General features: G+C 39.1%; 6 protein-coding genes and 1 pseudogene across 6 annotated transcripts; 2 read left to right on the top strand and 5 right to left on the bottom strand.

Moving 5' to 3' along the window:
• Positions 1-13,560: 13,560 nt before the first annotated feature.
• Positions 13,561-14,306, top strand: LOC122000438. The gene has a single exon (XM_042554838.1). The coding sequence runs from the start codon at positions 13,697-13,699 to the stop codon at positions 14,105-14,107; it is 411 nt and encodes a 136-aa protein (XP_042410772.1). The 5' UTR covers positions 13,561-13,696; the 3' UTR covers positions 14,108-14,306.
• Positions 14,307-26,772: 12,466 nt separating this feature from the next.
• LOC122002275 (26S proteasome regulatory subunit 7A-like) lies at positions 26,773-31,348 on the bottom strand. Its single transcript, XM_042557391.1, has 10 exons — positions 31,162-31,348; positions 30,421-30,502; positions 29,520-29,611; positions 29,364-29,441; positions 29,216-29,277; positions 28,946-29,090; positions 28,504-28,722; positions 28,203-28,384; positions 27,702-27,877; positions 26,773-27,243 (listed from the first exon to the last, which is right to left on the bottom strand). Exons 1-10 carry the CDS (start codon positions 31,243-31,245, stop codon positions 27,086-27,088), a joined length of 1,278 nt encoding a protein of 425 aa, XP_042413325.1. The 5' UTR covers positions 31,246-31,348; the 3' UTR covers positions 26,773-27,085.
• Positions 31,349-32,201: 853 nt separating this feature from the next.
• On the bottom strand, positions 32,202-35,256 carry LOC122002276 (DNA-directed RNA polymerase I subunit rpa49-like). The gene is made up of 4 exons (XM_042557393.1): positions 34,819-35,256; positions 34,436-34,588; positions 33,859-34,176; positions 32,202-32,846 (listed from the first exon to the last, which is right to left on the bottom strand). The coding sequence occupies exons 1-4, from the start codon at positions 35,176-35,178 to the stop codon at positions 32,439-32,441; spliced, it is 1,239 nt and encodes a 412-aa protein (XP_042413327.1). The 5' UTR covers positions 35,179-35,256; the 3' UTR covers positions 32,202-32,438.
• A 786-nt stretch (positions 35,257-36,042) lies between these two features.
• On the bottom strand, positions 36,043-41,453 carry LOC122002277 (ATPase 10, plasma membrane-type-like). The gene is made up of 21 exons (XM_042557394.1): positions 41,232-41,453; positions 41,058-41,177; positions 40,830-40,928; positions 40,572-40,709; positions 40,327-40,461; positions 40,044-40,223; positions 39,742-39,948; positions 39,558-39,677; positions 39,358-39,477; positions 39,127-39,249; positions 38,930-39,034; positions 38,692-38,836; positions 38,387-38,548; positions 38,006-38,244; positions 37,860-37,892; positions 37,692-37,773; positions 37,452-37,612; positions 37,202-37,375; positions 36,904-37,086; positions 36,663-36,826; positions 36,043-36,328 (listed from the first exon to the last, which is right to left on the bottom strand). The coding sequence occupies exons 1-21, from the start codon at positions 41,292-41,294 to the stop codon at positions 36,232-36,234; spliced, it is 2,850 nt and encodes a 949-aa protein (XP_042413328.1). The 5' UTR covers positions 41,295-41,453; the 3' UTR covers positions 36,043-36,231.
• An 866-nt stretch (positions 41,454-42,319) lies between these two features.
• LOC122002278 (cystathionine gamma-synthase 1, chloroplastic-like) lies at positions 42,320-48,323 on the bottom strand. Its single transcript, XM_042557395.1, has 11 exons — positions 47,759-48,323; positions 47,356-47,459; positions 47,183-47,256; positions 46,936-47,104; positions 46,760-46,819; positions 46,451-46,654; positions 46,294-46,380; positions 45,957-46,064; positions 43,308-43,403; positions 43,106-43,224; positions 42,320-42,586 (listed from the first exon to the last, which is right to left on the bottom strand). Exons 1-11 carry the CDS (start codon positions 48,252-48,254, stop codon positions 42,460-42,462), a joined length of 1,644 nt encoding a protein of 547 aa, XP_042413329.1. The 5' UTR covers positions 48,255-48,323; the 3' UTR covers positions 42,320-42,459.
• A 17,142-nt stretch (positions 48,324-65,465) lies between these two features.
• LOC122002279 (29 kDa ribonucleoprotein, chloroplastic-like) lies at positions 65,466-68,577 on the bottom strand. The gene is made up of 4 exons (XM_042557396.1): positions 68,150-68,577; positions 67,896-67,997; positions 66,558-66,854; positions 65,466-65,816 (listed from the first exon to the last, which is right to left on the bottom strand). The coding sequence occupies exons 1-4, from the start codon at positions 68,528-68,530 to the stop codon at positions 65,754-65,756; spliced, it is 843 nt and encodes a 280-aa protein (XP_042413330.1). The 5' UTR covers positions 68,531-68,577; the 3' UTR covers positions 65,466-65,753.
• Positions 68,578-68,896: 319 nt separating this feature from the next.
• LOC122003204 lies at positions 68,897-69,067 on the top strand (annotated as a pseudogene).
• The last annotated feature ends 1,554 nt before the right edge of the window (positions 69,068-70,621 follow it).

A 70,621-nucleotide genomic window follows, 5' to 3' on the forward strand; every position in this document is an offset into this window, starting at 1 on the left:
CCAGTTCGAGATGTGGATGATCATTAAGACTGGATTTGAGCTGCCAACCGACGACGTCAGAAAGCCACTACCTTGCGAGAACTAGGACGCGAACATAATCAAGAAGGTCGAGGCCAATGCCAAAGCAACGTATACACTTCAGTGCGATCTAACCAAGGAGGAGCTAAACCGCGTTGGCCACTTTGCAAGTGCAAAAGAATTATGGCAGAAGCTGATAGAGCTACATAAAACAAATATAAGTACGCATAATTTAATAGACAAACTATTTGAATTACATGAGCGGACTAATACTACTCCAGCGGAGAAAGGTATTGTGTTAGTTGCAGATACAAGCAAGACAAAGAAAGAGCCAACTTGGTCCGAGTCATCAGATGAGTCTGAGTCTGACAAAGAAGAACCGACAAGCTTCATCGCTCTACCAGTACTAACATCTGTGGCGGACACTAAGTCTGAATACGAGTCGGATACCGAGAGTGAATCTGGAACCGAGTCCGAGCGAAGCTACGGATCCGTATCCGTTTCCGAAGGTTCTAAACCCACTGTAAGTTCTTTAATTTCTAGTATTGACTTAGATGATTCAGAAAATTTAGTTCCTTACTTACTAAAGAAGTTGGCTAAATCTAACGTCCAAGCCAAGTCACTCCAAAAGGAGGTAACAGCCCTTAAGGAAGTGACTAACTCGAGTCCTTTAACTGAGCCAGTTCAAATTGAAAATTCAACCCAAGTCCAACAACTTGAGGAAGAAAATTCTAATTTGAAAACTCAAGTTAAAGAACTCAAGGACATGTTGGAACGGTTTACTTTGGGTTCTAAGAATCTTGATCTGATTCTCGGAAAACAAAAATCCGTTTACAACCGATCCAGACTTGGATTCAAGACTAAAAGGAAATATCACTCATATTTATCACTCGTTAATAGATCAAATAGAAAGGTAGTTCAAGCATGGGTACCTAAGTCCAACTTGATCAATCAAGTTGGACTTGCTCAATATTGGGTCCCCAAGGATCAAGTCTATTACCTTGATAGATCATATCGAGGCTATGATCCAGGGGGAGCCAATAGAAAAACTATTTTTAAAATTGTTTGATGCTTGTTTTTCTTGCTTGTTATTATACATGCATAGATTAGGATAGTATAAGGACATGGATTTGATTTACACTTAGTTAAACCTAGGAGTTACTGTAAGAAAATTAAATATATAATTTCTTAGAGCGGCTCTATCTAGAAAATGGTGGATGATCCCATACCCAAGAAGGTCTACTGCCTCGCCACTGCCTGGGAGTCAATCCTCGAAATGTATATTTAATCAACTTCGGTAAAACCTGAGTCTAACTCCAATTGTAAACCAACCCTTAGAGTACAATTTAAAAGAATAAAATTAACCATCTCACAAAAATACATAAGGTTCCCTGATTGAAAACTTAGAATCAGGTGAGATGAATCTAAGTTGAACTTAGTTAAATCTAATTCAATTTCAATAATTAAACAACTCAATTAACCAAATCAACTTAATCAATTCAAATTAATCTAATGCAATCTTTTAAACTTAACTAAGTCAAATATGTAATTTTCTTTTAAAAAATATTTTAAAAATCATTTGAAAAATTATTTTAAAATTATTTTAAAAATCCTTTTGAAAATCATTTAAAATTATTTCAAAAATCCTTTTGAAAATCATTTTAAAAATTATTTTAAAAATCCCTTTAAAAATCATTTCAAAAATCCTTTTGAAAATCATTTAAAAATTATTTTAAAAATCCTTTTGAAAATCATTTAAAATTATTTCAAAAAACCTTTTGAAAATCATTTTAAAAATTATTTTAAAAATCCCTTTGAAAATCATTTCAAAAATCCTTTTGAAAATCATTTAAAAATTATTTTAAAAATCCTTTTGAAAATCATACTCAAACTTATTTTAAATATCAATTTAAAGATAATTTCATTTCACACACACTCATAAGTTGAACATGTTTGATAACCTAAAATGGCTGAGATGGAAAATTAGGAACTATAAAATACCTATTATGTTTATATATATTACATGCTTGAACTCTAGGACTCTAGGGATTTATTTTGGCATTAATTAAGGGGGAGTGAGTGGAGTCAACCAAGTTTTTATTTAACAGTTAAACTCTTTGAAAAGTTAAAACAAATCCAATTATTTTTATCCAGAAAAATAAGATTGTTAATTAAGCTTTAAACTGTTTATTATCTTAACTAAGCTTTTATCAATATCTTTTTAAAGCCAAGTTGTTTTACAAATTTAACTAAGTATTTCAAAAAGGTTTTTTCGAATTTAATTAAGTTTCTTTTCAAAAACTTTTTCAAATTTTACTAAGTATTTCTTCAAAAGCCTGTCAAAATTTACTAAGTAATTTTTCAAAACTATTTCAAAATTAGCTAAATTACTCTTCAAAGTCAAAAATAGTTTTTCTTAGCTAAAATATGTTTCAAACTTTATCCTTCTCAGTAATTTTTCCCTTTACACATGTAATGAATCTTCTAATCTCACTTAGCTAAAACGTTTTACAAGAAAATCAGTTTTAAAAAGCTAAGTGTTTATCAAAGTTTTTCCCTCTATTTAAAAGTTTTTTTCCAAGTTAAACTTTTCATCTATCTTCTTAAAGTTGTTATGGATAAAAATTATTATTTATCACAACAAGCTAAGGCTTATACTCAACTTATCCTTTACTCTTTTGTTTATTTTTGATATATGGCAAAGGAGGAGAGTATAAGAAAATTCAAAGAAAGGTTAAGAAAATTTAAGAATAGAAATTTTTGAATTTTTTTAATTCAAGGGGAGCTTTTGTTAAGGGGAAGTCTTTATACTTAAGTTTTTAGTAAGAGGAAGCTCTGCACTTAATTTTATGCTTGTCTTTTCATGCTTATCTTTTTATGGCATTATTTTCTTAACTTTGAATTGTTGTTGTCATAATCAAAAAGAGGGAGATTGTTGGTGCGGGAAGCATCCGACGATCGAACCTAGGTTTTGATAATGGCAAAGAGATTCAAAGTTAAGATTCTTTGTTATCTAACGTGCTTAAATGAGGTTTCAGGAAAGTCCTAACTGCGGTTAGGCAGGTGGAAAACTCTAGGGGCTGGTAACCCTAGGTCCTAGGGGGTGATAACCCTATGTAAAGGAAAACCCTAAGGGGCAGTAACCTTAGGTCCTAGGGGGTAGTAACCCTAGGTGGAGGAAAACCCTAAGGGGCAGCAACCTTAGGTCCTAAGGGGTGGTAACCCTAGGTGGTGAAAATCCTAAAGGGGGGTAACCTTAGGTCCTAGGGGGTGGTAACCCTAGGTGGAGAAAAACCCTAGGTTCTAGGGGGTGGTAACCCTAGGCAGAAAGTTCAGTTGGTCTGGAGGACCGAACTGGCACCAGGTAATTTCTCCTGAGAGGAGTAGGTGAGGGCGCGTTCCCCGCAGAGGGAACAGTAGGCATCGGGTCGACCTAGGATTTCCGGTCGGAGATCCGAAGTCAGACCCGGACAGTCCGATGACTGTCACACTCTATATTCATACTGTTATTTATGTGTTAACATTGTCTTGCAGAGTATGTTGTTGTTTTGGGACTAACATGTATTGCAAGTACAAAAGGAAAAAAGCTAAGCCTCGGATGAACAGTGTCTAAGGCGCCTCCATGTGTTGGAACCCCAAGGTGTTTTGATGTGATCAAACAAGCTAAGTTAGGTCCTGCGTTGTCTAACCCTTGTGTCTAAGGGTGCAGGAGCTTAGGAACACAGGAAGTCGAGTGGAAGACGCTGCTAGCGAAAAGGACGGCACGGGAGAGAGCTGACGGGCTCGGTGCGTCCGAGGGGCGAGGTGACCGCGGAAGAGTACACCGGTGGACGAGAAGAACGTGCACGACGTTCGAGGGGCGAGAAACCGAGAAGGAAGGTTGCTCGAGGAGAAGGCCAAATCTTCGGGTGAGCCCTATTCCGAATGGCCGAGATCACCCAAGCTAGCGGAGCTGGAGCGAAAGACCCGGACCGAGACGAGCTGAACCGGAGCAGAGGTCCCGGACCAAGAAAAGTCAACTCTGTTGACTTTCTTGGTCCGGGCACCTAGACCCGGATTTTGACCAGGATCGCGTCAAACGCGATCTGATCGTTAGGGGATAAAATTTTATCCCCTCCAGGGCGCCCGAAACCCCTTCGGGGTGCCCCGACCAGTGCTATAAATATAACACTGATCTGCACAGTTAAATCAACTCACTTGTAATCAGTTTTCTCTATGCTTTCATTTCTGTTCTTTTTATTTGTGCTGTCAACGCTGTAAAGAGGCTACTCCGCCCGAAGGAGATCATCAGATAGTGCGCTTACTTTCCTTGGATTAGCAATCCCCTGATTGCAAACCAAGTAAATCTCTTGTATATGCTCTTTTCATTTAGTCTCTTCTTTTTATTATTACAAGTGTCTATTAATTAGTTGAATATCCGAGAAAGGTTTGTGGTTTATTTTTGTAGGGTAATTCACCCCTCCCCTCTTGTCGGCCTCCAAAGGGACCAACAAGTGGTATCAGAGTGAGGCGCTTCCTGAGGACTAACCGCCGATCGAAGCAGCAAGATGGCCGGACCAAGCATCGTTCCACCAAAATTCGAGAGGGACTTCGCAGGCTAGAAGCGACGTATGGAGGTATTCCTAAAAACTGATTTCAAAATTTGGTTTATTATAAAGTATGGTTTTGTAGCTCCGATGAATCAAGATGGAGAAGAAAAAGAAGAAAGTCATTGGACAAAGAAGGAGCAGAATGAGTCTGTAGCGAACAGCCGTGCGGAATATCACCTGCTGAGCGTGTTGCTGCCTCAAGAGGTCAACCGCATCGGAAGCTATTCATCTGCTAAAAAACTCTGGGAGAAGTTCCTGGAACTCCACGAAGGCACGTCCGAAGCGAAGCTCGCTAGAATAGACATCCTCCGAAACAAGCTGATGAACATACGTCTGGAAAAAAGTGAGAAGGTAGCCAATTTACACACGAAGGTAAAAGAACTTATTACTGGTCTCGAAAACCTCAGAGAAACGGTAACAAATCGGGACACAATACGCTACGTACTCAACGCGTTTCCCAGAACTTCAGAATGGACATCAATCATCGACGCCTACTACATTTCGAAAGACCTGGAGGTAAGTACTTTAGAAGAATTGTTCTCCACTCTTGAATTGCATGAAACCAGGTGTGCATGAACAAAGGAATCAAGCCAGATGATCGCACTAAATGCAACCAAAAGGAATGAACCCAAGTCAGACTCAGAAGATGATCAGGAAGCGTACATGGTAAGAAACTTTAAAAAGTTTTTTAGATCTAATAAATTTAAAGAAATGTAGAGTAAAAGAATCCAAGAAATAGAAGAAGGATGCGTTGCTACCAGTGTCAAAAGGAAGGACACCTAAAAGAAGATTGCCCAGAACTAAAGAAGGACAAAGGCAAGATTAGCATAAGAACCTAAAAGCTACTTGGGACGGCACTTCTTCATCTGAGTCCGAGATTCAAGAATATGTTGGGATAGCACTGATGGCAAGCTACTTAGGACAAAGTACATCAGAACCCAGCATCGATGAAGGAGGAGCAACCTCAAATGAAAGTAGCGAAGCAGGGGGAGATTCAGGCTTCAAGTCTGATATGGTAAGTGAGGTATGTCTCTTACCCCCCCTGATCAACTTTACTTTGGTATTAAGACAATGGCTAAATCCATGTATAAATTAGAAAATAAAAATATCAAATTAGAAAATAAAATTTTAGAAACAAAAAGAATTTTGGCAAAATCATGTCTTATAGAGGATTTTGATAAATTGAAAATTGAAAATGAAAAACTAAAAGAAGAAATAGAAAGATTGAAAAAATCTAATGGTTCAAATATTTCTACTTTTAGAAATTATAGAGGTTTAAATTGGTATTATAGATTTCATCAAAGTCAAATTAGAAATATATCAAAAGTCTATGTACTTAGGAAATACTTGGTTAATTCTGTAGGTAGAAACCTCTATTGGGTTCCGAAAACATGTTTAACTTGAATTTTAAATTAAACTTAGCATCTTTTCAACAAGAAAGTTAAACAGATAGTTTCTTTATGAGGCTTTGTCTAAGGAAGTGGTTGTTGCTCCAATAACCAAGAAGACCCAGTGCCTCGCCACGACTTAGAAGCCAAAATACTGAAATCAAATGTTTAATTAACTTTCTGGAAAAAGGATTAAAGTTAGAATTAAATAATGCTTAAAAGTTGTTAAACATTTGTTTAAACTTAGAAAATGTTTATTTTAGAATAAAATTTGTTTTCATGTCTTTAAATTAGAAATTTTTTAAAAAAGTATTGCCTTAGAATTTTTTTAAAAAAAATTTGCCTTAGAATTTTTTTTTACTTATGGAAATTTTTTTTAAGGAAATGTTGAAATAAGTTTCAAACTTAAATTTTAAGAAAATTTTGTTAACACTTATGATTGTTTTTTCTGAAAAATGTTTTACTTAAATTTTTTTCGAAAGAAAAATTCTGAAGAGTGTCTTTACTTACACATTTTGCTTAAACTTTTTTACACTGAAGATTTTTTTAAAAGTTAGAATTTACCTTAGACTTGTTAAAAGAAACCTCATTTTTTATATGATCAAAGGGGGAGACAAATGTTAAGTCTATGGGGTGGTATATAATTTTTTAATTTGAAATATCTTTGGACTTAATTGCAAATAAATTGTTTTTATTGCATTTGTTTTCCCTAACTTAACTTGGGTTGCTCACATCAAAAAGGGGGAAATTGTTGGAACCCCAAGGTGTTTTAATGTGATCAAACAAGCTAAGTTAGGTCCTGCATTGTATAACCCTTGTGTCTAAGTGTGCAGGAGCTTAGGAACACAGGAAGTCGAGCGAAAGACGCAGCTAGTGAGAAGGACGGCACGGGAGAGAGCTGACGGGTTCGGTGCGTTCGAGGGACGAGGTGACCGTGGAAGAGTACACCGGTGGACGAGAAGAACATGCGCGGCGTTCGAGGGACGAGAAATCGGGAAGGAAGGCTACTCGAGGAGAAAGCCGGAACTTGGGTTCGGGTGAGCCCTATTCCGGATGGCCGAGATCACCCAAGCTAGCGGACCCAGAGCGAAAGACCCGGACCGAGACGAGCTGAACCAGAGCAGAGGTCCCGGACCGAGAAAAGTCAACTCTGTTGACTTTCCTGGTCCGGGTGCCCGAAACCATTCCGGGCGCCTGGACCCGAATTTTGACCAGGATCGCGTCAAACACGATCTGATCGTTGGGGGATAAAATTTTATCCTCCCAGGGCGCTCGGAACCCCTTCGGGGCGCGCCGACCAGTGCTATAAATATAGCACTGATCTGCACAGTTAAATCAACTCACTTGTAATCAGTTTTCTCTGTACTTCCATTTATGTTCTTTTTATTTGTGCTGTCAACGCTGTAAAGAGGCTACTCCGCCCAAAGGAGATCATCAGATAGTGCGCTTACTTTCCTTGGATTAGCAATCCCCTGATTGCAAACCAAGTAAATCTCTTGTGTCTGCTCTTTTCATTTAGTCTCTTCTTTTTATTATTACAAGTGTCTGTTAATTAGTTGAATATCTGAGAAAGGTTTGTGGTTTATTTTTGTAGGGAAATTCACCCCTCCCCTCTTACCGGCCTCCAAAGGGACCAACACCATGGAGCTTAGAGGCGCCTCGGGTGCAAAGGAACTGAAGTCTTCGTGGCAGTGCTGGAGGCGCCTCGGATGGAGCTGGAGGCACCTTGGACCAGAGATTGGAGGCGCCTTGGAGTGGCTTGAAGGCGCCTTCAAGTGGATGAGTTGCGACCAGGTCCGTTCTGATCCACGCGACTGACTCGGCTTGTTGGAGGCGCCTTGGATGGTGTTGGAGGCTCCTCCAGCAGTGTATAAAAGGAGCTCTCGAGCAGCAAGTTAAGGCATCAGATTCCAAGCGACCTTTCTGCAACCGGCTGCTAACGAGAAGTTCTGACGAAACTACAACTTGACGCTGACGACCTGGAGTCCTATTTCTGCCATTTCTTTTATCGTCGGTATATTTATTTGCTATTAATTGTACTTCATTTGTAAATCTTTTACGATATTAGTTGTTGCCTAACGTAAACGCTCAATGAGCGTGGGCCTTGGAGTAGGAGTCGCTACAGACTCCTAACCAAGTAAATACCCTGTGTCTCTCTGTGGTTGTCTCTTATTTTATTCCGCTGCATTTTTTTGATAAAGTTTTAAATCGTAAACGAATTAGCCACGAGCGCTATTCACCCCCCCCCCCCTCTAGCGCGATCTCGATCCAACATCTAGAACACCGACCGAGAGGTCGTTGGTCGCGAGAGCATGCTCACTTATAACTCACATTGGGGCGAGAGTCTAGAACCCGACCAAGAGGTCATTGGTCATGAGAGAATGCTCACTTATAAGTCGCACTAGGATGAGAGTCTGGAAATCCGACTGGGAGGTCGTTGGTTGCGAGAGCATGCTCGCTTATAACTCGCGATGGGGCGAGAATCTGGAACACTGATCGAAAGGTCTTTCATCGCAAGAGCTATGCTCACTTATAACTCACACTGGTGTGAGAGTCTGGAACCCGACCGAGAGGTCGTTGGTCGCAAAAGCATGCTCACTTATAACTCGTACTAGGGCGAGAGTATGGAGCCCGACTGAGAGGTCGTTGGTTGCGAGAGCATACTCGCTTATAACTCACACTAGGACGAGAGTCTGGAGCCTGACTGAGAGGTCATTGGTCGTGAGAGTTGTACTCGCTTATAACTCGCACTGGGGTGAGACTATGGAGCCCAACCGAGAGGTCATTGGTCACGAGAGTTGTGCTCACTTATAACTTGCACTAGGGCGAGAGTTTGAAACCCGACTGAGAGGTTGTTGGTCGCGAGAGCTGTGCTCACTTATAACTAACACTGGGGTGAGAGTTTGGAGCCCAACCGAGAGGTCGTTAGTCATGAGAGCTATGCTCGCTTATAACTCTCACTGGGGCGAGAGTCTAGAGCCCGATCAAGAGGTTGTTGATCATGAGAGCTATGCTCGTTTATAACTCGCACTAGACGAGAGTTTGGAGCCCGACCGAGAGGGTGTTGATCGCGAGAGCATACTCGCTTATAACTCACACTAGGGTGAGAGTTTGGAGCCCAAACGAGAGGTCGTTGGTGGCGAGAGATGTGCTCACTTATAACTCGCACTGGGGCGAGAGTCTGGAGCCCGACCGAGAGGTTGCTGGTCGTGAGAGCTGTGCTCACTTATAACTCGCACCGGGGCGAGAGCCTGGAGCCTGACCAAGAGGTCATAGGTCGCGAGAGCTATGCTCGCTTATAACTCACACTGGGGCGAGAGTCTCGAACCCGACCGAGAGGTCATTGGTCGCGAGAGTTGTGCTCGCTTATAACTCGCACTGGGGAGAGAGTCTATAGCCTGACCAAGAGGTCATTGGTCACAAGAGCTGTGCTTGCTTATAACTCGCACTAGGGCGAGAGTCTGTAACCTGATTGACAGGTCGTTGGTCATGAGAAATGTGCTCATTTATAACTCGCACTGGGGTAAGAGTCTGGAGCCCGACCGAGAGGTCGTTGGTCGCAAGAGCTATGGTTGCATATAACTCACACTAGGGCTAGAGTCTGGAACCCGATCGAAAGGTCGTTGGTCGTGAGAGTTGTGCTCTCTAATAACTCGCACTAGGGTGAGAGTCTGGAGCCCGGTTGAGAGGTCGTTTATCGCAAGAGTTGTGTTCGCTTATAACTAACATTGGGGTGAGAGACTGGAGCCCGACCGAGAGATCGTTAGCGATACTCTGGTTCGAGACCGGTGGTTATACTCTAGTCTGAGACTAGTGGCAAAGTCTGATCCAAGACCGGTGGTGATATCTGGTCCGAGACCAGTGGAGATAGTCTGGTCTGAGACTTGTAGTGATACTCTGGTCCGAGACTAATGGAGATAGCTCGACCCCGAACGGGGGAGGTGGAGCCCTGATATCAGCAAATGTGAAGACCGTAGCAGTGTCTAAGTAAAGCCCATAGCACACCTAATTAGGGAGCTGAGCCCCTAGTCCCTGATCGGAGAGTAAGGCCCCTAGCCTGTAATCAAAGAGCTAGACCCCTAGATCCTGATCGGGAAGTTGTACCACGAGTCTCTGATCGGGAAATTGTGTCCCTAGTGTCTGAACAGGAAGTTATGCCCAATATCTGATCGGGGATCTGTGCCCCTAGTGCCCAATCAGAGATCTAGGGCCCTAGTCTTTGATCAAGGGACTAGGATCTTACTCTCTTATCAGGGAGCTATAGCAGATCCTGTAACCGTAGAAAGGGAGCAGAGCCTGTAACGTACCTGATCGAGGAGCCATGCCAACCAGCTGAGTATCTGTCTCAGTCCCTCAGCTCTCGAATACCCGTGGAGTCAGGGAAAAAATATAATGGAAAAACTAACCTATCAGTCAGCTGAAGCTCCAAGTCAATCTCTCGACTCCCGAATACCCATGGAGCGAGGGGAGAAGATAATATGTTCCTCAAGATCCTCTAGGACTGTGATAATGGCAGAGAACCTTCCGACATCGTTCATCTTCACGTTCCAGAATAGGTGGAGAAGATTCCCACATACGGCGTCAAATTGATCCTATCCTAAAATTGAGTAAGACGAACCACCGAGTGAGGTGGCTGGAATGTTGACCAAATTGTTATGGCCTGGAGGGGGTATGTTGAGATGACTTCTATGTTGACCAAGTTGTCATAAGTCCTCTGGTCAACGCTACCTGCAGCCAGCAACCGAGTCGCCCCAATCTCTGGTACCCCAATGTTTGAGGCAATCTAATGAATATATAAGGAATAGAAATGTAGAGTGGGTACGATAACATATCCTGGCCCAGGGAGGCGCCCTCTGATGGATCGGTGAGCTGGTCGGGGCGCTGCTCAAATTGTTGTGACCCGGAAGAGCAGATGACTCTGAGTAGGATGAAAAGTTGGATCTGACGACACCTAGTCGAGCATGACCTGGATCCGGAAGATGACAAGAAGGTCGGGACCTCGTCGCGCCATGCAGGCCGGGATATGACATCGACATACAAGTCGAGATATGACATCGACACACAGGGCAGGACATGATATCGGCACGCAGGCCAGGACATGATATCGGCACGTAGGCCGGGATATGATATCGGCATGCAAGCCGAGATATAATAAGATTGGAACATAGCCTCAGCTCGAAGGATGGAAACACAGTATCAGCTCGAAGGCCAGAATAAAACAACGGCACAAAGATTGAAGATAACAGCACGTAGGCCTGAAGATCGGAACACAATCGTAACACCCCGGTCAGAGGCATACGGTGACGAGGAATCTACACCGGATAAGCGTCGAATTCTCCAAGATGGCGACTGCCAGCCATGGCGTGGAGGTGGCAGCGACTATGGCGCGAAGGCCATGGCTGTGGTGGGCAACAACAATGCCCTCAGCGGCGGAGTGGGTCGTTGGTGGTCGGCGACAGCTGGGAGGCGGTTGTCGGTGTGGAGGGGAGGCGTCGACGAAGGGGAGTCGATGGCGTGCGTGAGGAAAAAGGGAGCTACTGCTCGTGTGACGGGAGATGGCGACGAGGTGCGTCCTGGTGGCCGAATGTGATGGTAGCCGCTGGATGCAGAGACCACCACCAAAGAGAGAGGAAGAGAGGAGAGGGTCGCGGAGGCGGCAGGCATCGACGGTGAATACTGTCGAAGGCGGCGTTCGCGAGGGTGAGGCAGTCTTTCTCAGCATGAGGCGGCGGCATATCACGGGAGAGAGAAGAGGAGAGGCAACATCGGTGTCATCGTGATGGAGAAGGAAGAGGGAAGCTAGCCACTGTGAGGGACGACGATCGCAAGGGGTGACGTCGGAGGCAGCAGAGGTGGCGACGAGCCTGCCACCATGGTGGTGGCGGCCATAACAAAGGAGAGGCCTCTCCCTTACGCATGAACAGTATCCCCTCTAAAAAGCCCTAGCTAGCAATTGACAAAAATGTCCATCCTCTTTTCCCTAATTACTCCTGGGTCCCTAAGACATATCCACATCACATACCATAAACTTTAATCCATGAAAAATATGGGCATCAAAGCGCTTAAATTGTGTATATTATTCAATTTATTGATAATCACTACACAACAATCACATATCTCATTCAATCATTCAATTGAAGAAGATAAAAAACAAACGCATTATAGAAAACATGTTAAAATTAGAAATCCATAACTCATTTTTTATTCAAACTAACAAATTCAGCCATTTTTATACCATAAAGTACAAGTTAGGGAAAATATGGATATCAAAAAGCTTAAATTGAGTATATTATTCAATTTTTTACTAATCAATACACAAAAGTAATATATATCTTTCAATTCTTCAACTAAAGAAAATAAAACACAAACACAGTCATAAAATTACAATTCGAACATCAAAACTAATTTTATTCTAACTAATAGATTGGATAACATCGAAAATTTAAACTATTTACCTATTTATATCCTAAAGAACAAACCCTAAATATTTTGAACATCAAAGCGCTTAAATTGAGTATATTATTCAGTTTGTTGATAATGAATATCCAAAACTAACATATATATTTTAATTTTTCAATTAAAGAAGATAAAACACAAACACACTCATAAAATTACAATTTGAACATTAAAACTAATTTTATTCGAGCTAACAGAACTAACAATACCAATAATTATAATAATTTATCCATTCATACCCTAAAGATTTTGGGCATCAAAGTGTTTAAATTGAGTACATTATTCAGTTTATTGATAATCACTACAAAATTCGTATAAAGCTCACATTCCTTGAATTGAAAAAGATACAATACAAACTCATTCATAAAATTTCAATACAAGCACCTAAACCTAATTTTATTGAACCTTAACCTCACAAAATAGAAAACACTCATAAAATTGCAATGCAGACACCTAGACCTAATTTTATTGAATCTCAACCTCATAAAATTGAAAACACCCATGAACTAAAGCTTCAAGTTTTTACAGAGAAATAATAAATTAGTCGAAATCTTGGCATACAAATTTTACTTACCGATGATTCAAAGGTTTAAGATGATTTAGTCATATTCTGATGCCTCTCTGATTTTTACTTTCAACGTCGATGGAGATGATTTAGGGACGAACCCGAGGAGTCCGTCGTCGATGGTTTGGAGTCACAGAGGCGGAGTGCGTCGCCGAGTTTTGGAATCATGGAGGAGGAAGTCAGAATACGTCACTGAGGTTTGGAGTCGCAAAGTGATGTGTCAGTCGTTGAGAGAGAAAGGAGCAATTGTGTGTTTTAAATCTAAACGAGAATAATATGATAATTTTGTTAAGGTAAGGGAGCTGAAATAAATAAACTAATGGGAATAAATTTATATTAAAGAACTTACTGTAAATATTTAAATTTACTAGGGGATTTAAAGATAATTTCCTATTAAAATATTAAGCATAACATATTTTTATTTAATTTTAAAATTATATATATACTACTTTGGTAAATAAAGAGAAACATTTTATTTTCGTATACAAATGCGTGGGATTATGCTCAACTTGGTAGACACGTGGCAAGACATTCTACAACCTTCGACCCTTTTCTGGACCTCTCCCGCAGTTTTTCGATCTTACTCGCCGGCGGCCTCCTATAAATTGAATCCCCTGTCCTAGCTTCGATCTCCGACCAGACCCATCGGCTTCAGAGGGCACGAGCCGACAGAGACGACGATGGAGATGAGGGTGGCGAGCGGGGACGAGGAGGGCAAGAAGAAGCATGAGCGCGTGGCGCTGCCCAAAACGCGTCGCCCCGACACGATCCACCACTTCGAGAAGAAGCTGGCCGACAAGGGCGTGCTGCGCATGGATCGCCACCCGACCGACGGCCTCGGGATCGGACGCGGCCCGCCTAAGTCCGGCCACGGAGGTAAGTTCACCTGGGAGGGTCCGGAAGACCTGGCGGAGAACGAGCTGGACCCTGTTCCTCCGGCCGTCGACGAGAAGGACCCTAACTACGCAGGGGAAGAAGCAATCGACGAGGAGGCGGCGGCGCTGGTGGTGGGGGAAGTGGAGGTGGCGAAAACGGCGGAAGCCAAAGAAGGGGTGTCCAGGATCGAGATCCAGCCGCCGCTTCAGCCGTGAGAATGGAAGCTCGAGGGAAGTGCTACTTGTCCACTACTTTTGTACTCGGTTCATCGAATAAAATGCGGAGCTGTATAACACCGAATCTGAAATGACCGTCCGGTCATAAAATTAGTAGTCAGAATTATTAAAAATAGAAATGTAGTCAGAATTATTATTTTTTTTATTCTATACCTAAAAAAGCTCATTTAATTTTTAATTTTTAGTAAGTGATAATAATTGATTTTTTTTATTAAATTTTATCATTTTGTACCTAGAATGGGAACCTGATTTATTCTTTTATTATCCTATTTTATTGTTCTAATTTTCTCATTTTTATTTTTTTTTATCCCATTTCATTGTTCAGGCGTGATCTCTTGAATAATTACAGATAGTTCTATTTTTAATAACAGTTTTTACCTAGTCAGTATATAAGTTTTTAAAATTATTAAATCATATAGTCTAGTTTTAAAATTATCAAATTATATATTCATTATTTATTTTATTTCTATTAATCGATTGATTTTTTTAATTAGTTGGATCGATATTCTCTATGTCGAAATAAAAAATTTGAGCACTGATTTATATTTTTTCAATCAAACTTAATTTTAGTTAAAGTTGATTGATGGAGCAAATGAATTCAATTGACATAAAACTAATTTTTATATGTTTAATTATATTTCTAGTTATATTGATGCTCGTCAATTTAATTTAATATATTAAGATTAATAATTTTTTAAATATAAATATATTTAAAAATTTTAATTTATATTAAAAATTATTACTCTTAATATATTAATAGATTAGATCAAATTAATATTTGAATATAATTAAGAGAACTAGTCAAACACATAAAATTTATTTTCATAGAGATCATTTAGTCCATTAATTAGTTTTAGATAAAATCGATTGATAGATAAAATAATTTCAAATTAAAATAGATTAGTTCTTATGTACTTATCTACCTCTTTTAATTATATCCATATCCTCAAATATAAATTTGATTTAATATAATTATATCCATATCCTCAAATATAAATTTGATTTAATATATTAAAAATAATAATTTTTATACATGATTTAAATTTTTTAAACATATTCATTTCTCTCACTCCATTGAATTAAATTGACATTTGAGGGAATAGATATAATTATGAGAGGTAGTTAAATACATAGGATCTAGTTTCATGTCAATTCGAGGTCATTTGATCCATCAGTCAGTTTTGGACAAAATCAATCGATAAATTAAATGATCTCGGATTGATATGAAACTAATTCTTATGTGTTTGTCTACTTCTCCTCATTATATTCATGTCTTTAAATATCAATTTGAACCAATATATTAAGAGCAGTGATTTTTTGAATACAGATTAATTTTTAAAATATAAATTAATTTTTTAAATACAAATTAAATTTTTGAACACATCTGTATTTTAAAAATTATTACTCTTAATATATTTGGTTAAATTAATATTTGAGGGTATAATATACTCAGGAGAACTAGACAAATACATAGGTATTAATTTCATATTAATCTAAAATCGTTTGGTCCATCAATCAATTAAATCAATTTTATCTAAAATTGATTTTGATAAAAAAATAAAAAAGTAAATCAGTCGGCTAATTTATCCAAAATTTCAACATTCAAAAATTTTTCAAACACATTTATATTCAAAAAATAACTACTCTCAATATATTAGGTCAAATTAATAGTTGAGGGCATAAATATAATCAGGAGAAGTAAACAAACACATATGAACTAGTTTCATATCAATTTGAGGTCATTTGGTCCATCAATCACTTTTGGAAAAATCGGCTGATGGACCCAATGATCTCGGATTGACATGAAACTAATTCTTATGTATTTGTCTATTTCTCCTGATTATATCCATTGCCACAAATACCAATTAGACAAAATATATTCAGAGTAATGATTTTCTTTTGTAACACAAATTAAATTTTTCACACATTCATGTTCAAAAAAGTACTGCTCTTAATATATTGAGTCAAATTGACGTTTGAGGGCATGTATAACTCAAAATCAGCTGATGGACCAAATGACATCGGATTAACATGAAATTAGTTCCTATGTGTTCGACCACCTCTCCTGATTATATCATACCCTCAAACATAAATTCGACTCAATATATTAGAAGCAATGATTTTTTTAGCATGAATGTATTTAAAAATTTTAATTTGTATTTAAAAAATTATTACTCTTAATATATTGGGTCGAATTGATATTTGAGAGTATGGATATAATCAAGAGAGATAGACAAATACATAAGAACTAGTTTCATGTCAATCTAAGGGTGCGTTTGGTTCGGGGTTATTCTTGATAACCTTGGTTATCCATCCAAGGTTATCAACAAAAACCTTGTTTGGTTTAGGTATTCGATGATTCCCAAGTAATGTTCCATGCCCGACACGTCAGCAAAAGGGTCAAGCAGCCCGGAATCGAAAAATCTCAGAAAACTAAGGTTTTTGTTGATTCCGGGGTTAACGAATTTTTTTTACCAAAAATACCCTCCGATAAGAAAAAACATGAAAAAAAGAGAAAAAATGTAAAAAAATATTAAAAAATAAAAAAATATTTTAAAAAATTTAAAAATTTATTTATTTTTAATAAATAATTTTAAAAAAATAAAAAATAAAATTTTTAAAAATGTTAAAAATTTTAAAAAATTTTAAAAAAAATTTATAAAAATTTAAAAATTTAAATTTTTTTAAAAATTTTAAAAAATTAAAAAAAATTTTAAAATTTTAAAAATTTTAAAAAAATTATAAATAAAATAAATAAATAAAAATTAAAATTTAAAAAATGTAAAAAATAAAAAAAAATATAAAAAATTTAAAAATAAAAAAACACATAAAAAAGTAAAAAAATATACAGGAAAAAGAAAAGTAAAAAAACATTAAAAAAAAATAAATAAATAATAATAATATTATTATTATGTATAGTTGGTTTTGTAACTGAGGGTAATACGGTAAAATATTAAACTAGGGTATTCATTAAAACCTTCAAACAAACAATTTTTTGTTGCATTACCTAAGTTGAACCAAACAACATTTGGTTATATTTTATTCCCTATAACCTTGGTTATGTGATTATCTGGTAATCACATAACCAAGGTTATACATGATGAGTTGAACCAAACACACCCTAAAGTCATTTGATCCATCAGCCGATTTTGGATAAATATATTGAAAGTAATATTTTTTTTAGCACGAATATGTTTGAAAAATTTAATCCATGCTCAAAAAATCATTACCCTCAATATATTAGGTCAAATTGATATTTTAGAGCAGGGATATAATCAAGAAAACTAATCAAACACATAAGATCTGTTAGGACCCTTTGTGGTCGGCTAGAGGAGGGGTGAATAACCCCTGCACAAAAAATAAAAATACCTTTCTTGGACAATTAACTTAATTAAAAACACTTGCATAAGAAATGATAAAGAAATCAAAAAGACAGAGGCACAGAAGTTTTTACTTGATTACAACTTGGGAGGTTGTTAATACAAGGAAATAGAGCGCACTAATATCTCCTTCAAGCGGAGAAACCTCTTTACAATAATGATCGCACAAAAGGATAAGTTAAATGAAAACTAGAAGCGTACAAGTGTTGTTTCTCAAGATGTTTGTTGTGTTTAGCTTTTGGGACTAAGGATGCATTTATAGCCTTGATCGGGGTGCCTGAAAGGGTTCCAGGTGCCTGGGATAAAAACTTATCCCCGATGCAACGGTCAAAGACCACGTTGAAATGGCTAAAACTTGGGTTCCAAGTGCCCGGACTGCTCTGGGTGCCCCGAAGGGGAAAGTCAATATTTTGTTGACTTTCTCTCCGGGCCTCCAGCTTCGACTCCGCTTGCTTTTGTCCAAGTATTTTCACTCGCTTGGGTGATTTCGGCCATCCGAAATAGGGTTCACCCGAACCCAACTTCCGGCCTTCTCGAGAAAGCTTCCGCTCCGGCTTCTCGTCCCTCGGAATCGCCGCGTGCTTCCTTCTCGTCCACCAGCGTACTCTTCCACAGCTCTTCGTCCCTCGGACGCACCGAGCCCGTCGACTCTCTCTCCCATGCCGATCTTCTCGCTAGCTGCGTCTTTTGCTCCTCGAGCAATCTTTTGCTTCTGCTTCTCGTCCCTCGGAAACACCACATGTTCCCTTCTCGTCTGTCGGTGTACTCTTCCGCAACACCTCGTCCCTCAGACGCACCGAACTCGTCGGCTCTCTCCCGTGTCGTCCTTCTCACTAGTTGCGTGTTTTGCTCGACTTCCTGTGCTCCTAAGTTCCTGCACACTTAAACACAGGGTTAAACACAACATGACCTAACTTAACTTGGTTGATCACATCAAAACTACCTTGGGATACCAACACGATCTAGTTTCATGTCAATCTGAGGTCGTTTGATCCATTAACCAGTTTTGGGTAAAATCGGCTGATAGACCAAATAACCTCGGATTAATATGAAATTTGTTCTTATGTGTTCGTCTACCTGTTCTATATACATGCTCTCAAATACTAATTTAACGTAATATATTGAGAGTAATGATTTTTTGAACACGAATTAAATCTTTGGCATGAATATAATCAGGAGAAGTAGCCGAATACATAGTAATTAGTTACATATCAATCCGAGATTGTTTGGTCCATCAACCGATTTTATCTCAAATCAACTTTGATAAAAATAAAATAAATAAATCAGTCGACTGATTTGCTCAAAAATTTTCCATTTAGGCACAGAGCAAAATCAATTCTAATAATAAAAAAAAATCAATCAACTGATAGGGGTAAAATGGAAAATGGATACGTGATTTGATAATTTTAAAACTACCCTTTGTAATTTGGTAATTTCTAAAACTTATCTATGATAAAAAGCTAAAAAAAAATTATATTTTTAATTATTTAAATTAGAATATTTGTAAATGATAAAAGAGAGACAGGAAATTGAAAATTTTATGACTATAAATACAAGTTAAATTTAATGTTTATTAAGGAAGTAAAATGATAGAGGTCATTGTTTCAAAATAATAAAATTCTCCATTTTAATCAATCACAATACAAATGAATGCATTTGAACTTAATCGATTATAGTAGCATCAATCGGATCAACATAACTAGCGAGAGAAGCATAAAGAGTAAGAGTTGGAAAAGAGGAAGAGGGAATTCAATAAAATTATATTTTTATCTTGTATTATATGAATAAATAATTTCTAATTCATGTTCTTATGAGAAAGTCACTACCAGTCTTTGATTTTGAAGAGCCTAATGCAAAAAATAAAAATATTTCATTTATATTCTTATTAAAAATAATAAAATTGATATTATAAAAATAATTTCATTAACTGAACACATAAACTAAATTAATATTTAAGGATTTTAAAATTTAGATGGATAGAAATAAGCAAAAAGTCTCACTACTCCACGTGTATTTTTTTTATTGGACACTTTTATAAAAAAAATATAATGTTTTAAAATTTATATTTAAATTTTTTAATTTAATTTATTTTTGAAGATAAATATTTGCTTTAAAAATATATAAAAAATATTAAAAAAAATAGGCCACAACTTTTAAATTTATTTATTTTTTTAATGAATTACCATTTACTTAAAAATTATTTAAAAATTGCAAAAAAAAAAAAAAAAGTGAGCTTGTCGAAGGTGGGGGGCCTTGTGCACCGACCCCACCTTGACCACCCCCGGGTTGGTTCTTGTAACGACCACCCTTCTTACTACTACTCTTTAAGGTGATCGTTACTTAACTACTAACTCTATTTAACCGGTGTGATCGAAACCACGAGGAATCCCTACCGAAAAATTTCAACAGAGTCTCCCCTGTACCGATGACCATAAACTGGAATACAAACATAATATACATCAGCCACAGATGGCTGGAACATATAACAAACTCTCACGCAGTTTAATAAAGGTCAAACACCAAAATAACTACTTATTAAACAAGATTCATCTCAGCATGCAATCTAAGACAAAGATGAACTCAAATGATATGAAGTATAAAATACAATCTCAAATGACATGAACTAAAGTACAACTCAATTGTTTATCAACCACTAAAATGCGGAAACTTAATAATATCCCAAGTCTTTTCCATAGTTCTGGCATCGCACATCCTCGAACACCTCCTTGTCACCTTCCTTTGCTAAAACTTTTCTTTTCCTATATCTGCAGTAAGAGGAAATGTAAACTATAAGCAAAATGCTTAGTAAGCACTATCTAACTCACAAAATCTCGATATGCATGTACATATATCTATAACATGATCTAACTAATTACTTACTGAAGACTACTCATGCTCATCTAATAATAAAGGAATCAAACAGACTGAAATGCTAAACATGTAAAGCTACTCATGCTCAGAAAATAGCAAAGAACAGTAAGCTAATCTAAATAACATGCTAGCATAAAAGAAAACTCAACTTGCTGCTTTTAAAACAAAATGAAACTTATTTCCTTTGTTCTAGACTTATTCTTTTATTTCACTTGTTTAAAAACTTCTTCTTTAATACTTTTATACTTATGTAAAACTTACTTTACTTGTTCAAAAACTTATACTTATAATACTTCAAAATAGTAATCAACTTCTTCTTGGGCTCAGGCTTAGTACCATCTTATGCGCGTTCCCTAATAGGTTGGGGTAGCGAGCCACCAATCCTAAAAGAGCAGCCCTTGGTCTACCAGGACCAAGACCTTGGAATTGGACACCTGGATTTGTTTAACGACAACCTTGCGAAGTCGGGTACTAGTCTCTTCTTAAAAGTAAAATACTTATAATCTTAATTACTTCTTCTTTAAATGCCTTGACATTTTAATAAGCACCTTGTGTGCCAAAAATCCCTAAAGTTTTGACTTTGGGATCTACTTAAGGCCTTGGCCTTTTCTTTCTTTTCTTTATCTTTCTTATACTTGTTAATACTTCTAATAAAAGAATGCTTCTTAAAAAAAAAGAAACTGAAATGTTTAAAACAATTTCTAACATTGAAGTACTAAACTGCACAACCAAGAGATCTAAACTGCACTAAAGTTCTGCATAATACGCTACAAAATTCTGCATACTAGCTTAATAAAAATCTGTATACAAAGCTAAACTACACAACGAAAACTAGGAGCTAAACGAAATTTATGATCTGCATTGTTTCATTTTGTTGTGCACGCCTACTGCTATACAAAGAAATCTAGGAACTAAATGGAACTGAAAATCTGTTCATTCAACAGCTCATAAGAAAAATCTGCATTAAAACCATAACAATTGCTCACAAAATCTGCATTAAAACAAACAAGTTTTTACACATCTACGTTAACTAAGATAACTGCATATGAAAACTGCATTATAAACCAAGATGATTGCTCACTCATTCATTTCTTTCAGCCTTCAAGGCTCACTCATGGAGTACAATGTAACTTAGCTAGGCAACCCCTCCAATTCAATTCATCATACTGACCCATTTTGAAGACCAGAACACTACAACAAGATCTGAACTGAAATACTAAAGCTGATATGGAATTGTGGTTGTTCTTGCTCATGGATATGCAAAAGAAATCTGAGCTGTTTGTGCTCGGAATTAACAGAATAATTTCAAGCTGAAACTCTAAACTACACAATGAAGAGATCACTGTATGTTTAAATTAGCCATTAAGAGATCTAACTGAATACTCCACAAACAAGGTTGTTCCTAATCACTGCAGTAACGGAGCAAACCAACACGGTATTCTTAAAACACCTGCTTAAAAATCTAAACCACCTCATGCTCATTGTCTAGCAACAAAACTAAAACTTCAAGGCTAATTGTAATCCGATCCTGCTCACTAGGTAACAAAGCAAGTCTAAGCCCGAAATACCAATTGTAAGGGTTGAAGAATCTGACTACAGACCTAACCCATACATTTTTTTTTGTTTCTTGAGATTCATGGCAGCATGCTTCGGAAATAAAGAAGGAAGACCAAGTCCCTACCAACTCAATTCTATACAGCATGTTCCGAAATCAAGGAAAGAAATCGAAGCTCGAAACTACCCTTACTGTAGATGAGTAACACTTACTGATCTCCCTTCGACTCACAGCCGGAAAACGGACTTCTAGGGTTTTCGGAGAAGTGAAGATCTCGGCCTCTTTCTCGTGCCTACAGCTCCTCCTTGACGAGAGGATCTCGACGGTGTGAAGATCTCGCGAAAACACCCCTTGGCCAGCGCCGGAGACGAAGCCCTAGCTTCGGCTGGGGTTTCGCCCGAGAGGAAGTCGACACCGCGAGTAGATGAAAGGAGAGGAGAAAAGAATTTGGTTTTGGGTAAATCAAGCCCTAAGTTCCCTTTTTTTATAACTCGGGTATTTTTGTTAACTCCTTAAATAATTTTGCTATATATTCTAAACAGAACCGACGGCCTGAACACTTGGTCAGCCGCGGCTTGGCTTGTGGTTGGAGTTGCGGGTTTGAATCTTGCCGAACCCCCTTTTTATTTCAATTAGGTATCTTTGGTTTCAATTATAACTTATATATATCTCGTTCCATATTTGTTCACAAAACGCTTGTAGAACAGTTGGCTAGCTGGATTTGATCAAGGTTTGGTTTGGTCGGAGGTCTCAGGTTCAAATCTCGGCTTGAATATTTTTTTTGTCGAAACTTCTTTCGTCTAGTAAAAATATCAAACGACCTCTAAAAATTACATAAAAATTTCTAAAAATCTCTAGAATATTTCTAAAGTATTTTTAAATATTTTTAAGAATTTTTAGAACTCCTAATAAGGAAAATTGAGTCGTTACAGTTCTGGAGAAAGCGTCACCAATAAAGGAGAAACGTAATAAGAAAAAGCTAGGATTGAAGGATATTAAAGAGAAATAAATTAGTCTTATAAATTAATATACATAATTAAAAATATTAAAAAGAGAACCCCTTATGGCTTTATCCATTGAAATCATAACGTGATCTTTGTGAAATCTGAAACTTTGACTAGAGAATGAGATCATGTAAATCTTTTATCTTATAGATTTATTTTTTCCCATTCACTTAAAATAAATAAATATAATAATATATTTAATATATTAAAAATAATGACTCTTTATTGGGGCTCTAGGCATAGACCTTAATGACTTATGTCTAAGGCCCTGCAAATCTATATAATTTGCTCTAAATCATAGGCTCAAATTTATAGAATTAGAATTTAAAATTTCAAATGTACTAAATCATGAATTCATGATAAAATAAAAAAAAACATAAAAATTTAGATTTATATAGGTACAAATAAAAACATGTAACTAGAAAGATTAATACAAATAAATAAATATAATAATATATTTAATATATTAAAAATAATGGTTCTTTATTGGGGTTCTAGGCATAGATCTTAATGACTTATGCCTAAGGTCTTGTAAATCTATATAATTTGCTCTAAATCATAGGCTCAAATTTATAGAATTAGAATTTAGAATTTCAAATGTACTAAATCATGAATTCATGATAAAATTTAAAAAAAAAAACATAAAAATTTAGATTTATATAGGTACAAATAAAAACATGTAACTAGAAAGATTAATTCAGCACCAAAATTTAGATCTGTATAAGGTTTCTTATCAACTAAGTAGGGGTGTAAATGAGTCAAGTCACTCGTGAGCTATTCGAAACTCGATTCGATAAAAGATCGTTTAAGCTCGTTTAGTGAGGCTCGTTGAAATAAATAAACCAAGCTCAAGTTTCACAATATTCGGCTCGTTAGCTCGTGAACATGTTCGTTAAGTTCATAAATAAACTTTTAAATAAAAATAATAATAGTTTTGATATTGAATTTATAGATTTTACACTAAAAACATAGACAAATATATTAAATTTATTTATTAGAATAAAATTATAAATTTTAACAAGAATATTATAATTTTTTAAAAATATATAATTTAGTTTTTAATGAATATTTAAATTTATAATTTAGATTTATTAAATTCATTTAGGCTCGATAAAAGCTCGAATAAGCTCGTGAGCCATGAATATATTCGTTAAATAAAGCTCGAGCTCGGCTCGATTATAAACGAGTCAAACTCAAACATCCAAGAGTTCGACTCGGCTCGGCTCGGCTCGATTACATCCCTACAACCAAGTGCTACATTTTTTATTTTTTTCCATTTATAAATTTAAATTCTTTCTCTAGAAACTCTGAAACTCTTTTTTTTTCTGATTCAGGTGTCTTCCATGGTCCCCTTTGCCTAACTCATGCCAGGTTTTTAAGGGCGAGGGGACCTCATCATGCATTCACGAAGAATGAAAAATTAGGTCAAAGAAGTGCAAATTGTGAACTGCAGGCCCTGCAGAAATTAGATTGGATGTTTATGTCAGATTTCAGGTTTAAACAAAAAAAAAATGGAAAGTTGAAAAAATAAGTGATGCTTCTACATATTGGAAGGAAATATTCATCAAGTCTTTTACTTTCTGATATTTACCATGCAAAGTATCTAATTTTGAAGAGAGAAAAGATAAAGTTTACTGACATATACCTTTAAGCATTTCTACTGAGGCTTTATGGAAAGCTAAACACACACAATCGATTCATCAACGCTTGAGATTGTTCAGTTTGATGTGTTCTATCGTCACTAGTGCCTTGGAAATTTCTGATGTCTCCTTGAGGTTGAGTTTGCAGTGTGGATTAAATGCTGTAAGAATCTGACAAAACCTCAGTGATTTCATTGAATAACTGCCTACTCTCAACAATTTCCTTTTACCCTGAGAAGCTGTCAGACCTTTTTCGATTTGATTTCCTTTCACTGTGAAAAATCTCAGTCCTTTTTCTGAATGACTTAGAAAGCAACTTTAAATGAGGCATGGAAGTAGGTCGGACTACAATGTGAAGCAGAAGAGAAGTAATTGAAGAACGTGAGCCCACATGAGAATAGGATGCTTACCCTTGCACCATGGGAATGGGGAAGAGAAGAAGCTAAGGAGTATGGTCATCTACTTTGGGAGGCCTTTCCTAACCTTCTAAAGGGTGGTCTTCAACCAATGTCAAGGTATGTTTTGGTTTACTCTTGTTATAAGTAAATTGTGATAAAGAATAGTTGCATTTTTTTTTCCTTTCAGTTTTATTTCCCCTTGCTTTTGGAAAGTTTGTTTAAAAATAAATTTGGATGTTCTTGTTGTGTGTGATACTCTCCATTAGTCCATTGTTCCATGCTAAGATTTCTCGAGTCATTCTAGTTTATGCACTATTTCTATTATTCTTTTAGGTATTTGATATATATATTTGTTGATTTAGGTAGTAGGAATTGTTGTCTATCAAAAGGTATCAGAGCTAAGTTTTGCAAGTTCAGTTAATTACTATCTATGAATTGTTAAGTTGTGCAAATTGTATTTTTACTGACTATAGCATTTGAAAGATTTAGTAGAAATTATGATTTGGAAGGTGTGAAGCTAGATTCTTATGATAGATGATCTGGAGGTGAATAAACATAAGTATGAAATTCATGACAAGATCACAAAAGTACAAAAATAAAAAATAAAAATAAAGAGTGAAAAAAAAAAAAATGCCATGTTCCTCTCCTCATTCTTCTCCTTGACATCAGGCACATCCACCTGTCACCATCACACACTTTGAAGCTGCCAAAGATTTGGGCAAATTTTTCCATATCTTCCACCAATATTCCATTGACTAAACTGCCCTATTTAATGCTGTTTCGCATTCAAAGTTAACCACAATTATATACAATGATGTTGTCAATTAATAAGTGCTGAATTTTGCTTTCTCTGTTTTCATTCTTCTTAGTGTCAATCCTTTTTGTACATTATTTTTGATAAAAAAAAAGAGATTATTCTTTGCTTCGCCGTTGAGATAATCTCTTTGTACTCACTATTTATTACCTGTTTTTGTCGATGGCCTGAAACCATGCAAATGGTGCATCAGTGACACAACTTGAGAGTGAAAAAATGAGAAGCACAAAGGAAAAGAAGACATGGATAAGAGCTCTCTCCTTGCTGTTTAAGTTTAGAGAGAAGAAGAGTGGAGCAGAGGAAGCAGCCGCATTGAAGGCCAAGTCATCGAGGCTTTCAGGGGCAGAGCAGAAGCCACGGTCAGGTCCGTTGTTTGTAAATAGCAGAAGATTCGGTCAGCTTCATGAAAAAATGGGCCTCTCTTCTTCAGGGCCGCTTTCTTTCTGCTTCACCCCTACAAGGGCAGAGGAGACTGAGGTGCCCTACAGCTGCCTGGGGCACCAAAACCATGCCCTGGCAGTTCAAGCTTTTGGACCAATTTATCTGGTAACGTAAGGAAGGAACCGACCTTGTCAAATTCATACAGGAACAAGAGACTGTTAATTAAGATTGAGCAATTCAATGCTTCGGTTTTTTTTTTTTCTTATATACAATTTTCTGAGTACTACAGTTTGCACCATATAGAGCGAGAGTTTTTACCCTACATACTCATGGACGATCCATTGAGATCCAAGCACCCAAAAGCCATTGCAGACGCCCTGATTCAACTGAGATCCAGGCGCCCGGATCTCAATTGGTCACCCATGAATGTGCAAAGCAAATTGTGAGGCTAGCAGTTCTGAAATCTATCTTGCACACGCACCGTGCGTGGCCCTCACAAGGCAAATGATCGGAGCGTCCAAAAGTAATGTCAAAAATTTACCATTCAGAATAACCAATGATCCGGAACACAGCCTAAAATTTCATTAGGAAACAATACCCAAACCTCAAAAATCACTCGAGCTTGCAATGCTTATTCAAATTGAATCCTGTTTTACTAAGAAAATACTGAAACTAAAATTTGAACAAGAACAGAGTTCCACGACGAATGCTGTGTTCTTGTGAAACAGGAATCTGCGTGATTGCAAAATATTTGCCCAACTACAATCCCCATTGAAGGCACATTCTTTTTTAAAACTACTCAGAAACTTAAATTAAACTGCGTATAAGTTTCCAGGCAAGGTCCACCATAGCATGTAATAGGTAATGTGTGTATTGCAGTGGATAAAAGTTAAATGCTGGACATGGCGACATATTTAGTTGTAGACCATGTATTTGGGCGTGGCGCTGAACTTTTGGTAGCCTTTGATGACTTTATTCACTGCATCAAGGAAATCTTTCTCCGTAACATTCTTCCTTCTTGCTCTAATAGCGTACATCCCAGCTTCAGTGCACACACTTCTGATATCAGCCCCTATAAAAGAAGTAAATGTCAATAACAAAGATCCTGAGCGTGAAAATTAGCAGGAAATTTGTAGTTCCTATTTAATGCAAATAAATCATATAATGATGAAATTGTATTTATCGTGAATCTAACCAACTACAAATATGGGTTGGTTGTTCGAACTTGTAAATTCTAAAAGTATCTTGTAGGAATTCCTTTCAGAGTCTGTTGCATAGTTATATGGTTTGCCTCCATAAAGAATTCAATCTTGTTAGAAAATGCAGAAATGAAGAGTCTTCTCTCTCTCTCTCTCTCTCTCTCTCTCTCTCTACTCAAATTGAGAACCAAACTAAAAGAAAATTGCAAATAATGAAATAATGTTGCAGCTAATTGGTTTCTCAACTTTTAGCACAATCAGGCTTAATAATGGACTTTGCTAAATGGTACCAGTTATCAGCCAACTTGTAATAGGGGCAAGCATCTCTCACCAGTGGAATTTGGGCAGAGACGGGCAAGAAGCTCAAACCGGATATCCCTCTCACAGTTCATTGTCCTGGTGTGAATCTTGAATATTTGTGTTCGACCCTCCAAATCTGGCAGGCCAAACTCAACCTTACGGTCCAACCTTCCAGGACGTAACAGTGCGGGATCTAAAGTGTCAGGCCTGCATTATTTAGAAGTAGACAGGCACAGATGAGAGAACTGAAGAGTATACATTATTTAACGTTTGCAGTCATTTCAAGAAATTACTCTGCTAGTGACTACACAAAGTATCTCTTCACTCCTAAATTAAACCAAGAGTTATTCTTTAAGAACTCAACTCTCTATTCAGTTGTCTTACAACCGCATTGTGGCTAAAACATCAAAAGTTTATGCATCTAGAATAATTGATGTAGATGCTGATATGGCTTTGACATAATTTGCATGCACGGAATGACATTGTAACATTGTGGGACTAATGGACAGCCAAATATGAGTTAGAAACATACCTGTTGGTGGCCATTAGGACTTTAATGTTTCCTCTAGAATCAAAACCATCAAGCTGATTGACAATTTCAAGCATGGTACGCTGAACTTCATTGTCACCACCAACCCCATCATCAAACCGAGCACCACCAATTGCATCAACTTCATCAAAGAAGACAATGCAAGCCTTCTTTGAGCGTGCCATCTATACCAAAAGAGAGCATCAATAGAACAGACTAGAGGTGGCCAACAAATAAAACACAACTAACAGGGGCAATTGGATTCTCAAGAATGCTGAATTTATTACTCTGGAAGCTTGACAACCTGAAAGAGTTCACGAACCATCCGAGCTCCTTCTCCAACGTACTTCTGCACAAGTTCACTTCCAATTACACGAATAAAGCAAGCATCTGTTCTGTTGGCTACAGCTCTAGCTAGTAGTGTTTTTCCAGTTCCTGGGGGACCATAACAGAGAACACCTTTCGGAGGATCAATACCTAATTTGACAAATTTCTCTGGATGAAGCATAGGAAGCTCTACAACCTGAAGAGAATGGGATAAAATAATGCAAATATAGTTTTAATAAATTGATAATAAACATTAAGCCAAACAAAATTGTAAATTCTTAAAAGTTTTAAAAAAAAACATAAACCACAAATAAAATCTTAAATTTGATATCTGACTCCTAAAAAAGGTATGAATCAAACACAAAAAACTAATAGTATGATGGAAACGAAGCAATAAAAAGGTAGAAAAATATACACACTTCTCGCATCCTCTCAATTTGCTCCTTGCATCCACCTACATCATTGTAGGTAACATCAGGTTTCTCTTCAACAGTCATCATTGTAACACTCGGATCAATCTTAGGCGGCAAAGGAATTTGAATTTGATATTTGCTCCTATCAACCCTGCATTTAGAAATAGAAGAAACATAACATAAATGTGGCATGTACTCTGCCAGCTTTTCATCATAATACAAAAATCAACTACTATAGAGCTTTAAAAATATATATATCAAAAATAGTCTTCTCACCCTACGCGCATCCCTTCTTCGATATCAGTGGGAGACACTTTATCTCCCAGTCCAACCACAAACTACATAAGAGAAAGATATTTCATTATGCAATCTGAAACTGTCAATCATAGTCTGAATACTGTAAACACGTCAGAAAGAAATATACCTTAGCTATTTGCTTAACATTAATCATATATTTAGCATCTTCTGTGTTTGGGCTGATAATCTTTGTACACCTTGCAACCTTCAAAAGAAGTAAAGCGTCACTATAAACTAGCCAGAGAAAATTAATACAACATAGAATCCATAAGAATATGATTACTTGAAGAGGTTGCTCCTCTTGCATCATTTGCTTGTCAGAGACTAAATCCCATTGACTTGGTGCAGCTAGACCAGTATCAGATTCCTTGATTCCTATCGTGGAAAAAAAATAATCAATAGACACTCAGGCAAGCACAATAGTGACTAACATGATGTTATTCCATATGATAATTTACAATTTAGTTTGACTTGATTAAAAGCAAAATAATAGGTACTAGAATATACAGTAAAATTGCAGATAAAACAGAAATTGAGTGAGAAGAAAGTTAACAGCAAAAGTGATCACTTTTGTAGTGAAATGATATTTGACCATTAAGAAGAGCTCTGTCTCATTGTTTGACTGAAAATCTCAAGCTTAAAGCATGCTTAGCTAATAAAAGCTGAAGAGATATCAAAACCAGCAATCCACCATTCTAAATTTTAGTTAGGATATATGTATCTGAATTCACTGGTTTTTGTTGATGATTGACTAGTTTACAAAAACAGATCAGGTTATCTTGTGGCTATAAAATAAATCAACAGCATGCTTACCTAAAATGCTTTGCTCTATATTTGGTATTCACATGTCGATTCTCTTTAGCCTGGCCTTGATATGCACCACATGACTGTTCAGCTTCATTTTGGCATGACCTTTATGATATAACACTCTTCATCCAGCTTCACTTAAAAAACTCAACACTGAGATACACTAGACTTTCTAAACTATCGCCTAAAAGATTCACTTTCAAACTAACTATTTTAAAATTTCCATAAAGTTCTCCTTCTAACTGAAAACCACGTACTTACTATTACTAACAAGAGATTTCAAGAAAAAAGAGCCCACTACCAATACTACATGCTACTGACAAATGTAGCATTCTTCTAATCTATAATTAAATAGAAAAATTTCCATTCACACATACCGCATAAATCGTTAACCTTCTTGGCTAATTCTTTGATTTCCTTCTCCACTTTTTTTATGTTTGTAGAGTAAGGTCCCAGACCCTGTCATCAAACATTATCAAATAGAATAAGAAGTGGATTATGACTTTTAAGCCGGTAACTAATCCAAACTAAGGATCCAAACAAGCCAAAACAATCAGCATAACGGATCCAGCAGCTATACATAGAGGACAACCTAATGCAAAGGAAACATTAAAACTAAGCAAGCAAAAAGCCTGATGCAGATAATACTCCATCCTTAAACAAAAAGGAAAGACAAATCTATACTTGCAAGCTTAAAAATGCAGATACCAGAATATGTTATCTATAGATGCAGATGTCGTGACAAAAGAGTAATATTAAAACGCAAATAGCAATTGAACAATACTAGACGCTAAAATAACAAATTTATTTGATCAGGAAACAACACGAGCCAAAAAAAAAAAAAAAATCTTTTCAATAAAAATAAGTCACACCAAAAACGAAAATTTTCGATCTTGCGCTCCAAAAAAGAAACAATGAAATAAAAGAAGGTGATCCACGATTATACAAAAGATAAACCGAAGAGGAGATCTTAAATCACACCACCGCAAAATGTTCGAGAACTCCTTTACGCAATAAACTCAACTTCGGACTCAATTAGGTGTAAGAAGAGACGAAAGAAGGCGCAAGCGAAAATCAGTTGAGAGGTCAATTATATGTACAAGAAGAGGGTTTCTCACATAGGTCTTGAGGAGGGCAATGTCGTCTTCGTCGAGGGGACGAGGGTTCTTCTCGTTGATCTCGTCCTCGGGCTCGGGAGCCATGTTGATCTCTCTCTACCCTGCTCGTCGACGAATTAGCTCCGCCGCTTTGGGTTGGAATCGGACGGCGGCAGCGTTTGAACTAGATCCTAGAGGGTGGCTATATCGAGTCGAGGGGAATAAGGCAGATTCGGTTCAGGATGCACAAGACGGTTGGATGGTAAATGGACGGTTCCGGCCTGCGCTTTACTTTGCTTGCGAAACAAGTCGCAGCAAGAGGTACACCGCCGTTATTATTCATCCATTTAATTTTGTCTGTTTTTTCGTCAATTGATGTACATATAATTATTGGACGAAAAACAACTTGTTTTTCAAGATACCTATAAATAAAAAATTCAGATTCGGTTCGTAATTCATGGTCCCTCCCCGCAATTGATATATAGAATCGTGATTAAAATTCGGTTAAAATTAATTATAATTTTTCTTGAATTCATCTGTAATGTTCAGTCACGCCGAATTTCAACCCCAAAATTTCACGTGATAATACTCTATATCTTAATCATCGTACCACCCCGAGGAGACAATCAGACAACCAGACCCCCCAATAGATGAAAAGGTGAACTCAAAGAAGATTGTAATTAATTTTAACAAGAAGCTGACTAAGATCCAACATGTAAATTTCGAAAGAATCAGGAATTAGAAAAAAAAAAAAAATCTGAACTCCTATAAATAACTCGTATCAAGGAAATTTAGTAAATTCATTTAATATCTTTATTTGAACCTTTAACTCAAGTTTATATCATAATCACGCGTCTAATCCCCATTCTATTAATACCGAAAATGACCGACCAAACGCATAAAAATTTCCTGTCAATCATTGAAATAAATCAAAAAGTGCAAATAAATCGACAACCGCTTCATTACCTTAAAAGTCCATACCACCGCTCTATAGGAGAATTTGATTTTTCAAGCAAAAAAAAAATGGCAAATTGACCACATTCTAAAACACTTAAATATTCCAACCACATTAAAACAACAAATCAGCACAGATTTAAATTAACAGCAGAAAATAACAAACAATTGCAATCCTTCCCGGGCAAACTCCAATTGTGTTTACGAGACATGCATCAAGATCTGCATGTTGGAAACCTGCGATATCTCAAGAAGACTGCTTGCCACTCGTCATTTTTTGTTCTTGGAGCTAAATAGCATTAAGCATAGTGGCAATACAAGCACAGGCACTAGCCTTAAGATGATTATTTGTTTCTCCTAGATGGTTTGATGATTTCTGGTAACCGAAGAGGAGCAGTCAGATTCCAAATCGTGGGTTTATTGAAGACATGCTTGCCTTTGCATCCCAATTGGACAAAATATGGTTTCAGAGACATTGTAGTCATCTTCAAGTCTTTTGCGATATCAGTGGGATCAGTTTGAAAAGAATCCACGAAAAGTGTGAGCACTAAGATGTACCCAATCATGAGTTCTTTCTTCTCCGCCGTCAACTTGATTGAGTTTGGATCTAAAAATGTCCTAGCGAAGTTCTGATATGATGCCCGTGGAATCTTTAAATACTCAAAATGTTCATGCTTTTGCCGATCCCAAAAATGGCAAAGATGAGAGATGTATGAAAGTATGCAAGCTAGTTCTCCCTTTTCTTTCTGATCCTGTGAAAAAGGAAAAAATAATTGGTTAATTTTTACTGAAGGACAACAAATTACTTATATAAATATTGAATTAGTGTGATTGCAAGGCACAAAAGATAAAGACCATAATCGATATTGCTATATCTAAGTTATAAGATTCAAATTCTTTGGTTCTCAAGTACCAAAAATAAAAGAATTTGGAAAATTATATTATGAAGAAAAATGATATACAAAGGGAAAAAATCTCGATATACAAAGGGAAAAAATCTCAAGAAAAATCTCAAAGATAGACACATAAAGTGATGGGACCTACAAAAGTAAAAATGATGGGCCATGAATTTATATATATACATATCCTTAAGCTTTTCCTTGAGATTTTTTCCCTCTGTAAATCATTACTCATTATGAAATCCCAACTTTGATAGACTCATCCATGGTTTACAGAAGAACAAAAGGTGCTCCCCCAAGTATCCAACTGATAGGTTACTTTGAGTTTTTCTTGATTAACTTTGGTATAAGACTCCAACTAGTAGACTTTTCTCAGATTATAGTGTCATCGAGGAAAGAAGAATGTGATTTTTTTTGCTAGTGTCTATTGAAACTAGCCCATAAGTGTAGGACTGCCTACATAATTATACTGACTGGGTTTTAAGAAAAAAGAGAAGTATGCCTTGTGATCACATCATAAGAATGCCAGTCGTTGCCATACAAGATATAGGCTAGCATGAGATTCCAATAGGAAAAGAAAGAGCATTAGTTCCAAAGTTGTAACCAGAAGTTCTACATCCAATTATCAACAATCACATTCGATCAGCATGAGCCAATGTGACTGCTTTTCATTTACAACTTTGCAAGAATTGGTTAGAAGGCACTAGCATTCAGGCAATGCGTGTCATTATGTGAATCTAAATTTATGCCATAATGCAACAAAATAAGAGCAAGAGATAAAAAAAACACTAAGCTATTATGACAGAAGAAAAATTATAAAAGCACAAGCATAAAGTAATAAAGTCAATGTGCTAGATTAATGTACCTTAATTTCCCTTAGCTTATGCCTACGGTTGTAGACAAAAGTTGGATAACTTTTAGGAGAAATGTCAGTTCCAGACTCTAACGCCTCCAAAATGTCAAAGAGGTCATCTCTTTCAATTATGGGAATAATCTCATCCAGATGATAAGCTTTATCTGGTGTATCTGCAGAAAGATCATGAGGTGGAATGTTACGAGGAATGGATTCCACAGCATCCTCAAGAACATCATTCCCTTCATCAGTTTCATGATTAATATTGTTGATGTGTTCATCAGTTGAAGCATCATTCCGTTGGCTAAAAAAAGATTTCCATCTTTTATCCTGCAAATGGTCGCCATATAAATCACATGTCAACTAGACAGCATACATTGCACACAAGTGATCCATTATGCAGAAAGGAATATGGGACAGTGGTAGACAGCTGCATATGATTTCTACAGAGTCACGAGATGATTATCAAAGAAACCTCTAGCGGACGACTTTGGACTTCAGATAACTAGAACTGAGACACTAGAGAACTATTTAGGGTTCCTATTCAATAGTGTAGGCATTAAGTACCAAGTCAAAAAAAAAAACATACCGAGTCCCTGTCCTTCTTTGTCCCGTACATTAATGTAAGTTCTCTAACTTTCCTTTCTACTTTGTTTGTACCAACACTCTCTTCTGCTAAACCTTCTGAAACTTCTGTCTCAACTAAAGAATTTCCCTTCAGTCGTGGTTCCAATCTTAAGATCTGCATTCATCAAGGTAAGGCTCAACAACTCGATAAGAAGAATAATGTATAACACAAACATCTTGCTAAAAATCAAAGGGAATAATTAATATCAGTCTATTTCAACTACCCACGAAAAGAAAAAACTTGAGTTAGTTGCTTATCGGTGAAAGAAACCCCCTAAATAGTAGAGCGCAGATGGAAAAACAAAAGCTAGAAGCATAAAAGAGCGATCTTTTTCCGGATGTCACCTTGTTGGAAGCGATAGGCACAATCTTAAGAGTCTGCGATTCCTTGTCGAGCACACCTACTGCATAATTACATATCTGAGGAACCGCAGCCTCTCCAGCGTAGCTCCTACCGACAAAATCAACGCTAGAATCGCTAGGGCTAACAACGAGCTCAAGGCGGTTGGGCCTCCTCTTGTTCCTGAAGACCTTGATCTTGGGATCGCCATTGGCGTGGCCATGGGGGTCGAAGCCAGACGGGAAGTAGCCGACGATGGGAGCGACGTGGTCGGCGGTCTCTGAAACACCCTCCATCGCAACATTCACTCGCTTCCACTTCCTCTTCTTGCTTCCACTTCCGGCAACGGAGGTGGCTCCCGCCATGGCCTGTCGATCGCGTCGAGACTTGGTTTCTTTCTTCCAGCGTTTGCTCCCTAGGGTTTTACGATTACGGAGTTCTTTCGTGGAATTTATCATGATCGGCCTTTCACGTCGGCCCATGAAAGTGGCCTATTTATAAATTAAACCCAGTAAGATGAAATACTCGATTTATTTAAGATATTTAAATAATTAAATCTTCATATAAAATTTATAACGAATCATAATTTACTTACATTTGTATGATCTTCTAAATTTCGATATTTAAAAAGAAGTCATAATTTATCAAAATACAATCATATATATTTTTTTATATCTTTACAAATATATATATTATCTATAATAATTTTACGGCAATTTACATAACCTATGAGCAAATTTCATTATTACACATTTCACGCACACAAATTTCAAAATATCCAAATTAGAAATTACATAGTGTGTTTCTAAAATTCCTCTTCTTTTTCTCTCTCTAATTTCATCAGCCAATTTAAATCAAAATCAATATTTAAATTAAAAGTAGTGAATTAAATTGAAAGTGCAACTTTAAAGTTAACTCATGGTCAAAACGGAGAAACTTATAGTGACAACACCTCATACGCTAGTCACTAGATCCATCCAAAATGACAAATTAAGAAAGTTACAAGAACTTATTAATGGTGTTGATTAATGAGTATCATTATTTCAAATCTTTATAATTTTAAAAATTAACTATTCTCAATTATATTATCGAATTTAAATCTGAAAGCATAAGTACATTAATAATTTACCTATAATTTTATAAATAAAACATAAAAATCAAAATGACTCATCTATAATACTTTAATTATTTTATTACCACTCAATTTAATGGAATGAAGAAAATCAATATACTAAAACTTCAAGTTCATTCTTCATAGTGCAAATATAATTTGTTTGCTAACAATTCAAATGAATGACCACAACTTCTGGAAAAACCAATCACCTCAACTCAATCATCCTAATTACAACACAAATCTATATATTTTTCATAATCTAAAATCGAGCCAACATGTTGTGGATTGCTTGTTATCATCGGTATCACACCGTATGACTTCCTTGAATGACATTGATATCTAATTTCTTCAATCTAATAACAGATTCAACATGCCCTCTTAGTGTGTGCATCTCTTCCAACCTGCAAGTAATATTAAACATTGTCAAGTAACTAAACCCCAAATTTAAATGAATGACTAGTTTATTTACCCTAATAAGATCAACAAATTATGGTTGTGCCTCATGAAGACTACTTTAAGTGAATTTGGTTGCATATATTGGAGATCACCAACAATTTTAAGCTGTTCTAGTCTCCAACTTTCATAAACCATCTATTAGTTTTTGTTTGTAGCCTAGCAAGGGATGAACCGAAAAGCCGTAAGGCGGGAATTTACTTTGAACAAAGTTTAGCTAGAGCTTGGAGGGCATCTTAGCTTAAGTGAAGGGTTCAACCTCTTTGAGAGCAAATTTGTTACCTTGCTATTTCGGCACGCCTCTTTGCCTGTTCAGCGATCAAAGACGGCCGTCGTCCAAGTTTTACGATGTCAGAAGGTAGAAGCCCTTGCAAAGATTGCTGGGAGATCACCCATTGAGCCTCTCTATCTTCCTTCCCAAAGCTCTTTCTACTAGTAAAAGCAGTCTGCAATAGGCAATGACAGAATTTACCAACTCTTGACTCTGCAAGGGGGAGTAGAACCAATGAATTGAAGTTGTTACCTTTCTATCAAATAGCAGATTCCATGCTTCTCCGCTAAGAGCATATCGAACGGCGAACTTGATTATATCGAGAGGAATGTAGAAAACCAAACTGTAAATCCATATCACACCAGCCCAGCCCCAGCCTATGCCTCTTATGTATGCAAAACTTATATGAGCATAAACTGCAATCAAGGTGGCAACCTGCACCACAGATTGTAAAACCAGTTATACTCTACAAGCTGATTACCGAAAGATCGAGTAGAGGTAAATTATCTAAACTAGTTAGGTACAAGTGACTGAATTCTAGGGAACTCACCAATTGAGCTACAACAAATGCACACATCAGAAGTGTGCCCGGTCGCTCCAAAAACGACCAACCTTGACTGCGTGTGACGAATATAAGAGCTTGACTAATGATGCTAACTTGTAGATATATAGCAGAAGACACTTCTTCGGTGTTCCCGCTTAGAGTTCTAACTTTGAAATGAGTCTGTTATTTATGGAATAAAAGAACCATCAGAAAGGGTAGGTGTTTGAACAATGGCAATAAGAAACAACTGTATTACCTCGAAGAAACTAGTCTCTATGATAGTCCAATAGAAAAGAACAGTAACTAATGCTAGGTATGTGCCTATGACAATGCCTGTAGTAAATATCTCTTGGAGCTTCCAACTATCCGGGTGCTTTGATGGCTTCACGCGATCCTTCGATATAGTCATAATGGTCCCTGAAAAGGAAAAAAGGATGCCATTTGGGAAAAAGAGTTGCGTGGATGATGGCGAACTCGAGAAATAGTTAACTTTTACCATCATTCAGAATGGCTATGATCAAAACCATGAAAGGGGGGAAGTCATATTCCCATATCAAAGCAAGTAGCATGAATCCAAGCTGTGAAAGACAGAGTATATAGGATTAGGAATTGGCCACAGGCATAAATGTTATAGTGAAGAACACAAAATTTTCAGTTTGCTTACCACTATACGGATTGTTATCGATACAGCATAAATCTGCATTGTTTGCAAAGAATGACTATGAGAGCATAAACAGAAGAAAAGGAAAAAAAAAAAAAAGAGCACTGCAAAGAAAATGATTGGATGATCACTTAGTCAAGCTTCTTAACTGTATAGTTCTTCATTCTCTGGAAGATGGCTCTGCTGGTCAAGACAGCACTTATAATGACACTCAATCCAGGTTCTGTGAGGACAATATCGGCAGCGTTCCTTGCAGCATCTGTAGAATCAGATACTGCTATTCCTATGTCTGCTTTCTTCAACGCAGGCGCATCATTTACGCCATCGCCTGTCATTCCACACACATGCTTCTTTTGTTGGAGAATCCTCACAATCTCATACTTATGTTCTGAAATAAGAAAATGAATATGCATCAGAACTTTCTTACAGAACCCCCAATTCTGAATGAAGTAGCAGTAGCTTAGGTTTCAAGTGCATTAACTTCAATATTTATAGAAGTAGCAGTAGATTGCAGTTTAAACCAAGCATACCGGGAAAAACACCGGCAAATCCATCTGCTTTTTCAATGAGCTCATCAACAGGAAGAGCATCGTTTTCATCCTTATCACGACCAAACAATGACGAAGAAGGGTACATGTTGGTTCCCATTCCTAGTCGTCGCCCGGTTTCTTTAGCAATGGCTAGTTGATCACCTGTAGGAAGATATATCTTCTTTTAAGCACTTAAAGAAAATCAGCATCAAATCAGTGCACATTAGACATTGTGAGGCATCATTCGAGAAACAAATCAAGAATTTAAATAGAGAAGCTTTAGCAGCATCAAATCCCAAACATACCAGTAATCATCTTCAAGCAAACACCGAGATTTAGCGCCCTCCGAATGGTCTCGGCACTGTCATGCCTAGGTGGATCAAACAATGGCAATAAGCCACAGAAGACCCATGGACCCCCTGTGCTCTCTTTTGTCTTCTCAGGAACAGCCTGAAAAGTATTACTCAACAAATAAAATTAAGCAAGATCATTTTTTTCTTGTTCTAGTTAGCCAAGAAACTTGTAAGAATTGTGTCAATTTACCTGAAAAGCTACCCCGAGTGAGCGAAGACCCCTTTCAGCAAATTTATCAATGATTGCATGAACTTTTCCAGCTACTTTCTCTTTATTGAGGCATAGATTTAGGATCTGAAGGACAAAATAACTTCAGATTCAAGAAGAAATCAGTAGACAAGGAGCACCAAACTGTTACACAACAATAGGTGACACATAAAAGTCACCTGCTCTGGAGCTCCTTTGCTAGCTCGATACCAATTTCCATCGACATCAATGTAAGTTATAGCTGTCCTTTTGTCGACAGGGTTGAAGGGAAAGAAATGCACTTCGGTTATGTTTGCGCGTGCCTATATATTTTCAAAATCCATCTGTTATTTCTCCTTGCTCAAACCTAAAGTAGAGCCAAGATGCTACTTGAAGGATCTTAAATTTCAGATGAAAATTGTATTTCTTACCTCTTTAGGATCAGCAAGCATGTTAACGATGGCAGTATCGATGGCGTCCTGGTTCTCAAGCCTTGAGGCTCTTGCTGCAAGCAATATAACCATGTCCTTGTCCATGTCATCACTGAAAACCTATAGGATCAAGAGCTACTATTTGAATCCCCTTGAGACTGGTTGTTTACTAACTGATTCACGAACAAAAGTATTTCTACCTCAACAAGATTCCGATCAACAGTGAGTCGGTTCAGTGTAAGTGTACCAGTTTTGTCACTGCAAAGAACATCCATTCCTGCTAATTCTTCAATTGCAGTCATCCTCTTAGTAATTGCACCCTATAAATCGACATTTTGGCATGAGATAGTTTGCTGCATATAGTAGTTTTAACTCCAAATATACCTGTTGCGAAAGGCGGTGAGACCCAATCGCAAGTGTTACTGATAGCACAGTCGGCATGGCTATTGGAATCCCCCCAATTAAGAGAACAAGAAGGTTATTGATTCCTTTTCGATACGAGCGATGTTGGACCGGAAACATAACTATAATTTCAAGAATGATTCCAACAGCTATTGAGCATATACAGAAGTTCCCAATTGAAGTAAGAACCTGAAAAGTTAATTGATCAATTTCTTACATTCTTTCAAAAGGAACTTGTAATCCTCTTTAGGATATCGGCAGGATGAAATATACTCAAATTTTACCTTCTGAAAGTGCCCAACTACTTCTGTAGAGTCTACCAAAAGGGCAGCTTTTCCAAAGAAAGAGTGAATGCCGGTTGCAATCACAACAGCTTCAATCTCTCCTTGCTTACAGATTGAACCAGAGAATACAAGATCGCCTCTTATCTTTGTGACAGGTAAAGATTCACCAGTAAGAGCTGACTGCATCACCATAACAAAGTCTCCATCAATATGAAATAGTCATCCTATTTCCATGAATTGAACGAGCATAATAAAAGTGAAGCTGAAGTTGCAAAAGATTTGCCTGATCGACTTTCAAAGGATCTCCCTCAAGCAATCGGGCGTCTGCAGGGATAATGTCGCCAAGTTTGATGCTGATGATATCTCCTGGCACGAGAATAGCAGCATCCTTCTCTTGCCATTGAGCATCTCTGAGTACCTATTGGCACAGTCTACCATTTAGAAATCAGAAATGACTAATGCTTCTTAACAAATTGAGGCCTTATGGATTCTTCTACATGACAAATTCAATAAGTATTCAGAAGCTACCTTACACTTTGGAGCCAGACGAGCCATGAGCGCAGCCGCAGCATCTCCAGCATTATTTTCCTCAATGAAACTAATCGTCGAATTCAGAATCAGAAGGCAGATGATTCCAACAAAGTCTTGCCAATCGGGACCCTGGCCCTAATAACCAGATGAAGAAAAAGAAATTACCACTCGAAACAAGGAGAAGCAATGAGAGAATTCACTTGTTCTCGATGGCGAAGCAAAATAAATAGAATGCATTAATCTGAGATAACTCACTCCTCCATTAGCCATCGCAATTGCCATCACTGCAGCAGCTTCCATGACCCAAGACAAGGGGTTCCACATGAAACTAAGGAACTTCAAAAACTTGTTTTCCTGAATTTAAGTGAATCATTATGACAATCACAAATCGACAGCATCAGTGACAGATCAAGCTATATAATTTGAATTCTTCAATCCAATTGATACAAATGAATAACACTGAACAAGTTTTTGTGAACTTACAGGCTTCTCCTCTAACTTGTTTAGTCCAAAAAGCAGCAGTCTTGCTTCGGCATCTGTTGAAGAAAGTCCAGTTCCAGATGTCCTTAGTTGCTCAAAGACACCCTCCAAGGGCATGTGTTCCTGTAATCGACACTTAGTAACATCTTCAGAATGATAAATTTTCAAAGTGGTTACCAGATCTATGGAGTCGCGTCCGAAGTCTTCGGGGCCAAGCAATGGTTTATCAAGCTCATCCATTTTTGAAGAATGCTTTGGTTGGTGCTAAACCAGAATGAATTCGAAGAAGATGCCTTTCAAGAATTTCTGCTGTAGCTTGAGATTTCTACTGAGGAGAGGTTGGAGTCTTGGAGAGGGAGGTGGCGGAGCAGAGAGAGCTCTTAAGCCGGAAGCTGGGGGTGAAAGCGGGATTGGGCCGGTGGTTGACCGGAGGGTGGCCCTTCCCGCCATCCCACCCAACGGCTTTTCAAATCCATTAAACAGTCCAACCTAACCTTCCCCCGAGATCCGTATCGTCTGCGCCTTCCAATCTCAGACGTCCGTTTCTCACGTGTTCGAATCTCGATCGTCAATTAGTACGGTGGGGCCGTGCGGGACTGGGTTGGGTAGAACACGTGCTTCTTGTATGAAATATTGATTAATGCTTTGACATTTTTGATATATATATATATATAATTTTTTTAGTGGATTCTTTTGTTTCTTATAAGAAGTGGATTCTAAATCCACATGATAGCAATACACATGGAACTGAACTGACAAACCTTCATGGATATAGATACAAACACTGGCCAGCCACTTCAGACACACAGGTAACAAAGGTCTCCGAACCGCAACCCGATCGACTAATTACATTCTCCTTCAACTTTGCAGTCTCCGATCAGTTCCTTCCTCTTCAGCTAGGCCACCTTGAACCCGTCGTTAGCCCATCAAACCATGACTTTCATTTTCCCTTTGCTTAATGTGATTCTGAGCCTCATGCTCTGTTTTCATGTTACCATCAGGCCGCACTGCTAGTGAGTAGTAGCAAGAACAGCAATGGCACGGGCGGTATCGTAGCACATCTTCGAAGAAGCGGATGAGTGAATGCAAAGGTTACAAAAATCTTAACAGATTTTCATTGAAGCTGTGTCCAGAATTCATGCAGTATACCAATGAACAATGTAATAGGATTCTTTTGAAAAACGACTTAAATATAGGAGTGCCCGAGTGTCATCACCTAAAGCATCCTTTTAAACGTGGCACTGCATATCAGTAGCAAATTCAAAGAAGAAAAAACGCTATCACAGATGCAATACAAAACCAACAATTCAACATGGTCATTAAACAAGGCAAAGAAAATCCGGCTACAAATAAAAATAGCACACAATGGTTTCATCAGGTTCACAACGCAGTGTACACAAGCTAATTAAAGTTTTTCCAATGCCTGATGAATATCAGCCTTCAGATCCTCGAAACCTTCAATGCCAAAACTGAATCTGACTAGGTTGTCCTTGATTCCATACTTGGATACCCTTTCTGGTCCACTGATGTCCCTGCACAGAGTGGATGAGTCAGGAGACTCAGAATTATTCATAAACATTTTTGATGTACTTTTCAAAAAGGAAAAAAAAGGCTAGATTTTCATAACTACAGTTTGGCCTCACATTGTTTCGACATCAAACATTTAAAGGAACGTCAATTTAACACTTACCCAGAACATAGGAAACCTGCCTGGACTAAGAGAATCAGTCTAGAAGATTAAGCTCCAAAATCCAGATAGCCAACTAGAATGACTTAGCATTGTCGTTATTAAGCTGTGTTTGTCTCCACTATTTGAGATCAACTACATGTCTTATTCAACCCTATCCCCCCTCTAGCTCTTCTACTTCCTCGAATTGATTCATTGAACTAAGTGTGACTTTCCCCTTTTTTTAACTGGTTTTTTTTTAACATTGCAAACTGTGGCTTTTCTAATTTTAGAAGCCAAGATAGTGATTCATACTTCATGGATGATTCTGATATTTTCCAATTTGTATATAGCAGATTCTAGTAGCTCTTCAATAGAATATTACCAGTAGGACATGATGGCAGGCTGGTCTACTATACTCTCACAACCTCCAAATGAAGGGGCGAGATATGGTACTTTTAAAGAATCAACAAACTTCTTAGTTGTCTCCAGATCACCAGCCACCTGCATCATAGATGCAACCATGTTTCGACATTATATGAATTTACATATGCTGGTGATACAAAATAGAAACTCAAGGACCTTACCTCAAAACTGACGACACCACCAAAACCAGTCATTTGACGCTTGGCAATGTGATGTTCTGGATGACTCAGCAAGCCTGGATAATAGACTCGGATTATCTGGAAAAATAGTATGTTAGATCGTTGAGAAAGGAAACAAACATGCATACATACAGCCAATTAGTTGGTTCTCCTGTGCACCACACTTCTTTTAGTGATCCACCTGACTTATTGTGGTAACGATAAAATGGCATGAAAAGGCTGAAAGTTACAACATGCTGCAATAAGTTATATTTACTCATGAATCCTGATTACATAGTGCTGGGTCACTTCTCATATTTTTCCCATCCCGGAAAATAGTAGCACATAAATATCGTAATGAACTACTGAGCTCATTGTGTGTGTTTCAGTTTTGATTGGTTTCTTAAATTTCGGGCAAATCTACTAAATTAGTAAATCAATTTTCACATTTCATCAGGTTATGAAATTTTAAAGAAAGCCTAACGAGTGACTTCATATTGGACTTGAAAAAAGTTGAATGCTCAAATCATATGCATGAGCAGAAAAGAAAAATGGCAGGAAGGTAGTGATGGACAATATTCACATGTAACAAGAATTTATTATGCTTATATAAAGGAAAATGGTTATATTGTGAGATGATAGACGACAAATGGGAAAGGAAATTGAAAGAAAAAGAGAAAATCAGCTAAAGAGGTATATTACTAGGGCTTGGATACAAATATCGACACTCTGAGATCCAACTTATTAAGCATCCTCTTGGAATGTCAATATACAACACAAGGTAGAAAACTGCACACAAATCAATGAGAGGCAAAGTAGATTTGATGGCATGTTGTCTTTAGTTAAGAGGTAATTATTCACTGTTAAAACAATAAGCCACAAAAAATACTGACACTCATTTATATTATTTTTATTAAATAACAAAAAATAATAATTATTTTTTACTTTTAGTTTTTAAAAAAAAATGGAAGACAATATGTTTTCTTAAAAAAAATAAAAAATAGTTTTTAGATTCTTTTTAAGCTCCTTCATTTTTATAATTTTTAAAAATGTTTAAAGGAGAGATCAGGTTTGGCATGCTCTCTCTCTCTCTTTGGTGGCTAGTAATTGGTGGGGGTCTGCAATATTAATGATGGAGCTGCCATATATGCAGTGTTCCTTCTCTTCTTCTATCTTTTGCTTCTTTTTGCCCCTTTTTCCTTCCTGAATGTCTGAATCAACTTCAAGCCGAACACTCTTCATTATGTTCACCCGCAAGTTGTCCAAAGAAAAATAAAGCCTCAGCTTCAACCACCTCCTCCTCTTTTGATCTATTATAGAAATGAGTCTAAGATAATAATCAGCAATTTCTGATTATTATTAGAATGTTATATTTACCGTCATTAATTAATTGATTCATCCTGAGTAATCAATTTTTAAATTAATTTATTTAGTCTTATTTATTTATTTATTTTTGAAACATAGATTATTTCATTAACATTCAGCCTCCTAGATGAGAATTATTAATTAATTAATTTTAAAATGGCTCCTAGATCACAAGTGTGCTTGTGCACAATAGTAGAGAGTTATCGATCTATTTGACTGATTTGCAAGGGTTCATATCATAAAATGCCCTATTAATTACATTTAATATTGGAAATGAAAATTGAAAAGAGCATTGGAAATGAAAATCCATATATGTATTATATGCATATTGAGTTGGTAGATTTAAATTGAAAAGAAGCAAACAAAAACTATTGTACTAGTCGAAATTAAATTGTTAGCATACTTTTGGGGCTCAACTTTAAATGTAATTAATAGGGCATCTTATGATATAAACCCTTGCAACTTGGTCAAATAGATTGATAACTCACAATTATGATTTATTGTGCACGAGCACACTCATGATCTTGGAGCCATTTTAAAATTAATTAATTAATAATTCTCATCTAGCAGCCTATAGGCTGAATGTTAATGAAATAGTATGTGTTTCATAAATAAATAAATAAGATTAAATAAATTAATTTAAAAATTAATTACTCAGGATAAATCCATTAATTAATGACAGTGAATATAACATTCTAATAATAATCAGAAATTGCTGATTATTATCTTAGACGCTTATATTTATCGTCATTACTAATAAGGAGGATAATAGATAAAAAGAGGAGAGAAGGTGGTTGAGGCTGAGGAGTGCCTCTATTTTTTTTTAGCTTTATGTCTCTTTGGACGATGTGCCGGCAAACATAATGAAGCACGATAAAGTGTTCGGCTTGAAGTTGATTATACATTAAGGAAGGAAAAAGGGGAAAAAAGAAGAAGAGAAGGAAGTATATGCCAGCTCCATCATTAATGCTGCAGAACCACCAAATATTACCCGCCAAAGAGAGAAAGCATGCCAAACCTGGCCTCGCCGTCTTGAGAAGCCTTCTTCCTTGAGAGAGTCATGCGGCACAGGAAGGGTAAAACTACACAATAACAACTAAGTCTTATCCCACTAGGTGGAGTCAGTTATATGGATCATTTTACATCATTGAGCTCTATACCCTACTATATCATAAGGGTAAAACTACACCCTTTAATATAATTAATATAACAATAATGATCACAGCATCCAACAAGCCAGAAAATAGTTTTCCAATTATGCAAAAGGCAAGAGGTTATTGTACATACCTTGGGATGTTCCTCTAAAAATTGGGCCATCCTAAGTGCTGTCTTATTCTGGTTATCTACACGAAGATGCAGCGTCTTCATGCCCCGAAGAATCAGATATGCGGCATTCTGGAAATAGTATTTCATCAATTGAATGATTTTAGATGTCCCAAACATTTACTCGTAAATACATAAACATGCAATAATTGATAGTTTAACAAGTTTGTAAAAATTACAAATCATACAATTCATAACAGATCAGTTTCATTAGTAGTAAATGTTCTCTTAGATTTTAATGCATGAAACTTGAAATTGATTTCAAAAAGCACAAGTATCAGGTCAGAACGGTATCACTTACAGGATTGAGAACACCACCAATAACATGATGATACAGACGAATTTGGGAGATAAGTTCTTCTGAACCACTGATGCAACCACCAAGAACCTAAACAAGAAAGTATTCTCAATAACCAAAACAGAACTGAATAAAAACAATTCTTAAACATTTTTCTTACATCATTATGACCAGCTATAAATTTTGTAGCAGAATGCAAAACTAGATCAGCACCCAAGTTTAATGCCTTCTGATTGATTGGTGAAGCAAAGGTACTATCAATGCAAACCAAGGCTCCTTTGTTGTGGCAAAGTTGTGAAACCAATTCAATATCAACACATCGGAGGAACGGATTCGTTGGAGATTCTGAAAAGAAAAGAGATACCTGTACGCGACAAACACTTACTAATTGCCATGCAATAAGAGAATGTCATAGAGAAGAAATGATATTAGTAAATACAAAGAAAACTCAGCAGCATTGTTTTCTCACATTATTTTGATCCAGTGCACTTTTCAGGGAATCAACATCTGCAGGATCAATAACAGTGACCTATATTTAGAAAATAACACGTCAGAGACATGCATCAGGACAATAAAGGTAGTCATAGCCATGAACAATGAAGCCATTCAAACAGGTATAAAAGAATGCAAAGACTTGAAGGATACCGAAATTCCCATTTTAGGAAGTTCATTCTGAATGAAGATTCTGGTCTTTCTATAACAGTCAGTAGTGATCACAATATGCCCACCAGCAGGAACAAGAGCAGAAAACAAAGCGACACTAGCATACATGCCAGATGACACAAACAAAGTGGATTCAGCCACTTCCAGGGCGCTGCTCAAGCAAAGAAACAGCAATCAAAATGCAAGCTATGTTTCAGGGGCGTAGCTCTTAGGAATAAGCGCTACTGACCTCATCTTCTCCTCCAACGCCTGAGTAGTGGGATTTCCGTACCTGCCATACTCAAAACTAGCATGCCTCTTTTCCTACAAAAATAAAAGGCATAATAGATAATCTAAGATTATAAAAATGAACAAAGAACTCGAAAAGTTATTTTGACCGTCAGTAATGAGTTCAAGGCATACCTTAAAATCAATCAGCTCATCTGAGTTGTTGAACCAGTAAGCAGACGTATTAACAATCGGGGTGGTAATTCCATCTGTGGTTATACCGCGTCCATACCTCTCACCTAATTAGAAAATTAGAAAACCATCAAACTAGAAAAATCAAATATCTTAAGCAAAGTAACATCAATTTGGAATAAACTGTACTTAAATGTTTCAAAAAAACTTTTTCTGGGACAAAATACCTCCCTTTTTTTATGGCTACAAAAGAGAATATGTTTCAAGGAAAAAAAAAGTCAAGTATTTAGAATGAGAATCTCACTTTTTTACCCGCAAAAATCCAACTTTTAGCACAAAATTATAGATCGTGAAAGGAAGAGGAAAAAACGAGACATCACAGTTCATAATAAGACAGATCGCTCACCAGCATGAACCGCAAGACTTCCATCGGAGCTAAACGACGCTGCAACCTTTGCGGCGGCAGGGGCGACCTTCGGTTTCCCTGGCGCCAGAATCTGCGACTCTACAAAACTACTTCCGAGTCCCCCATCGCCAACGACGTTGGAGTTCTCACCCTCGGCCTCAGGGACCACAACGGCGTCAGCGGAGAACGCGGACCGAGGGGCATCGAACGACGGCGAACCATTCGACCACGAAGCCGCCACGATCTGCGCGACGCCAATGTTGCTGCAGTTCCGTCGAGCCTTGGTGCTCAACTGGCGCACAAAATTGGGAGGAAACCGCAAGATCAGGGCGGACGACAGGCCGGAGACGCGTGGAGATCTGCTGCCACGCAGGAAGGAGGCGGTTGCCGGCTTTTCGAATCTAGAGCGTGCGCCGGAGTCGGCCGATCCGCGGTCCCCTGCGGATGCCACGACCGAGGCGATCGAAGAGGGGCAGAAGGCGGAGGATACGGCCATTGAAGGAGGCGGCGAAGCAAAGCAACCCACCCAACTCAATAAACGAAGGGCAAAGGATATTATCTCGATCTTTCTCTCTCCCTCCCACTCTATATGCCAAGACGATAAGAAATCCGTACGACTCAAGACACGACTTAGTTAACGGGGGCGATCAGCCCCGTCTGATCTCGATTTCGTGACGTAAGAGATACGTCGGGTGCCGTTGCTCTCCAGTGTTTGATTGGCTTTTGACTTCCTCAGTGGGTGAAAGGCGACGAGTGGGACCCGCATGTCGGCGTGTAAAAAAAAGACCTCGGTGCAGAAATGCGCCAGCATTTCGAGTGAGCGTAGAGAGCAGTGAACTCGACATCACCGCATAAATGTGCGACAGTAGTGGGTAAATCACCAACCCCTGCCACAGGCCAGGTTGAGTTAGCTTGCTAATGGTTAAGTATGACTTATTGATTTATCCATAAGAAATCGCTGGATGTCGTGTCGGATTCCAATTTTTATTGCCATCAGTTATGCAGGTCAAAAATTATGCAATAGGGATTAATGAAATTCAAATCCGAAGAAAATAAATTTCATTTAACTTAGAAAGGAGAAGTTAATGGTGATCAAATAGAACTGTTGGACGGGTCAACATGCGGCAGAACAGATCGATTTTTGGCAGGCCAATTATCTAGTAGGGTAGAGTAAATTGACCCGTCAAGTTAGGATTAAAAAATTTTCAATCCAATCCAATAGTAACGAGCCAACCCACAAGCCATTAAATTTTTTCAAAAATATTTAAAAAATATTTTATATTTTCAACATTTTACTTCAAAAAAATTTTCATCAGTCAAATATATCTATCAACATATATTTTAAATATAAATAAACATAAATAAGTACGAATGTGGGATGAAAAATATTATTTTTATTTCAAAATTATAATAAAGAAAATTAGTAAATTAGCATAAAACTTAATTTACATGTGTTTCTCAATCCGCGGGTCAACCCAAGCTCGTCGTGGGTCGACTCGTGGTGGTCGCGGGCCTAGACGGATCAACCCGCTTTGAACTTAGGTTGATAAAATTTCAACCTAATCTACTTAAATTGTTTGACAGAGTGGGCCAACCCGACGAGCCCAATCCAAATTGATAGCTCTAGGCTCAAAGAATCGAGACTAAATCTCCTGGTTAAGTGCATAAAAAGGTGGATCATTTATAATTACAGTTTGATTATGATCATGATCTAGACATAATTAATTACGATCTCTTTCTAGATTTACTGTTCTTTCAAATTATAATTTGGGTTAGGGTGGGAGGCTGGCTGGCTGAATGTCGCCGGCCCCACCTCCTAATCGTCTGGCAGCCTAGCCACTTTCCCACCTCCTGCGACCTCCGGGCACCCATCCTGATCCATACTATAATCTGGGAGGGACGGTGAACTTAGGGAGGGATCACAATCAATTGTAGCCGGATCACGATTATGATCCGATAATAATTATAAGTGATTCATCTCCTGATCCATTATTTTTTTACCAGAGGATCTATTCCTCCGATAAGTCGGCATTTTATGTCAAAGTCAAGACGGACAACACTAGGGCTTAAGCAAGGTTCGGGCGCACCCCGAGCGAGAAGTGGTTCATCGGTCGATCGGAGGGATCATTGGTCGGTCAGCCATCTGAGTAAACCAGTGTCTGGTCAACTCGGTCGACAGGAGAGCAAGCTGAGTGAACCAGGAGCCCGAGTCGAGTAGGCCACCCATCTGCCTCGAGGTATAACATTGGCATAGTACACATAATGATATGATAAAATAATAAAAGAGAAAAAAGTAGATAATTAATAAAGGAAAGAGAAAAAAAAACAGAACACTGCATCTATCATTAAATGAGAAGAAGTCAAGACAAAGATGTTATCAATCGATAATTAATATCATTAAATAGGGGAAGACGGAGGGTCACTGAGAAATGTATAAAAGAGTACGTCAGGTATGAAAAAAAACAAGAGATTTATCTCTGTCCCTAGTACTCTCACTGTTTTCTTCTCCTGCTTCTAACTTGAGCGTCTGAGGGCCAACGCCAGTGACCCGCTGACCCGTTCCCTGGTTTGGTTCGGTTTTGTTTTGTAGATAGGAGTGAGGTCTTCATCTAGTCAGTGAGACTGCCACATCCCCGGCTTTCCAGCTTCACCCCTACAGACAGGATCATTTTGACGTCATTTGTGAGAACGTAGCATGCATCCGAACGAGACGATGGATGACGACTCACAACAGTGACACTGACGCAAAAAGATCTCGACGCACTAATACAGGCTCGAGTGATGAAGATATTGGAGCAACAACAACAGGTGTTGGCTGATCGGCAAGCACAAGAGCCTGCAGCCTCCGCAACAGGTTAGGCTGAGCGAGGGGATTAGAATGGAACAACTTTCCATTAGGGACATGAACAAGAAGCCGATCGGCACATATGGGGGAGCACCTCATGCGTTGGTCCCCTTACACCGAGTGCCATTATGGACTCCGGCAGAAGAGAGGGCCCGAGCGGACAAAGGTCGGGGATCTTCCTCGAATGAATCACCCGCTCGAGATGCAAGGAAAAGGAAGGCACCCAGAGAGGATAATTCACCCGAGCGGATCAATCAACAATTTTGGGAGGAGAACCTAAATGACCCTCTGCCGAAGTATTATACCTCACTGACGATCGGAGAATATAATAGAACGACTGATCCTGATGGTCACTTCGCTAAGTTTGATAACATGACCACACTTCACCAATACACAGATGGGGTGAAGTGCCGAGTCTTTCTCACCGCGTTTTCTGGATTGGCATAATGTTAGTTCAAGCGGTTATCGAGCAACTCGATTCACAGCTTCAAGGACTTCCGAGCGATCTTCTTACATCATTTTGCTAGCAGTCGCCGCCATCAGAAGATAAGAGTAAATCTATCCTCATTGAAGCAGGGGCCCTGAAAAGCATTAAGGGTTTATATTCAGCGCTTCAATCAGGTTGCGATGGACATCCTGGCAGTCTCCTTGGACGTGTCAGTGAACACCTTCACCTAAGGGCTCACCGAAGGATAGTTCTTTTGGTTTCTCATTCGGAGGCCGCTAAGGGACTTTGGCCACCTACAAAAGAAGGCTAATGAATATATCAACGTGGAAGAAGCCCAGGAGGCAAGAAAGAAGGAGACACATGTCGAACCCGCAGGAGTATCTGAACGATGGCAGTCGAGCAGCCATCAACCTCCCAAGGGGCCTCGATCAGGAGGAGCCCCGTCACATGAGGCCAGGACACATGTTGTGCAGCATGTGGTGGTTGCTCGTCCAAAGGTTGTAAAAGGCAAGGTGTGGACGCTGATGTTCTGCTCCTTCCACCAGTCGACGATGCACAATACCCGAGACTGTTATGACCTGGCAGCTAGCAGGCCATCCCCGCGGGATATTGTCTTCGATCACCCTCACCTGATCGGCGACAAAGGCGTCGATCAACCATTCGAAGGGAGGGAGAAAGGACAACGCCCAAACCATGCCATCATTGGCCTCAACATGGGAACAACCCAAGTCCCACCCTATGCTTCGCCAAGCAGAACGAACCGTCAGCACTGGAGGAAGAGATTCGGAATAACGCTACTCAGGGGGGAGATAGGTATGATCGCAGGCAGGCTGATTAGCGGAGATTCTAACCGAGTAAGGAAGTCTCATGCTCAGCGACTTGAGATCCACGCTGTTGGATGCAGCAAGGAGAAAGCTGAAGGACCCGAAATCATCTTCGACCCCAAAGACTTAGAGGGAATAGAGATCCCTCACGACAATGTACTAATCATCCGAGCGGTAATTATCAATTATACAATTCATCGAACTTTTGTTGATACAGGGAGCTCGGTGAACATCATTTACAAAAAGGCATTCAATCAGTTATAAATTGATCAGAGCGAACTGTTATCAATGACGATCTCACTCTATGGTTTCACAAGCAATAAAATGTTGTCAATCGACCAAACCAAGCTAGCCATCTCACTTGGCGAAGAGCCCCTGAAAAGGACAAGGACCATAAACTTCGTCGTGGTAGACGCACTGTCAGCCTACAACGTCATATTGGGCCGACCGACCCTAAACGAGTTTCGAGCAGTGGTGTCCACATGTTGTCAGAAGATTAAGTTCCTGGTGGACGACAAGGTGGGAGAAGTCAAAGGTGACCAATTGACTGCTCAGAGATGCTACATCGAGATGGTCAGAACAAAAGCAAGGACCGCTCGGAAAAACCCACGCTTGGATGTAAACGCCATCATTGAAAAGCCCCCTGCGATAGTTTTATGAAGAAAAAGAATAAGTGCAGATTCACCCGAGTCGGTCAGACGCGATAACCTTCATTGTCGCCAATCTGGATAGTGAGAAAAGGTGGAGTTGTCCGCCTGCGTCAGACAGAATCATGACGTGTTCACCTGGTCGACCCATGAGCTCCCTTAAATCTCGTTGAGTGTTGCCCAACACGAGCTTGACATCCGACCGGGTGCCCGACCTGTAAAGCAAAGAAAAAAGGACTTCAGCGCGGAGCAAAACCTAATCATCCGAGTAGAAATAGAGAAATTACTGGAGGTCAGCCACATCCGAGAAGTCCAGCTCCCGAGTTGGCTTGCTAATGTCATGCTGGTCTCCAAGTTAGACAACAAATGGCGAGTGTGCATCAACTTCCGCAACTTGAATAAGGCTTGTCCTAAGGATTTCTTTCCAATACCTCGGATAGACCAGATGGTGAACTCTACGATAAGTTGCAAGCTGATTTGCATGCTCGACGCATATCAAAGCTATCACCAAGTGTCACTCGCCAAAGAAGATCAAGAAAAAGTGAGCTTTATCACGGCTGATGGAACGTTCTGCTACAACATCATGTCGTTCGAATTAAAGAATATCAATGTCACCTACTAAAGGCTCATGAACAATGTGTTTCGGAAGCAGATCGACCGCAACTTGGACGTATACGTCGATGATATTTTAATAAAGTCCATCTGAGCTACTGATTTGTGTGCATATATCGAAGAGACATGCATAACCTTGAGGACGTACAGGATGAAGCTGAACCCGAGCAAATGTTTGTTTGGCGGTAAGAGTGGACGCTTCCTCGGATATATCATCACCGAACGGGGTATCGAGGCAAATTCGAGCAAGGTAAAGACACTACAAGACATCCGCCACGCAGCTTCAAGGAGGCCCAACAGCTAACCAAGCGGATTACAACGTTGTCCAGATTTATATCCAAGTCGTCCGACCGGAGCCTACATTTCTTTAAGGTACTGCGCCGAGTGACAAAATTTCAATGGGACGCGGAGTGCGACTGGGCGCTGGAAGAGCTCAAGGAGTATCTTAATTCCTTACCTGTGTTAGCTAAGCCAAGTGTCGGAGAGTCGCTTTGGATCTATTTGTCATCCACCAACTATGCGGTCGGCTCGACATTAGTCAAGCAAAATTGTCATGAATAGCAACCCATGTATTTTTTAAGTCATATATTGAAAGACGTTGAACCCCGCTACACTGGTCTAGAAAAATTAGCTTACGCTTTGGTGCTTGCTGCTCGGAGACTCCACCCGTACTTTCTCTCTCATCCGATCATTGTTATGACCAACAGTACCCTAGAAAGAGTCCTCATCAACCTAGAGGCATCCGGACGGCTAATCAAATGGACAATCGAACTAACCGAATTTGATATTCTATATCAGCCTCGAAAGGTGATCACAGCTCAAGCCTTGGCTGATTTTGTTACAGAGGTCTAGGACGTCGAGGCGGCAGCAACTTGGAGAATATATGTTGATGGTTTGTCCACTTGATAAGGCAGTGGTATCAGCATTCTTGTTATTTCATTACGGGAAGACCGAATGCAACTTTTCATTTGGCTAGATTATCAGGCCACTAACAACAAAGCCAAATATGAAGCCTTAATAGTCGACTTACAGGCAGCGCGGCATGTCAGAGCAACAAAAGTCTTCATTCACTCGGACTCTCAGTTGGCTGCCCAACAACTATCAGGGGCGTTCGAGATTAGGAGCTCCCGACTCAAGTTATATACAGAAGCTTTCGATAAAATGAAGGCAAATTTTCAAGAGGTCACTATACAGAAGATCCCCCGATCGGACAATCAAGCAGCGGATGAACTGGCTAAGTTAGCTAGTTCATTATCACCAGTCGTGATTAGCCAGCCAATCAAACAGGTCTCATTAGTGGCGCATATCGATCGAATGGAGGAAGTGGTTAGGGCTGCAAACGAATCGAGCCGGCTCGCGAGCTTTTCGAGCCGGCTCGAAAAATATTCGATTCGTATTCGAATTTATCGAATTCGAGCCGAACTCGAACATGTTCGAACTTTTTTTCGAGCCGAACTCGAGCCCAAATGATATTGTTCGAGCCGCTCGCGAGCCTTAATATTTATTAATATAAGTTAAATATATATTAAATAAATAAATTTTGAGCCTTTCGAACATATTTTCGAACAATAATTCGAATAGTTCGTGAACATGTTCGAATATTTCGAGCCGAACTCGAACCCGAGCCTTAATTTGAACCGAACTCGAATCAAACATTTTGAATTTTCCGAGCTTCGAATCGAGCTCGAACTCGAATATACTTATTTCGAGCCGAATTCGAGCCTTAAATTTTTCTGCATATTCGGCTCGATTCGGTTCGTTTGCACCCCTAGAAGTGGTCTTCTCGAGTGACTGGAGAATGTCGTTGATTGAATTCTTCCAATCGGGTAGCACGCCAGCCGACCAGGAGGTAGCACGACTATTAAGAAAAAGGGTCAGACGGTTCACCTTGGTCGGAGATAAGTTGTATAAAAGAGCCTTCTCTAGGCCCTGCTCAAGTGCGTTGGACCAAATGACTCAGAGTACATCCCACAAGAAGTACACCAAGGCTCATGTAAAAATCATCCGAGTGGTCATTCGCTGGCTCGAAAGATTCTCCTGACCGGATACATTTGGTCAACTCTCCAAGAGGATGTCGCTCGAACAGTAGCCACATGTCTGTCCTGCCAAAGGTATCACAACATTCCGCATTGACCGACCGAGGAGATGAAGGCGTCCACGGTGTCTTGCCCGTTTGACCAATGGTGCATAGACATCGTGGGACTATTTCCCATGGCGCCTGGTCAGCAGAGGTTCCTGCTCATTGCGGTGGACTAATTCTCAAAATGGGTGGAGGCTGAGTCACTGGCAAGGATAAGTGAGCAGATTGTCATCAAATTCGTCAGGCAAAACATCTTGTGTTGATTCAGCATCCCTCACCAGCTCGTCTCGGATAACAGGAGGCAATTCGTGGGACGAAGGCTCAGGGAGTGGTGCGATGACTATGATATCCAGCAGTCCTTCATGTTAGTGGCCTACCCCTAAAGCAACGACCAGGCGAAAGTTAGAAACCGGGAGATCCTTAGAGGCTTACGAGCTCGGCTCGACCACGCCGAGGACAGGTAGGTCGACGAGCTCCCAAGTGTCCTGTGGGCACTTCACACGACTCCAAAAGAGGCGACCGACATAACACCATTTCAGCTGGTGTATAGAGGAGAAGCAATGGTTCCTGTGGAGGTTGGAGTAGAATCCGACCGGGTGTGACTTTACGACGAGGAAAACATCGAGCAGAGGTTAATGGAGCTCGACTTAGTGGATGAAGCACGGGATAAAGCTATCGTCCGGCTAATAGTATACCGATAGCGGATGAGACAGAACTACAATCGAAGGGTAATCCCGAGATCTTTGTAGGTCGACGATCTGGTCTGAAGAGAATCAAGCCGGTCGGGGACATCACCAAGCTCGAGGCACCATGGGTGAGACCTTACAAGGTCGTACAGAAACTCTGCTCGAGAGCCTACTACTTAGAAGATAAAGACAGAAGACGGCTTGAGGGGTCATGGAGCGCGAATCATCTCAAACCCTATAGGGTCGGATGAGAGGTGTGTGAGTAAATATAGATGTACTTGTGTATATGCCTTCTAGATGCAAAACAAACATCAATAAAAGCCAAGTTTCCAGACTCTTGAGCTGATCAACCAAGTTAAAAGTCGAGCTGCGACTATAAACCCTTATCTATGTCACTCAACGGTCGAGCGACAGTCTTAAACCCTTGTCGTCATCAACGGTCGAGCGACAACCTTAAACTCTTGTCTCCATCAATGGTTGAGCGACGACCTTAAACCTTTGTCTCCGTCAATGGTCGAGCGATGACATTAAACCCTTGTCTCCGTCAACAGTCAAGCGGCGACCTTAAACGTCTATGTCAACGGTCAAGCGATGACCTTAAACCCTTGTCTCCGTCAACGGTCGAGCGACGACCTTAAACTCTTGTCGCCGTCAACGGTCGAGCGGCGACCTTAAACCCTTGTTGTCGGCAACGGTCGAGCGGTGACCTTAAACCTTTATCGCCATCAACGGTCGAACGACGATCTTAAACCCTTCTCGCCATCAACGGTCGAGTAACGATCTTAAACCCTTATCGCCATCAACGGTCGAGCGGATACCTTAAATCTTTGTCGTCATCAAGGTCAAGCGGTGACCTTAAACCCTTATCTCCGTCAACGGTCGAGCGACGACCTTAAACTCGAAACTGATCGATCGGCTAAGAAAACATAGTCCACACTTTGGGGATAAGCAAACTCAGCTTCAATCGAGTTTACGCGACAACACATGAACTAAATGCAAGTCGAAAACTGAAAATGCCAAACGGCGAGAAGGGATATAAGGGTTCGTTGGACGAATGAGAATTCAGTGATACTTAAAAAATTATAGAAGCAAATCTTGCTCACTCCAAAAAATCCAAAACGTCGTCGGGCAACGATTCAGTCAACTTGCCTCGACTGATAACCTTGCTTATCAGAGCGGAGGGGAGGTAGTCGTCTTCCTTCAGTTGATCGAACGTCCCGTTAATAGCAAGGTCGAATAGACGGAGTGCCCAATCATCGACCTCGTCGTTAAAAGTGTTCAAGCGAATGTAGGCCTAGTTTATGAGATCAAACCTGCTCGACTCGGCTCACTGATAAGTCTCTAAGGCCGCTCGGGAGGCTTTCATCTCTTCCTTCAACTTGGCTAACTCTTCATCTTTGGCATCAAGCTGGGTCTTTGCTGCGGTCTGCTCGGTCGATCGCCCATCTCGCTCGGCCTTCAATGTGACCTCAGCCTTCTTTAGGTTTTGGGCCAACACCCGAAACTCCTTATTTTTGATCTCCAAGTCCTCGATGGCTTGGAGCTTCCTGGTATTGGCAAATTGAGCTTGGACTCGAAAGATCTTACTTGTTTATCAAGCCGAGCCAATTGTACAGCCTGCTCGACAACTTTGCTCTTCTCCGCCTCCAGCTGCTCAGAGCTCTTACTCAAATCGGCCCTTAATTGAGCCATCTCAGCGCTCATTTGCTCTAGCTGCGCCTGAGAAGCCACTGCCTGGCCGCTCGAGGTACTCAGTTGTTCGACTTCTTGCTCCAAAAAGGCGAGCCTTTGGCACATAGCTAGGCTTTCTACCCAATACTGCGAGGAAGTAAAAAATTTTTTAGGGTTGTGTGGTGACAAATATTAACATATAAAATACTTACCTCAGTGGACATCTGAGTGTTACTATAGGTAAGCGTCTCTAGAGGCATGACTATCGCACGGGCCTAGGCATAGGAGTATATCTGTGCGAGAGGCCATGGATACTTATTTGGTGCTCCGAGGATCGGGATTCAGCGCTGTCAGAGTCACGCCACTAGTCTGTAGGCAGGTGAATTGTTGAACCCCGTGGTAGTTTTGATGTGATCAACCAAGTATAGGTTAGGTCCTGTTTTGTGTTTGATCCCTGTGTCTAAGTGTGCAGGAGCTTAGGAGTGCAGGAAGTCGAGCGGAAGACGCAGCTAGCGAGAAGGACGGTACGGGAAGGGAGCCGACGGGCTCGGTGCGTCCGAAGGACGAAAGAGCTGCGGAAGAGTACACCCGGTGGGCGTGAAGAACATGCACGGTGTTCGAGGGACGTAAAGCCGGGACGGAAGACTACTCGAGGAGAAGGCCGGGAACTGGGTTCGGGTGAGCCCTATTCCGGATGGCCGAAATCACCCAAAGAAGCCGAACTAGAGCAAGTCAACTGGAAGTTGACTTGTCAATGGTTCTGTCGACCGAACCTCCTGATCGATCGACCGAACCCCTCTCAATCAGCAGTCAACCGCCAATGCCACGTCAGAAGCTGACCGTTGGTAAAGCTTATCGGTCGATCGAATCTCCTGATCGATCGACCAAATCGAAGTTAATCCAGAGACTTAGTCGAGCAAGTTAATCAAGCCAACTCAGCTGGAGACCGTTGGCCGATCGGTCGACCGAACATAAGGATCGGTCGACCGAACCAAAGCTCGATCCTCAAAGACTACACCTGGACAGAAGACTAGGCAGGTATAGCAGGTTCGGTCGACCGAACCTGGGGATCGGTCGACCGATCCCTCTCGAGTCAAACCTGATCCCGAAGGTTCAGGTTATCCGATAAACTCTAGAACCCCTATATAAAGAAGGTCTCGGGTAGCCATTAACAACAACGAAATCGAACTACAATTTCTGTACTTTCATTCTAGCAATAGTTCTGTGCTTCCAAGTGTGTAAAAGGCTTCTCCGCCTTCAGAGAAGGAGATCGTTCATAGCGCTTTATTACTGCTTTGGATTAACAACCTTCTTGGTTGTAACCAAGTAAATAGCTGAGTCCTTCTTTTCTGTTCATAGTTTAGTTTTGCTTAAATTTATAACTATTGCATTTATTTGAGTTCAAATTGGTTGAGGAGGGTATAGATTTTATTTGCAGGCAATTCACCCCCTCTTGCCGGTCCCCGCTGCACCAACAAATGGTATTAGAGCCCAACAGCCTCAGAGGGACTAACTGCCATCTGAAGTACAAAGATCAGAACAATGGCCGACGCGAACATTCATCCCCTAAAGTTCGACGGATATTTCGCTACATGGAAGCGAAAAATGGAGGTATTCTTTAAAACTAAATTTGATATACTTTTAATAATGAAATATGGATATGCAGTACTGAAAGATAAAGAAGAAAACACGTGGAGCAAAAAGGAGCAAGCCGATTTTGTCGCCAACGGAAAGGCTGAGTTCCACCTGCTCAGCGTTCTGCCACCTCAGGAGGTAAATCAGATCGGAAGCTACGACTCCGAGAAAGATCTCTAGGAAAAATTCCTGGAGCTTCACGAAGGTACTTCCGAAGCGAAGCTAGCAAGGCGCGACATCCTCCGGACCCAATTGACGAACCTCCAGATGAACCAAGGCAAAAAGGTAGCGCAACTCCAAGCAAGGATCAAAGAACTGATCACGCAACTAACCAATCTTGGAGAAGAAGTAACGAACCAGGACTCGATCCGGTACGCGCTCAACGCCTTCCCGAGTGGACCTCCTTAGTAGATGCGTATTACATCTCTAAGGACTTCGAGGTAAGTACTCTAGAACATTTGTTTTCTACTTTTGAACTTCACGAATCTCGAGTTGCAGAACCAAATGGAGTAGAGAAGTCTAGTCAGAACATTGCCTTAAAGGCAAGAATGAACGGTTCTGACTCCGAAGCCTCGATCGACGAATCCGAAGCGGCATTACTGGTAAGACGCTTTAATAAATTTTTTAAATCTAATAAATTTAGATTGCAGTCGAAAAAGTTCCAGCAAAAGAAAAGGGTGGTTCGTTGCTACAATTGCAACGAAGAAGGGCATATAAAAGATGACTGCCCAAAGCTGAAGAGCAAAAGTAAATAAAAGAGAAAGAAGCCAGCTCAACCCAAATACAACCTGAAGGCCACGTGGGATAATTCATCGTCCTCCGAATCCGAAGTCGAAGAATTCTCGGGACTAGCACTGATGGCCAATCATCAGCTAGAAGAAACGTCTAGCTCAGAAATGAGCATAGATGAAGGGGGAGGAACAACAGAAGAAGAAGAAAGCTGTGATGAAGGGGGAGCATTGCAAGACGAGGTAAGTAAGGTACGTGTCCTAAATCCTAAACAGTCCTTTCGTTTTATTAAAGCTCTTTCTAAAGAATTAGATAAAGTAGAAAAAGAAAATGAATATTTGAAATCAGAAAATGAAGTTTTAAAATTAGAAATTAAAAAATTGGAAACTGATGCATGTTTTAAAAATATTTTTCCACATTCAAAAATAAAATTATATGGAAAATTAAATTGGTACATAAGGAAGCATCAGGGTCAACTTAGGAAAATACCAAGAAACTATGTACCCCCTAAGTTTTTGACCAACCCTGTAGGTAGGAATCTTTATTGGGTTCCAAAATCTTTACTAGTTTAAATTTCTCTTTTTAGTTAAAAGCTTACAGTGAGAAAATTAAACATTGAGGTTCTTTATGGAAGCTTTGTCTAAGGAAGTGGTTGTTGCTCCAATAACCAAGAAGGTCTAGTGCATCGCCAAGACCTGGAAGCCGAAATATCGAAATAAAAATGTTTAATTAAAAGTATTAAAATTAGAATTAAATAATGCTTTGAAAAAATTGTAAATATTTCCTTAGAAATCCTTTTTTAATTCTCTAGAAAAAGTGTTTCTTGAAATTCTTACTTAAATTTTAAAAAAAAATTGAAAATTCATTTTAACTTAGACAATTTTTTAAATTCATTTTTTTTTACCTAACTCAATTTTTGCAATTTGTTTGTACCCCATTTTTGCTGTGATCAAAGGGGGAGAATAAAAATAAGTTCAGTTAGGGAGAGTTCGTTATTTTTTTTTTTTGAATTTTCATGTTGCAATTTATTTTAAAGTTGTAAATTTATGCCTGAATTGTTAGTTTAGTAATTTCTCTAAATTACTATCTGTTTATTTTACCCTAACTTGAACTTGGGTTGATGCACATCAAAAAGGGGGAGATTGTTGAACCCTGTGGTAGTTTTGATATGATCAACCAAGTATAGGTTAGGTCCTGCTTTGTGTTTGATCCCTGTGTCTAAGTGTGCAGGAGCTTAGGAGCGCAGGAAGTCGAGCGGAAGACGCAGCTAGCGAGAAGGACGGCACGGGAAGGGAGCCGACGGGCTCGGTGCGTCCGAAGAACGAGAGAGCTGCGGAAGAGTACACCCGGTGGGCGTGAAGAACATGCGCGGTGTTCGAGGGACGTAAAGCCGGGACGAAAGACTGCTCGAGGAGAAGGCCGGGAACTGGGTTTGGGTGAGCCCTATTCCGGATGGCCAAAATCACCTAAAGAAGCCGAACCAGAGCAAGTCAACTGGAAGTTGACTTATCAATGGTTCGGTCGACCGAACCCCTCTCAATCAACAGCCAACCGCCAATGCCATGTCAGAAGCTAACCGTTGGTAAAGCTTATCGGTCGACCGAATCTCCTGATCGGTCGACCAAACTGAAGTTAATCCAGAGACTTAGTTGAGCAAGTTAATCGGGCCAACTCAACTGGAGACCGTTGGCCGATCGGTCGACCGAACATAAGGATCGGTCGACCGAACCAAAGCTCGATCCTCAAAGACTACACCTGGACAGAAGACTAGGCAGGTATAGCAGGTTCGGTCGACTGAACCTGGGGATCGGTCGACCGATCCCTCTCGAGTCAAACCTGATCCCGAAGGTTCAGGTTATCCGATAAACTCTAGAACCCCTATATAAAGAAGGTCTCGGGTAGCCATTAACAACAACGAAATCGAACTACAATTTCTGTACTTTCATTCTAGCAATAGTTCTGTGCTTCCAAGTGTGTAAAAGACTTCTCCGCCTTCAGAGAAGGAGATCGTTCATAGCGCTTTATTACTGCCTTTGATTAACAACATTCTTGGTTGTAACCAAGTAAATAGCTGAGTCATTCTTTTCTGTTCAAAGTTTAGTTTTGCTTAAATTTATAACTATTGTATTTATTTGAGTTCAAATTGGTTGAGGAGGATATAGCTTTTATTTGCAGGCAATTCACTCCCCTCTTGTCGGTCCCCACTGCACCAACATGAATGACCGTTGTTATATGGCGTCCGCCACTCGGAGCAGATGGGGCTTAGGTTGCTCTACCAGCCGAATGAGACACTGATGTCAGTCAGATTTGAGACTTCTGAGCCTTCGACAGTGGAGGCGGTATGAAAGCGACCAACAGAGCACAAATTGTTTCTTGTGGTACCCCAGGCAAAGACAGCGTCCGATCAGATGAAAGTAAAGTATGTGGGACGACCGTCGCTTGCTCAAGCGCGGTGTGGAGGTTTCACCCCCGCTAAGATGAAAGACATGGACTGGTCCTAGTTAGAGTCTGTGTAGGGGAGGTAGTAGAGCGGGCAGCAATCTTCGCGCCGCGCCTCTTTCACTTATTAACGGCTCCCCAAAAAAAACCGATTCCGAGGCCTTGGCAACTGGAATAATCGGAAGATGCTCGGGCGGGAGATTCGTTGTGACAATTGCTTCACCACCAACTGTATGGCTGGCTACTCCGTTGCTCCCTAGAGTTGGGGCTCCTGTGCTCTCTTCGAGTGGATCCTCATGAGAGCGGACCGGCTATAAGCTGCGGCTCTTCAACTCGGCCACGACCACAGCATTGATCTCCATGTCTGCGAGTTTGGACTTGCTGGGTAGACATGTGCGTAACATGACTTGAGCTGTAAAAGAAAATGAGAAATCAGTTAGATTTAAAAGTTAGACTAAGAAAGAGCATACCTAAGCTGGATGGAAGCCTTGTGTGAATCGGGCTCAGGCCGAACACATAGAGGACGTCCTCCAGCAACAACTTGTGTATATGGTATTTCTGACCAGCCAAGTTGGAAGCTGCATGAAGATAGTCCGAGCGACTCTTGTACTTCTTGAATTCTGGAGGGTTCGACACCTCTAATTGACACTTGGTCGGGAAGTCCGACCGCTCGGGAAAGCGAACAAATAAATAGTAGTCCTTCCAATGCTTGTTGGAGGATGACATCTTATCAAAGAAGATTAGGCTCACTCGGGCTTGGAAGAGAAAAATCTCCGGCTCGGATAATTTGGGATAATAGAAATAGTGAAAGAGTCAAGAAGTAAGGGAAATACCTTGCAGGCGCAACAAAATGATGAACCCGCACAGCAGCTGAAAGGAGTTCGACACTAGTTGATGGAGAGAAATACGAAAATATTTACAAACGACAGAGAAGAAAGGGTGGATCGGGAACCGCAGACCGGCAATAAATTGGTCTCTAAAGAAGCATACAAAATCCTGAGATGGCTCGTTTGGGCGGTCAAAGGCCGAAGGAAGACCGATTTGATAATCGAAAGGAATTTCAAAGGCAGCTCTCAAACTCTCAACATCGTCTCCGTCGAACCTGAACTCGATGGACATGTACCAGAGCCTAGGGACGGAGATAGGAGGTTGAGAGGAGCTTGCCATCGGAAATCAACGTCGACAAGAAACAACGAAGTTGTTTAATTGAAAGAAAGGATGCCAATAACAATGAACATATCCGGTTAAATAGTACAGAAAGCTTACTAGAGTGATCACTACGAGCGTCAAGAAGAAAGAAGAACTTAGTGTCGCTAGAAAGCTCGAAGATGAGGACGCAAAATGAGGAAGGTGATGACGCACGCGAGGTTTATAAACTTCGTGGTCGATCAACCTCAGTCGTCCGATCTAAAGCTACGGAAACCTAGAAGCAAATCCCATCGTTGATTTTGAAAAGGTGCACGTCTCATTGCGAGAGAATATTCGCCTGTCACATCGAGCGTGCGGCGACAGTGAGGGACATGTGTCCTTCAGTTATCGGATATCATTTAATGTGTTTAATTAAAAAGATATGACCGCGTGCTCGACCATAACTATTAGGGATTTACACAATCTTCAAGAAATTTGGATGATGTCAGCTAAGATCGAGCTCGCCTGAGAACGCATAAGGAAAAGGAAAACATAGGCCAAGTGTTGCTGCGCATCATCCCGAACGACGCACAGAATGGGTCATAGGGCTAAACTCGGCAACAACAAAATGAAGCTGAGCGGCATTGGCTTGTGGGCAGATCAGTGATTCTAGACCGAGCACAGTCCGATCAGACACTGTAACATCTGGGCCGAACGAGTCTCGAGTCATGGAAAGACACATCTTGTCCAGTCAGTCTGACTTGCAACCTCCTTTAACTAAATTTGAAGGGGAAGCTTGTGATGCGACGATAAGGAGGAGCCTACTTGGCCCGAGTCAATTGTCACGGTGTAGGTCAAAGTCAAAGCGGTCAACGCCAGAACTTAAGCAAGGCTCGGCCGCACCCGAGCAGGAAGCGGTTCATTGGTTGATTGGAGGGATCATTGGTCGATCGACCATCCGAGTAAACCAGTGCCTGGTCAATCCGGTCGACAGGAGAGCATACTGAGCGGGCCATGAGCCCGAACCGAGTGGACCACCCGTCCGGCTGAAGGTATGGCGTTGGCATAGTACACATAATGATCCGGTAAAATAATAAAAGAAGAAAAGACAGATAATTAATAAGAGAAAGATAACACTCTATTTATCATTAAATGAAAAGAAGTCAAGATAAAGATGTCTTTGATCGGTAATTAATATCATTAAATAGGGAAAGACACAGGATCACTGAGAAAGGTATAAAAGAATATGTCAGGTATGAAGAAAAATAAGATATTCATCTTTGTCCCTAGTACTCTCACTGTTTTCTTCTCCTGCTTCTAACTTAAGCGTCGGAGGATTAATACCAAAGATCTTTTTCCTAGTTTGATTTTATTTTACAGATAAAAACAAGGTCTTCATTCAATCAACAAAACTGTCACATCCCCGCCTTTTCAACTTCATCCTTTAAAAGGATCATATAGATATATAAGTCAGATCACTTATTATATTTTCGAAATACCCTCTCCTCTGTAACTTCATCAGTTGATCCGAAATACCTTCCCTCTTGCTCTGTAAGTTCCTCTGTTTAAGTCATTTAAAAAATTAAAAAATAAATTTAAAATTTTAATATTTTTTAAACTAAGAGAGTACTAAAAATCTATTAATTAGTAAATATTATTATCCTAAATCTTATAATTAATTTATGATAAATTTTATAAAACCTTTATATTGAGAAAGTTTTCGAGAGTTATTAATTTGTTACGAAACTGACTCATGGATCATACCCTTCAAAATTTTAAAAATTTAATACTTTTCAAATCAAGAGAGTTCTCACTATAATATTGATTAATGGGTATCATTACCCCTTTTAATAAGTTTGTATTGATTAATGGGTATCATCGTCCCTTTTAATAAACTTATGATAAATTTTAAAAATTCAATTTTCTCAATTTATACTATCAAATTAAAATCCTAAAACATAAATACATTAAAAAAATTCCAATAACACATTTAAAATGCCAAAGAATTAAGGAAGCTACAAGGAGATTTGGAAGCCAAATTTAGGCCTAGTTTCAAGTTTCAAGTTTCAAGTTTCACTTTTCTGCTTTTCTGAATGATAAGCATGCGAAATGACCAAAAAACAAGCTACTCTTTGGCGAAGCTTCCAAATGAAATTAACAAGCAATGCACCGTTCATCACTGCACACCACAGACCACAGAGTTGAAGCTATAAGCAACGAAATGAAACAGTTTCACCACATCGAAACAAAATCAAAACTCGCGGCTTGGCCTTGGTTCTGCCACTGTAACTCGAATAGATCTTCCATCCAGGTCCTGCACAGAAAAATGAAGACAAGTCTTAATCTGGTGGATTTAGTAGTCCAAACCAGTAGCTGAACAAGTTCAAGTGCACAAAAGTCCTTCGTGATAAGAATGTCTAATCAGTTATGGAGCACTAAGACCATCCACATCAACATCAGTATCCTCATCCAAAATCTAAAATTTAAGATAAAAAGACTACTTTATTAAATTTAGATATCTATTTTCCACTACATGATACATCAGTTTCCTTATAATTTATCATATATTTATTTTTTTATTATTTTTTCTCTTTCCTTCATATTTTTTATTATTAGATGGAGGAAAGAGATAGAGGAGAGAGAAATTTTTTATTAATAAAGGAAGGAGAGAGAAATTTTTTATTATTAGAGGGAGGAGAGAGAAATAGTATTTTAATGTTTAGGGAATGCAATCCATTCCCTAAATTTAAAGAACTACTATTCATAAAATGTATATTTAGGGAATGAGTAGGGTACTTGATGCGGATGTTTTTTAATGCAAAATGTAAAATTTAAGGTAAAAGTTTAGTTTAGGGTAATTGATGTGGATACTCTAATACTGACATTTTACTTGTCAAATTCCTTCAGATTCAAAGGCAACAGAAGGATCTGTACATTCCTTAGACCATGATATATGCATCACTTGTGTGTAAAACAAAGAACAAATCATCCTCAAATTAGAATTAAGTAGACGGTCTATCAGGTTACTTGTAAAATAGAAGGTGGAGTGACTTACAGCGCCGTTAAGTGTTGTTATAGCATTATCAACCTCCTCCGCGGAGCTGTAAGTAACAAAGCCGAAGCCTCTTGATCTGCCACTTTCTCTATCATAAATGACTCTGGCCTCTAAGACCTTCCCTTGTCCGCTGAAAAGAGTTTCAAGAGCAAAATTATCAACACCCCATGAAAGATTGCCTACATATACTCTGTTTGCAGCTTCAGGGTTTGTTCTAGCTCGGAATCCTTTAGATGGGAATTCATCTCTTCGAGGAGGTGGTCCTGAGTTCACCCTCAATGTCCTCCCTTCAAGTGTCTGTTAGATTACAGAAATTACAAGTAGTTACTGAACTTTTTCGTTCCAACTCTTGCAAGCAGGCAATAGCAAAAGACAATTTCCATGAGGGATGAAAAGACCATAAGAACCATTAATTCGATCACATAAAAAAGAGAAGTGATAAAGTGACAATATATGCAATACTTGCTACTTTTTAGGGAATTAAGCTTGACAAACACAAAGACAGTGAAAAATTCACGCAAACATAACTTAAGTTGGAACACCAATATCTAAGTAGGAAGGAGAGAAAAGAAATGATTTTGCACATTTTTCATCTAACAATATAGTGAAGGGCAAGTGTTTGACCAGCTAGATGGTGAAAGACCAACTTATCCATTATATCACTGAGACTGACAAGTGGTTTCTGCATCAGTAGTTTACTGTAGGGAAGATTGGCAATTTTAAGAACGAAAAGGAGAAAATAATAATGAAGAAAAGTATACCTTTGCCTACAAACTTAGACTGCAAGTGAAAAAACCAGTACAGAAACATCATTAATAGACTACCATACCTAAATTAAACAATGACAATGACGACGCAAACAAAACATTCTCGATTAAATGGGTATTCTGAATTCTAGAATCCGCCAAAGTTTGTCAGTTGTTTTTCAGATTGCTTCATGCAACCATATGACACACTTTATCACATCATGTTCATTCAATTTAGGTATTCACAATGCCCACACTATTGCATTAAGAAATAAGAATGAGAACCCATTAACTAGCTACAAAAACAAATCATCATATCTCCAAGGTAACTCTGATTTAAGCAACTCAATTCTTCCATAGATTAGCATGCTAACTACATATGGATCATATGGCTGTTGCATTAACTATTTTCGGTTACAAACTTAAGGAAGTAACTCGCTAAGTTGCACAATCTCTAGGACACTGCTTCAGCCAAATGAAGGCACCACCTGTTTTACTTCAAACATCACATTTATGATCTCTATTTAGAAGAACTTCAAACATTGGGAACTTTACACATGGTGTCATCGTGAAGTTTACTAAAGCCACTTACATAACCATTGAATTGTTGAGCAGCTATTTCAACCTCCTCGATGGTAGACATGGTCACGAACCCAAATCCTCTGCTCTTTCCAGTTATCTTGTCATATATAACCTGCAAATTAACGAAACAAATTGCAGACTATTAAAGCAGGTCCATGCCTAATAAACGCTATCAGAAACTCTATTTAAACACCACCAGATTTTAGAAGAGTTTAACTAAAAACCTAGCAAGCTGAGTCGGTCAAAATAAAGCCTTAAGCCTACCTCAACCATCTCAACATTTCCAGCCTGCTGAAAGAGACCAGCAAGCTGGGAACTATCGACGCTGAACGGGAGGTTCCCAACAAAGAGCTTCAAATCAGGCGAGAACCCCGCCTGCCCATCCGAAAACTCATAATCCTCTTCTTTATCCAAATCCGACGACACCGCGACCTTGGGGATGATCCCTGAGCCCAAAGTCGGCTCCTTTCTCAGGAGACGAAGCAAGGTATAAGAAGGAAAAGAGGCTATTTTGATACGGGCGACTGATATCGGTTGGGATGAGGAAAGGGGGGAGGAAACGAGAGCCAAGGTCTGAGGCTTGGTGGAGAAGATGGTGTGGACATGGCAGGAGAGGGAAGGGAGGAAGGCGGTGGCAGCCGCCATGGATTGGGGCTTGGGTGTTGATAAGGTGGGAGAGTGAGCGAGCAGGAGAGAATATAACGAATAAGAGAACATAGGTCTTGAGAGACCAAGGCCTTGAGTTGTTCGGTATTTACGATTTTGTATAATAGATATTTGTCACCACGTCATATTATTTTGATCAAAATCATTTAATAAAGTCACACATACAAAATATATATACACTTTACATACTAAAATAATTTAAACACTTATTATTAATTTTCCATGATTATTTTTATATAAAAAATATATATGGTCATGATTCTCTTTAGTCTCATATTTTAAGATTAATAACAACGTAAGCGAAGAAACTTTTATAAATATTTTAGGTTGGTGACGTTGAAAAGCATACCTTTCGCAACCTTTTGGCTATGATTAAGTGTAGTATATGTTCTTATTAGTTTAATATCTGATATAAAAAATTAAATTAATTTTTTATGAGAAATAGTTCGTTATAGTAACTTGTTGCTGCACTAATTTATATATATTCATACATTATATTATACATGTGTAATACCTTGTGTGTGTGTATATATATATATATATATATATATATATAGTTTTTGATATGTCTTACACCGCATACCTCGTGAGCAACATAAATTTTGTGTGTGTGTGTGTGTTTAATACTATAATCTGTTGGAGCAATCGGTGTACCCTTAGGTTTTGATGTTTAGATAAAGAGTTTAAGTTAGAGTACATTTGTATTTGATATGTGTTATTGAGTGTGCAGATGACGGATGTAAAGGAAAGTCCAAGTATGATCTTGGCAAAGGTGAAATCTAAGCATGAGAGTCTTGGTGGTGTAAGTCCAAACTTGAGGCTTGGTCGTATAAGTCCAAGTGTGACTTGGCAAAGAAAAATCCGACAACAATGACAAGGTCGAAGGATGCTCTTGAAGGGCATACGTGAATGATAGGGAATCAATTAAGTGATGCAAGGTTGATGGAAGAGACTAGAAGACAAGATCAAGGTTGTGCGGGTAAGGATGAGAACCAATGCATGAATGATTGTGTTGGTGCAGGTAGGCCAACAAGAGGAGGGTGAATTGTCTAGAAAATAAAATTAACCTTTTTCAAATTTTCAACTCTAATTAGTAGCACAATTATACTAAATTAAATCAACAACTAAAATGAAGAGGCAAAGAAATTACTTGGTTACAGCCTAAGTGGTTATGAATCTAAGGCAAAAGAAAGCACTAAAAGTCTCCTTCTTTGAAGGTGGAGAAGCCTCTTTCACTCGTTGAACACTCAGGCAGTTGCTAAAAAATGAATACCAGAGTTGTTGAATATTTCCTAGGTCCAAGGATCTTTTTATTGCCCCTAAAAACAATTATCCACAACTTGAAGGGGCCTCCAAAGAAGTTCAAGGCGCCTTCATTCGGATAGAGTTTATTTTGTCCGTCGAGGATAAAACTTTATCCTTGGCTAATGGCTAGTGAAGGCGCCTTCAAATACTAGAAGGAGTCTTTGTACTATTCATCCAAGACACCTTCCAGCCATGGAAGGTGATTTCCATAGGGCAACTCAGCTCAAAGTTAATCTTTTTGTGTAGGTGATTCTCCGACTAACTAGAGTTGAGCTCACCTGAACCCAATTCCAACCTTCTCCTTAAGTAGGCTTCCTTCCCTACTTCTCGTCCCTCGAACGTCGCGCACATTCTTCTCGTCCACTGATGTACTCTTTCGCAGTATCTCATCCCTCGGATGCATCGAGCCCGTTGGCTCATTTTTCCGTGTCATCCTTCCCACTAGCTACATCTTTCGCTAGATTTCTTGTGTTCCTAAGCTCCTGCACACTTAGACACAAGGATCAAATACACAAGTCCTAACTTAATTTGGTTGACCACATCAAAACAACTACGGGGTACTAACAGATTGTATTCGGGGGTAAAAATCCTAAGTTAGAGTTTACCTGTCGATTGGTGGTTGAGAATTAGTAAACCCGAAATAGAATCTAGTAATCTTACCAGTTGACTGGTCTAGTTGACTGAGAATGAATAGAATGCTTCTATTTGCTCAGCTTATGAAGATCAGTCGACTGATCCATGGTGAGCAGCTAATTGGAATCGAGT

The sequence above is a fragment of the Zingiber officinale genome, chromosome 7A (assembly GCF_018446385.1).
Source record: "Zingiber officinale cultivar Zhangliang chromosome 7A, Zo_v1.1, whole genome shotgun sequence".
Lineage (NCBI taxonomy): Eukaryota > Viridiplantae > Streptophyta > Magnoliopsida > Zingiberales > Zingiberaceae > Zingiber > Zingiber officinale.

Excerpts from the sequence above, each read along its gene's own strand:
- LOC122002276 (XM_042557393.1), bottom strand. The coding sequence starts at position 35,178 with ATGGCGGGAGCCACCTCCGTTGCCGGAAGTGGAAGCAAGAAGAGGAAG. Across the intron at positions 34,177-34,435 it reads CAAAGAAGGACAGGGACTCG|GATAAAAGATGGAAATCTTT; the intron begins GTATGTTTTTTT and ends GACCATTTGCAG. Across the intron at positions 32,847-33,858 it reads ATAAGCTAAGGGAAATTAAG|GATCAGAAAGAAAAGGGAGA; the intron begins GTACATTAATCT and ends CCTTTTTCACAG.
- LOC122002278 (XM_042557395.1), bottom strand. The coding sequence starts at position 48,254 with ATGGCCGTATCCTCCGCCTTCTGCCCCTCTTCGATCGCCTCGGTCGTG. Across the intron at positions 47,460-47,758 it reads AAGTCTTGCGGTTCATGCTG|GTGAGAGGTATGGACGCGGT; the intron begins GTGAGCGATCTG and ends TTTTCTAATTAG. Across the intron at positions 42,587-43,105 it reads CCTGCCATCATGTCCTACTG|GGACATCAGTGGACCAGAAA; the intron begins GTAATATTCTAT and ends CACTCTGTGCAG.
- LOC122002275 (XM_042557391.1), bottom strand. The coding sequence starts at position 31,245 with ATGGCTCCCGAGCCCGAGGACGAGATCAACGAGAAGAACCCTCGTCCC. Across the intron at positions 29,442-29,519 it reads AAGAGGAGCAACCTCTTCAA|GTTGCAAGGTGTACAAAGAT; the intron begins GTAATCATATTC and ends CTTCTTTTGAAG. Across the intron at positions 27,878-28,202 it reads GTCCTAATGGCCACCAACAG|GCCTGACACTTTAGATCCCG; the intron begins GTATGTTTCTAA and ends TAAATAATGCAG.
- LOC122002277 (XM_042557394.1), bottom strand. The coding sequence starts at position 41,294 with ATGGATGAGCTTGATAAACCATTGCTTGGCCCCGAAGACTTCGGACGC. Across the intron at positions 39,035-39,126 it reads GCAAAGGAGCTCCAGAGCAG|ATCCTAAATCTATGCCTCAA; the intron begins GTGACTTTTATG and ends TTTGTCCTTCAG. Across the intron at positions 37,087-37,201 it reads CATTTGTTGTAGCTCAATTG|GTTGCCACCTTGATTGCAGT; the intron begins GTGAGTTCCCTA and ends TCTGTGGTGCAG.
- LOC122002279 (XM_042557396.1), bottom strand. The coding sequence starts at position 68,530 with ATGGCGGCTGCCACCGCCTTCCTCCCTTCCCTCTCCTGCCATGTCCAC. Across the intron at positions 66,855-67,895 it reads CTCAACAATTCAATGGTTAT|ACACTTGAAGGGAGGACATT; the intron begins GTAAGTGGCTTT and ends GTAATCTAACAG. Across the intron at positions 65,817-66,557 it reads TAACAACACTTAACGGCGCT|GACCTGGATGGAAGATCTAT; the intron begins GTAAGTCACTCC and ends TTTTCTGTGCAG.
- LOC122000438 (XM_042554838.1), top strand. The coding sequence starts at position 13,697 with ATGGAGATGAGGGTGGCGAGCGGGGACGAGGAGGGCAAGAAGAAGCAT.